The following is a 72,089-nucleotide window of genomic DNA, read 5'->3' on the forward strand; positions in this document are numbered from 1 at the left end:
ATGACATCATGACTAGCAAAGAGTACTTGAGATTCAAGGTCATAGACTTTGTATGCTTTTTTAGCAAAAGAATACCTAAAAAACACGCATTTTCATGCTCGATGATCAAATTTAGACTTATTATGGTTTAAATTTATAGCATAGTATAAGCATCCAAAAACTTTTAAATGACCAAAGATTGGCCTTTTGTGGAAGATACGCTCAAATGGAGTTTGTCCGTTTAATCGTAGAGAATGAGTATGATTGATGAGATGAGTAGCGGTAAGAACATATTCGCCCCAGAATTTGAGTAGCAAATTGGCCTAGAATTGTAGAGCACATACAACTTCTAATAAATGACAATGCTTTTACTCTACCACCCCATTTTGTCGTGGTGTGGCAACACAACTATATTGGTGGACAACCCCATTATCAGAAAGAAATAACTGCATATCTTGAGGAAAAAATTTAGTGCCATTTTCAGATCATATGCTTTGGCCTATGAGTCTGGTACTGAGTGCGAGTCATATTGAAGAAGGATTTGAGTAACGACTTGGTCTCGTGTTTGTGTCTCATAAGATACACCTAGGTACATCATGAATAATCATCGAATAAAGTAAGAAAGTAATGTGCTCCTGAGAGAGAAAAATGAGAGTACGGACCCCATATATCACACTAAATTAATTCAAAGGTAGATAAAGTAAAAATACCACCAGCAATAAATGGAAGTCTAGCTTGTTTGGCTAGCGGACAAATATGACAATGACAATAGAATCATAATCTCTAAACAGGTTCATACGAGATAGAGAAGGATGTCCCAACCTCTAGTGCCATAGGTCAAACTCAGTTTTTTGGAAGGTCAAGGCTGATGGTGGGGTTGCTGGATGCTTGAGAGTAGTAAAGTTCATTCCTCTCTTTACCTGCTCCAATAGTCATCTTCGTAGCCAGGTCCTGTATGACATATGAATGAGGATAAAAAGTGACAGAACAATTCAAAGATTTAGTTAGCTGGCTAACTGACAAGCGGTTGAACTTTAAGGATGAAATATATAAAACTTTGTCTAGAACAATTTTGGACGAAATGGATGCAGACCCTCCTATATGTGACATAATAACAGAATTTTCATTTGGGAGTTTAACAGGTAATATGCGAGAATGTGACTGAACTTTGGAAAACAAGTCTAATGAGGAGGACATATGTTCACTAACTCCAGTGTCTATGATCCACTAGGAAGATGACATATTAGGGGTAAGTGACAGACTTGCAAAATTGATAGACGGGTTGTTCTGCATATCCTTGATGAGTGAGCGGAGCTGTCAGCATTCTTCCAATGTGAGAACAGATTCTGAAGTATTGGCTTCTTTTTCATCATTATCTTTGTCTACAGATGGAGTAGCTACACCATTGGCACTGGGAGATGAGTGATTTTGTTTGGAAAACCAATGACCTTGAGGGTATCTATGTAATTTGAAGCACTTCTATTTTGTATGAACGACAAATGCAACACGATGAGCAACAACAGGGATGGGGACACATGCCTTAACAATGCTTTTCTTCTTGATGAACTAAAGAGTGCCTTAGCTATGGTCGGAAGTGGGTCCATCAATGGAATTTGCCCACGAACAACATTGAATGTGGCATTCAGTCTCATAAGGAACCGAATGACTCTTATTTTGTTGTTGGTCCACATCCGATTTCATGTCTCCACAAGTACACGTTAGAGGAGAGATATAAGTTGCAACCTCATCCCAATAACTTTTCAACTTAATGAAATATAAGGTGACAACATTGTTCTCTTGTTGGTGATGACTTATGGCCACTTCAAATATGATAGATTCAAGGTGCATTGCTTTGCTTTGAGTAAACCATTCTTTGAGGTCTGTCAAGACCTCTTTGGTGGTAGACGCATATATCACACTTCATCCATATCTCTAGAAATTGTGTTTAGGATCCATGACAGGATCATGAGATTGCATCTCATCCATAGAGGATATTCGGGGGCGAAATATCAGGTTGAGGTATTGAACCATCAACAAATTCAAGTTTGTTCTTGGCACTTAGCGCCAAAATCATGGCATGACTCCATGTCAAGTAATTGTCGCCATTAAGCAATTGAGACACTAGAATAATCTCTGGGTTGTCTGAGAGATGAACAAAGAAGGGACTTGAAACATAAGACAACGATAATGTCTCTTATGTAGATTGTCCCCCTATCATGAAGGCTAGGCTGAGCTTGCAGATCTGAACAAAATCAGGTGAGGTTTTGATCACAACAACGATATTGAGCTGCCAAGATGTGCAGCTGGATTGTATCCACGTACACTCCCCACACTAATGTAGACTATAATGTCTAAGCAGTAAAAGGGCAGTCTGCAGAAAAAAAGTAGTAGACTATGGTGATTGCGATAGATGGAGGCAATCTACAGAAAAAAACATAGATGATAGCAGCTGCCATGGATGGATCTCGTCTGCTGTTCTACACTACCCAGTCGTGCAGTGATGATCTACAGATACCACTAGGAAAACACCTTCAGATGAGATGGAGAATCATGTCTGAAGTTCTACACTACTCGGTAGTGTAGTAATGATCTGCACTACACGTCTGTAAACTTGACTAGCAGCGAGAACAACAGCGCGCGGAAGAAGAATGTACCAAACGATCAAGCGAAGGCACAAGCTAGGACAGACTCACAAGATTCGAGCCAGCTTTGATACCATGTGAAGCTGCAGACCTCGAGCTGCAAGTGGAGTTGTAGAACCACGAGGGATGCAGCAGAAGAAAAACTGAGAAGGGAAAAAATGTATTTTTCATGTCGAATGAGAGGTTTTCCCCCATCTTATATAGATACAATCCCTCATTTTATGGGATGAAACCAAACAAAAAGGATTACAATGATCAATCCCATGATTTATGAGATGAGAAAGAATAAAGAAAAAATTTCTTTCAAAAAGAAAGAATAAAAAATTTTACAACATAAAAAACAAATGAGACTTCTCAAATGTCTCTCTCTTGCCAAACGTATTCACGATAACGTGAACATGATAACCATAATCGTCAAATGTGTTTCTCTCTTGCCAAACGTGTTCACGATAACCATAATAACCATAACAGTAACAGGTTGTCAGACTGCCAAATGCGTCTCTCTCTTGCCAAACATGTTCACGATAACGTGAACACGAAGACCATTGTAAACAGCTTGCCAAATGTGCACGATAACGCATGTGAACACTATAATGCATCACAACAGTTTAACTTTGATGCTTACAACTTCCATGATTCAGACGAGAGGATGTGATGTGACTGCAGCCTCAACTGAATTGATATTTAAGCATGCCAAGATTCTGTGATAGTAATATTTCAATGATTTTGCAGATGAGGGATCAACAAAAGAGATTTGCATACGAGGGATCATCATGAGAGGATGTCTAAAAATAAGAATTCTATTTACTTTGGATGATGATGATTTCAGTGAAAAGTCCAGTCTAGGAATCTTTTCTTGTTAGAGAAGGAAAAGGGATTGAACTTTGTTGGGTATCTTGTGGAGAATGCTTTTTTTGACATATGGAGGTTCGGTTCAACTTGGGGTAAAGTGAAACGATGGTGGTTATTATTCCTCTGTTCTATACGAGCTTGTAACTCTTACTTTGATGTGTGCATTATTTACCTTTTGTTCTCAATGTAAACTTGAGGAGTGAGATCAATATACAATAATTCTTAGTTCACATAATTTTTTTTGGATAATGACATACTACTAATTTGATGCATTTTCTTAAAAAAACTATAATTTTTTATATTCTCTCCATGTGCAAAATCACGAATATCTAGATTTAAAAAGACCTTTTTATCATTCGCACATGCAAACTTCCTCTTATATATGCAAACATTTTTCCAAAATATATGATTATTTTTTGCAGAACAGTATCTGTTATCAGATCTGTATCTCTCTAATTCGATGTCAAAAACTTTTATTTTTATAGTCATTGAGACACAACCCTATAACTTTCATGTTTTGAGTCAGAACCAAAAACCTCTTTAGGATTATTATTTTTGAGTTTTAAAACTTAAATAAAAACATGTTCTGCAGACTAGAACAACCGAATAATGGGTAGTTTCAAAGGACGATTCATCCCCAAAAATAAAAGATTCCAACAAAATACAAAGAAGAACAAAGAAACTAGCTAGACATAAATACCTTTCAAACAATACTTAATTTGCTGAAAAACGATGAAGGACACTGAGATACAACCTCGACAATGTTTTTAAAACTTGAAAAAGTTCTCATAAAATATATGTTGATTTGAGGAAGCCCGCATAAAATATATGCAAAATTTCTCAAGTCTGCATAAAATATATGTACACTTGAGGAAGCCTACATAAAATATATGCGAACTTTCTCAAGTCTGGATAAAATATGCAGACTTGAGGAAGTTCACATAAAAATATATGGAGACTTGAGGAAGTTTGCATAAAATATGTGCGAACTTCCTCAAGTCTGCATATATTTTATGCGAACTTAAGAAAGTCCACATATATTTTATGTGAACTTCCTCAAGTTAGCATATATTTTATGCAGACTTTTTCAGGTCCGCATATATTGTATGCAAATTTCTTCAAGTCCTCATATATTGTATGCAAACTTTTCAAGTCCGTATATATTTTATGTGAACTTCCTCAAGTTTTAGAAATATTGTCGGAGTTGTATCTCAACGCTCCTTCATCATTTTTTAGCAAATCAGGTATTGTTGAAAAGGTATTTTTGTCTAGTTTCTTTGTTTTCTGTATTTTTCTGGATCATTTATTTTTTGAGTCAAAACATCACCTAAAACAACTCATTATTTGGTTGTTCCAGTCTTTAGAGCATGTTTCTATTCTAGTTTTGAAACTGAAAAACGAAAACCCTAGAGGGGTTTTCAATTCTGACTCAAAACATAAAAGTTATAGGGTTGTATCTCAGCTTTACAACGATTATTAAAACAAAAGTTTTCGATGTTAGATAAAAAAGATACAAATCCTAACACCGAGATTGTTCTGCAAAAAATAGTCACATATTTGAGATAAAGTTCACGTATATAGGAGAAAGTTCGCATGTGCAAAAAGTAAAATTGTGTTTTTAAATCCAGATATTTGCAATTTTGGACATGAAGAGAATATAAAAAATGGTAGGGTTTTTAAAAAAACACATCAAATTATTTATAAAGTATGGTCATTTTTTCATTTTTTCATTTTTTTTGTATGACGAGGAACCCTTACCAAGGAAAACCTTGAGTGGGGCCCCATGACCACCCTGCATTACCTGGCTCACCTCTGAAAGCTGGGGACACACCCCTGCGCCAGTGAAGTTTAAGTATACTTAATCACATCTGTCTCACCCACGGGCAGCTTTTCTAGTATTAGAACTATATACAGAAGCTATACACCAATTACATTAAAAAATTAACAGATGGGTGACATCCCAATTGTCGGGTATGTTGTTTCCAGCGTAGCCGATTCGGATCTCGACTTCTCGTTATCGAGTTGAAATCCTGCATTCTTTAATGCCTCCGATGATGTCTGGGTTTTTCTGGTATGCAGAAACTGCCTGGGCCACCCTATATCATTTGTGATTTTGGATATTCCAAGATGTTGGCCCATCGATGGTTGTAATAGTAATCAGAATTCTCCAAGGATCAACGTAGGACTTGAATGTGTGTCCCTCCCCCAAGGGCCATGAGATGTGGCGTTGGATGTACTTCCAATCCCAGAGGTGGAATTGTCTTTTAGGCTATGTTTGGGAGCCTTGCATTGGGATGGACACGTGGTTTCAGTGTGTTGCCAAAATCTTGTTTGGTCGATCTGTGATGTTGAGAGATGGAGTTGCCAATAACATCCTCGTGTTGAAATCTGGTGTTAGGGCTGCCAACACCATTCTCAATGCATTGTTTTAGCAACACCACTGCTCCCAAACAGCAAAAGAGTACTAGAATATCATGAAACCACAACACAACCTCCAATGCAATGACAAAAAATCGATACGCTTCACCCCTCAATCGATATTTTTTAATAAATGTAAAAAGGTACTAAAATTTATTTTTTAATATTATTTAATGGTCTTAACATGTGTCACATTATGATTAACACATAATATTTTTTTACCGATACAGCTGAATCGGTGGTCAAAAGATTCAGGGTTGATACCAAGACTGACAACATTGCTCCAATGAATTGCCTCGACCGAGTGCTAGCTTTACCCTCTATGCCTAAAGGATTTATTATTTTATCACCCTTTCATTGCATATGATTTGTTAAGTTTTTGTGAAACTAGCAGTCATTCTATTAAAAATCAACCTTTTGACATAAGTGCAGGTATGAAGATACATTGCAGCAAAGTCATTCGTTGTTCCCATTAATGCGTATGAATTAAGTAAATCTTTGGAGTTCTACACTTGGGCGGTAGTTTGCAAGCTTCCCAATAGAATATTTTCGTTTGTAGTAGTTTTGTGGTAGAGATTGTGATGACAGTGGGAAGGAAATTCAACTCTTGAACAGCCAATTCTTTTATCATATGCCAAAAGGGATACAAGTTACCCAATAGGTGCTCACGTATGTGTCGGTTTAGTAGCTACTTACATTCAAGATCCCAATTTGAATCATTAACTTGCTTGAGGTTTGTTTTGGAGCTAGCCTTTTTGTGGAAGGAGAACGAGGGGCCAGGAAGATGCATCTCATCAAGTGAAATGCCTTCTACAAACCTAAAGAGAGAGGGTGGTTGCATCATGTAGGGTTGAAGAAACTTCAAGAAATTAGTAAGGCGTTCATTACTAAGTCTGCTCTTGACATACCAAGGGCTCCGCTTGTTTGGTAGGAGCTGTTAGTGCAGGTCCCCATGTGTTGGGGCATTGCAAGTTCAAAACCCAATGGTATGTTGTGTAACTGGTGGGGATCTGACTAACACCAGCTTGCCTTTCAAAAAAAAAGTCTGCTCTTCACATTCCATCAAGGCAATTCTTAATAAACCTAAAGAGATGGTGGTGGCAGCATGCAGGGTTGAAGAGACTTCAAGAAATTAATGAGTTAATAACTTAGTCTGTTCTTGACATTCCATCAAGGCAATTCTTGTGCTCTTCAATTCATAGGAAGAAATATCTGGAAAGGAGAAGAATATGATCTTATAAGACCATTTTCAGAGTCTCTTATTTGTGGAAAACTGTACTTTGGGGTTTCTCTAGTATCATGAATAAGCTCATGGAGAATTGGTAAAGGACTTTGAATCAAAGTTTTGGACTGATACATGGTTGGACTCCACTTTAGTCTTTTCTTTTCCCTCATGAAAAGCATGGAGGGGAGTGCAGACTTAGGAGATGTAGGCATTTCATTGATGGCCCGCCATCTAATTTCCGTTAGTGAGAGATAGAATTTAGTTTTCTCTATCGCCCTAACTAATGAAAATGGGTTTATTGTATGGGATGAGAGGAGAAATATCAGAAGTGTCCAGAAAAAAAAATCTGAAATATTGTTTGAAACAAAGGGCAAGAGGATGCATGGAGGTCTTATGTTGTATTAGTCGATCGACTCCCTGGTCAAGATAAGCTTCAATGGCAAAGAGTTGCATTTCTGAATAGGTGCCATCTTTTTTGTGTTACCAACACCAGTGGTATTTAGAGGGATCTTCCAATTGTCATTTGTATAGAATTATAGATGCACTACAAGCAGCTGTACAGCACTTCTCTTAAGCTTGTTTCTTATAATTTGTCAAACAATGATTTGATACTTCTAAGTTCTAACAATCTTCATCTCTACGCTCACATTAGCAAATCTTCTAGATATAGCGTCCAAAGGCTCATTATATCTCTTTTTTTTCTAAAAAGTATAGATCAAGCACTTAATTGCACCATTGATATTTTTGTAGACAAATCAAAAACCTTATCAAAGCTCACCCATTGAAGATTTTGCTACTTTGCAACGTTGGAAAAAATAATTCTCGAAACAGACTAATGGTTCAACAACCTCCCTGTAAACAGAGCTACGTGCCCCTTAGGCCTGGCACTAAAGTCTCCTTTTGCACTGTTCTAAATATGCAAGATTCTCCCTTGGCCATCTAGGTTATTAAAATTGAAAGTTAATTCCATCACATCAAAATTCTCTTAACATATATGTTTGCAAAACATAACAGCAACCTTCCATAATTTAAAAGTGTATAATTCATCACATTCAACTTTGGAAGGAAATAAACTTTTCGACTCCACATAATGAGTCATCACTCAATATGCATCTTGTATTGATTTTGATACTAAAATAGAATGAGCTTTGCGATTCAGTATGCATGCAACTTCATCATCCATACTTGAGAGGGTTAAGCAGCATACCTTCAAACAGTTGTGGAACTTAAAAATACAACATTTGTTCTTGGATGCTCAGTAGCCTCCTTAAGAAGGTTAAAGTTTTTCTCCCACTAACATAGTAATCCTCGACATCCATTTCCATAGGTTGTACACAGCATGGCACACATTCAAAAAGCACAATGGCAATGTAAAAGCACAAGCTGCAGAAAACATGACATGCATTAGAGATAACAGAAGCAGAACATGTATGGAAAGAGCACAAAATATTGTTGTGTGCAGAATATAAGCCGGATTAAAATTCACTGGCCTAGACCCCTCAGTTCCAAAACCAGAAGTATATCACAGCCGTGAAAATCATGATTAACAAAAAAAAACCATCTGGTAGACTAATGAAAAGATTCTGGAAAGTCATTGGTGATAAATGGGTTAAAACAGAAACCAACTTAGCTCTTGTTGCATCGATCACAGTCATGGAAGTATGATTTTCTTTAGATGGGAAACTAAAATAAAAGTAAAAGCTAGCAATGTTCTGATGATTTGTGTTAAGGAGAGGCCCATGATCCAGATCCAATATCCAGTAAAGCTCTCTAGAAGTCATGAGGATAAGTGATGTAGACCCGACCCAACTATGGGAGGTCGGTCTTGCGAATGCACGTACACGCCAAGGTGTACGATGCGGAAGCACTAAATTCTAAGTGAGAAATGAAATTCTAAAACTAATTGTTTTGTTGTTTCGAAAATAAAAACCAACCCAGACTAACTACGCTAGACTCACTAAGACCTATAGATAGGGGTATACCTATATATATTTATATATACGTATATACATACATATATATATATATATGTGTGTGTGTGTGTGTCTATATGTATATAACTATACGCTGTTGAATGCTTAAAGAAATTCCTAAAACGGTATAAATATATTTATATATATATAAATGGCTTGAATCTGGACAGAACTTTGCTCAGATCCTAATTCATGTGTGTATATATATATATATATATGTGTGTGTGTGTGTGTGTGTGTGTGTGTGTGTGTGTGTGTGTGTGTCAGTTCCAGTTATAGTGGAACCATACAATCAGATGGTCGGACAATTCTGACCACCGGGAATTTGAGGCTGATGCAAGCACTTTCAGGTTCCACCTAGTGTGCTAGACAGAAAATCAAAGTGCAACAGCATATTAAAACACATAGGGAAATCAGCTCGCACGATCAATTTTTAAGCTAAATCTTAGCAATACAATACATGCAACAAACAGGGAAACAATACTGAATACATGGCATAGGTTCAGTTGACACAGAGAGACGACCTAGAGTTCAGGCCAGGGGAGTCAGACTGGATCTGACAGGGACGATTCTGACATGCAAAAGTCAGCAAAGTTCAGTCCAAAAAACAAGTTCAAAATGCAGACAATATTCTTCAATTACTGTTTCTCCAAAATAGACGTTATAGCCAAAATTACTATGACTAACCAACGTATTTTCACTGATTGGAAACTCAAACAGGAAATTCAGTTGTCAATGTGTAAGCATATTAGGAAATTGAAATGAACACCAATACTTTGTCAATATTCAAACTGTCCTAAATTCACCATGCAAGACCAAAGGAAATAATTATGCAAATCACAATGGATGTTCAATTGCAAGGACGGATAAAAGCATGAATCAGTTAACCAATGATTGCTAAAGGGACTGATAACAGGTTTCAACAGGGCTGCAAAAAAAATAAGGCGACAAGCACCCAGCTCGTTGTCACTAATCAGGAACTTCACAGCCACAGGAATTCTTTTAACAGCAAAACGACAAAGACATTACACAAGTTCAGGTCTGAGTGTGCTCTCACAAAGCTTTCAGCAAAAATAATTTCAGCGAGTTTAAGATTACAGTTGGTAACACTTACAGTTCGGATCAACTGAATTCGACCACAATCTCAACTAGCGATTTTCGACGATGCACAAACAGAGAGTCGCTGCAGGTATGATGTTCACAAGCAGAAAACTCAAGTCACAAGCAATCTGTGTCCTAAACAGGTTCGAACAGGTTCAAATATCTAGTAACAGAAATTTCTGAGCAACACCTTGAAAGGGGTTCATGTTTAACAATCCAAAATGCAACGGTGAACAAAAAAAATTAACTCAAATGCAAGGGACGTGTATCTGGAATTTGTGGCTCTGAGACAGCCCCCATGCAAACTCCACAGAGGTTCCAAGTTCACCCACGACCAAGACTGGTCCAGTCACAACAACACAAAGTTCACGGTTCAGCAACAACCGTGTCACGCCACAAGGGACAAATCACCACCCACAAGTTTGCTCATGTGTGTGGGATAGATAATAGACTATCCAGCCCCCACACACATGAGCAAAACAGATAGGCTGAAAGAAAGCACCGACACATAGTTGAGACCGGGCCTTCTGTTATGGCTCACTCTAACCTGCCAACCAAAAACCGGGATTATGCATTTGTTGCAGCAGTATACTTGATAAATAGACTTCCTTTGTCAGTTATGAAAATAAAGTCTCCCTTTCAGATTCCGTTCAAATATGCCTCTGATTATAAGTTCTTGAAGGTATTTGGCTGCTCATGTTATCCCTGTCATCGTCCCATGAACAAACACAAACTTGAGCACAGGAGTACTAAATGCATTTTTGTTGGGTACAACAACCAACATAAGTGGTATTTGTAGGGGTGGCAATCGGGTCGGGTTGGCAGGTCGGGTTGGCGGGTTGGCGTGTCAGCATACCTCAACCCGAACCTGACCCGTTTATTAAACGGGTCGGCTGTGGCAAACACGAACCCGACCCGTTTAATAAACGGGTAACCCGACACGACCCGCCAACCCATTTAATAAATGGGTTGGGTCGGGTAAATGGGTTTTCAGGTTGGCGGGTCGGGTTGGCGGGTTGACGGATCGGGTTGGCAGGTAGGCAGGTCGGGTTGACGGGTCGGGTTGACGGGTCGGGTTGGCGGGTTGACGGGTCGGGCAGACAGGTTGGCGGGTTGGCATACCCCCAACCCGAACCCGACCTGTTTAATAAACGGGTTACGCGGGTCGACCCGTTTATTAAACGGGTTGGCTTAAGCCCAACCCGAACCCGCCTAAGAGGCGGGTTGGCGGGTCGTGTCAGAAATTGCCACCCCTAGGTATTTGTTCCTAAATCCAAGTATGAGTAAAATTATCATTTTCAGGCATGTTATCTTTAAGGAGACAAAATTCCCATTCAAACAAATCTCAAAGGTGAATGACCAACCCAACTTGGGCTCCTCTACTACTTGGCTTCTCCTCCTGATTTTTAGACTCAATCTATGGTTAACCCACCTGTCCCATCCAGAGTAGATTCACCGAGTTACCGGAAACGCCTATGAAATAGGGGAAGTGCGCTTCCCCGAGATGCGCTTCAAAAGCGCGAAACGCGTGGGGAAGCGCATGTTCAATTGAGGAAGCGTGCCCCCCTTTAAAGGGAAGGGCGCACCCCTTTAAAGGGGGACGCGATTCCCTTTAAAGGGAGACACGCTTCCTCTTAAAGGGGGATGCGTACCCCGATAAAGGGGGGACACGTTTCAGACGCTTAACATGGAAAGACGAATTTGCCCTTTAAAAAAAATAGCACATGAAATTGTTTCTTACTAAGGGTAAAATGGGTATTTTACAAAACCCGTGAAAAAACAAAACCGAAAGAGGCTTAGGGTTTTGTTTTTTCACGTATCATCCGACTCCTCTCTCTCTCTCTCTCTCGCTCTCTCTCTCTCTCTCTCTCTCTCTCTCTCTCTCTCGTTTTCGGCGACCTCCAAGTTATAAGTTCTAGTGACCTCCACCGACTTCCGGCGATGAATCTGTTCAGGTACGCTCACTCTCTCTCTATCTCTTCTCTCACCCTCTCTCTCTCTCTCTCTCTCTCTCTCTCTCTCTCTCTCTCTCTCTCTCTCTCTAACACTCTCTCTATCTCGAATCTGTTTCGGCCTCTCGAGTTTTTTTTTTTTTATGAGTTTTGGATCCACTGGGTCCTCAGTGAAAAGGGGACGACAAGGATTTTCTATTAGACCTGCCAATGTGCTGTCCCCTTCATTCTATGCTGACCCAGGCTGGCTTTTTGGGAAGCTCGTTCCCACCGTGCTAATGGCCCTGTTGGCCTGCCAGCAATAGTCGGTCAGGTGGGATTGAGCCCACCTGATCCGGGTGAGTCAGGCAGGTGAGTAGCCCTCTTCCCCACATTCTTGGTGAGACTGAGTGAGCGTGAGGGAGGAGGCTCGTGAAGACCATAGAAAGCGATTTTGGTAAGTCGCCTCCTTTTTTTCCTCTTCATTTTTGTATTGTTTGAGAGAGAAACAGTGAGACAGAGTGTTCTTGTATTTGTTTTTTAACCTAATATGCTCTTGGTTCACGGATAGCATTGATCTATGACTTTTTGGAATGATAACATATTCATGTAAATGATCCTTTTCGAGCATGTGTTCTTGTATACAATTTTTTAAATTTGAGAACATGATATTTTTTCTATTCTTTGTTGACTAGTATATGCATGTTATGAATGTATAAACATGTTATTTCTTATTTCTATTCTTTGTATTTGTTTTTTAAACCATATGATACTATTACTATTAACTTAACTATAACTACTTTATTCAATTATAACTATACTATTTATAAATAGTAGTATAGATCATATTATTATTATTATAGTAATATAGTATACACAGAAAAGAAATAGAAATTAGAAGAATCTATTAATTGCACAGATATACACAGAAATTGCGAGAATGTCTATTGTTTTTATTCCTCTTTATTTGTCTTTCGTTTGTGTCTCGGGTTCTATAGTCTGTACCACTTCATGAAGCAGTTTCAAAGCCTTAACAGGCCAATAGGCTGTGAAGCAGTTTCAAAGCCTTAACAGGGCAATGAGTTTTTCATGTTTATTTTATTTTATTTTAAAATTCTGATAGTATAAATGTGATATGTATTCTTGATTTTATAGGGACCAGCTCTTGAAATGTTGTATTCTGAGACATGAGTAGGTTTTTAAAACTTTCAAAAATTCAATTGTTCAAAATCTTTATAAATTTTACAAAAAATGTATTACCGAGCATGATTGAGCTTATCATTCCTTTCTTTTTTTTCTTTCTTTTTTTAATTTTGTCTGCTTTATCATAGTATATTATAGAATAATAGATCTTTCACATCCTTAAATGATGTTTATTTTTTTGTTTTAGTAATTGGTAAATTATGAGAGTAATGATTTGTGTTCTTCACTCTCCATCCTTTGTTGTTAATAATAGTTTTTTTTGTTTTAGACTGATTATTATACTTTTATGATGCAGGTATATTTGCATGTTCTTTGCCTCAATAATGACCATCACAAGCTAATGATTCTTTACACAATTTGGAGCATGAATCATCTAGTGGTGTTCGGAATGACAATGCAAGAAAGGGCAAAGGGTCTTCTGATTGTCTATATCAGTTTGAGGACAAAAAAAAAATTGTTTTGATGAAGAATATGACTTGGATGACTACTATTCTGAAGATGACCAAGATGATGAACCACCTAACATGAATAAAACAACTGTGCTATGACGCCATGTATTGAAACAAAAGAAGAGTGGGTAAGGAAAGCAAGGTGGAACCCAGGTTTTTATGTGCAAGCACTGCAAAAATATTTATCATGGGTCATATACTCGAGTTTTTGCATATCTCATGGGAGCTCCAACGGGACAAAGTGTTGGGATTGCCTTTTGTCCTGTAGTTGCAAAAAATACAGAATTAACAAGAAAAAATAATAGGCAAGTTCGACAAGTGAAGGTTTCATCAAGTGCATTTAAGTTGAGAAGATCAAGAATTGATAAATCAAAGAAGCCTATTAGTATGACTACATCATCTAGTGGAAGCTGAAGTACAGTTCATATTCGTGATACCTTTAAAAAGGTAAAAAGAGATGATGTAGATCATAAAATTATCAAATTTTTTTGTGTAAATGGCATACCTTTCAATGTGCTTCAATTACCGTATTGGAAAGAGATGATATCTGCAGTTAGTAAAATGTCCGGATATAAACCTCCATCATATGAAAAAGCGCTAACAACGTTGCTTGACAGTGAGAACGAGTGTATTTACAGGTAGTTAAATGAATTTTGAAAAAAGTTTGAGGAGTTTGAAGTTTCTATTATCTCAGACGGTTGGACAAATATCAAGAACAAACACTTGATAAATATACTTGCCTCAAACTGTTTTGGCTCGATGTTCTTGCATGTGCAAGCGATTTTTCTAATGTGCAACAGTCAGTTGCAAACATTGCCGAGTTTTTTAAAACGGGATTTAAACTTGTGGGGCCTTCTAATGTAGTGCAAGTGATTACAGATAATGCAACAAATTGCAAGTTAGCAGCTGAAGAATTAAAACAAACGTATAAGTAAATTTTTTTAGACAACTTATTGAAAGATATAGAGAGAGGAACAAAGATTTGCATATGGTTTTTATTGATTTAGAGAAGGCATACGATAGAGTACCTAGGGACGTTCTCTGGTGGACAATGATGAAGAAAGGTGTTTCTCTCAAGTACATTAGTATAATTAAAGATATGTATGAAGGAGTAGTAACCAATGTCCGCACTTGTGGAGGGGTGACAACCAATTTTCCGATAACGGTTGGGTTACATCAAGGATCTGCTTTAAGCCCTTTCCTATTTGCGATAGTGATGGATGAGCTTACGAGATCAATTCAAGAAAATGTACCGTGGTGTATGTTGTTTGCTGATGATATTGTTTTGATTGATGAGTCTAGAGCTGGGGTTAATGCTAAGTTAGAATTATGGAGACAGACATTGGAAGCTAGAGGTTTTAAGTTGAGTAAGAGTAAGACTGAATATATGGAATGTCGGTTTAGTAAGCAACGAAGTAGTGATGGGAGTGTAGTGAAGCTTGGTGAGCAAGATATACCGGTGAATGATTATTTTAAATATTTGGGATCCATCATTCAAAAGTATGGAGAAATTGATGGAGATGTAAATCATAGGATAAAGGTTGGGTGGATGAAATGGAAAAGTGCTACTGGAGTGCTGTGCGATCGTAGAATGCCATTGCGGTTGAAGGGAAAGTTTTATAGGACGACTATTAGACCCGCTTTACTATATGGTACGGAATGTTGGGCTGCCAAGAGACATCATATTCAAAAAATGAGTGTAGCTGAGATGCGGATGCTTAGATGGATGTGTGGAAATACAATAAAAGATAAGATTCGGAACGAAGAGATACGTAAGAAGGTAGGTGTTGCACCCATTGAAAATAAGATGCGAGAGAATCGTTTACGGTGGTTTGGACATATTCGGCGAAGGCCTAATGATGCTCCAGTTAGAAGGTTGGAGAAATGGGAAAATATATTAGTTAAAAGAGGTCGGGGTAGGCCTAAGAAGACTTGGATGGAGATGATAGGAAAGGATATGAATGCTTTGAACCTCACCGAGGACATGGCGTTGGATAGAAATGATTGGAGGAAAAGGATTCATGTGGAAGACCCAAAATGAATTTCTTTTTTGGTTCATATCGCTGACCCCAATTGTTTTGGGATGAAGGCGTAGTTGTTGTTGTTGTTGTTTGTTGTTGTTGTATAAGTAAATTTTTTGGTCACCTTGTGTTGTGCACACACTTAATTTGATCTTTAAGGATTTGGCACATGAGTTTCATTGGTTAGGAGAAACATATTTGCAGAGTAAAGAAAGTGTGAAGTATATCACGAATCATTCAAAAATATTAGCAATCTTTAGAAGCAATGAAAAATTAGAGCTCATAAAGATTGCAAAAACAATGTTTAACATTATACTACTTTGAAGTGCTTGCTTGATGTGAGGGAGAGCTTGAGGCTCACAGTAATTTCAAATAGATGGAGCGAGTGGAAGCAATCATGCACAGATGAAACTATGAAAAAAAAGGTTGTTACAATAGAAACAACTGTTCTTGATGAAGAATATTGGGATTTTGTTCGTTTAGCATTATTGATTACAAAACCCATATATAAGATGATTAAATTTTGTGATCAGGAAGACCCTATAATTGGTAAAGTGTATGAAGGCATGAACAACATGTTGGAGGAAATCAAAGACAATCTAAAAAGACAACTAGATTTGTATGAAAAGATTCATAAGATTGACTCAAATAGATGAGATAGAATGAATGTGCCTCTTTATAGTCTAGCCCACATGCTTACTCCAAAATATTACGAGTCATAGTATCTCAAGATCCCGGCAGCAGGAGGGCTCAAATGAGTTTCTCTTAGTAAAAATTTTATTTTATCTATTTAATAAAGTTTAATGATTTAATTATTTTATTATTTTATTTGCATTTTCTTGTTATAGTTATTAACAATTTTTTTTTTGCAGAAAAGGATAATGATATCTTAGATGGTGCAATGCTCGTGCTTGAAGTCATATCTGCTAAAAATGAAGAGCTCTCTACACTTTATAGGTCACAACTTGTGGCTTTTACATCAAGAAGTGGAAGATTTAGCTGAAATACAGCAAGAATAAATGCATTGAATCCTACAATGTCAGTGCTTAATTGGTGGCATTTTTATGGTAGTGATACACCTGAGTTGAAAGCATTAGCCATTAAGGTTTTATCTCAACCTATTAGCATATCTTATGCAAAAAGAGTGGAGCACCTACAGTTAAATTCACAATGTTAAAAGAAATAGGCTCAATGAAGATCATGATGATACCTTGGTGTATATTCATTCCAATCTTCGATTGATTGAGAAGTATAATTAAATTGTGTTGTACTTTTATTTTTTTAAATTTTTTTTCTCTTTTTTTCTATCATTGATTATTTATTAACATTCATATTTTATATTCTTGTTATAAAAAGGTGCAACAATCGCTACAAAGAAGGACCTAGTCGAAAATGGGATATCAATCTAGAACTTCCTATTGTAGAAGAAAATATATTGAGATTAGAGGACATGTGTTGGAGATATTTGGATGATAGTGTACAACAATCAAGCACTATTTTCAAATCCAAACCCAAAGATGCACAATCAAGAGCTCCATTACCTCCAATAATCATACGTACAAATGAAGTTGAAGAGGATACAAATCAATTCAACAGAGCTAGTAGAACTGCAGATATACAAGAGCGACCATCAGTTCCTCAAGGCCGGATTGACCGTTTCTTTAGCAGAAGACCTAGGCAAGGTATGTTGATCTTGTGTTTTTTATTTTTACTTTTTTCTATATATGTATTTTTTATATTTTAAATTATGTTTTTTGAACATTTTAATTTTTTAACATATTCATTATAGGAAATGAAGGAAGAAGCAGAAGGCATGGTCGTGGAGGACAAGAAGCACGTGATGATGCAGAAAGTTCTCGATCTATTGTTAACTTGAAGGGGAAGAGAAAGATGACAGATTAATGAACTCTTGAATTCTTAATTATTCTTTTGATGATGTAGTTAGAGTAGTCAAGCTTAGAAACTTTTATGTTACTTTTTTTGTAATAGTCGTGTAATATTTTGTTGGTTTGATATGTAATTTTATTTTGAACATTGCATGGTGAAGTGAAGTAGTGGATTATGTTAATTTAAAGTTTATAGTTTAGAACTTTATAGATTATAATTTACAGTTTAGAACTTTATAGCTTAAAAATTTAACCATATCTCTATGTAATCTTTAAGTTTATTGATTTCTCATTTTCTATGTTGCAAAGATCATAAGATTTACAACAATCACAGCATCAAATAAGAAGCCATTTGATTCTTTCGTTGAAAAAGGTATATTTTTTAATTAAATTTATTTGTTTCCTTAATGCATTATTTAGTGTTTGCATGCATTTGTTAAATGGTTGCAACAAGAATATGAATTATGATCTTCTCTTGATGTATTATTTTTTAAATACTTGACAGTTGCAATATGATGTATTTGTTAGATAATTACAACTTATATTATTTATTGTCTTAGATACATGTTTTATTTTGTCAATGATGACATAAATCTTATTTTTGATAAAATAAAAATATATAATTACATTTTCGCTTCCCTTTCGATTCTTCTTCGCTTCTTAGGTCGCTTCCGAAACGCTTTTTAGGTCGCTTTCGAGACGCTTCCTGGTTCGCACCTAAGTCATCCCGCGCTTCCCGCTTCCTAAAATTTTAGAAGTGCCTCGCTTCCCGTATCACTTCCCGCTCCCGCTCCCGCTTCCTCGACTTGCAACTATTAGCATTCACCCATCACCAATATAAGTACTATTCCATAGAATTCACCTACACCTTTATCTCCCAAGAACCTGTCACATGGATTCGGCCAACTAGGTGTCGCACCTGCGTCGACGCGACGCGGGTGTGCGTGCGGCACCTGATGCGATCAACCCGATTTTGGGTGTGGTCGGGTCATTTTGATTTAGTTTTTAGATTAAAAAAAATCTACCTGATGAAATGGGCTATTGAGGGGAGGATTAGTGCAAAATTTTTTTGCCCTAATCCTCCCTTCGTCTCCTCTCTGACTCTCTCTGCTCTTCGCCGACGCCGACTGCTCCGCCGGACCTCTTCAGGTATGCCCCCGACTCCCTCTGCTCTCCTCCTCTCTGACTCCCTCTCCTCTCCGTTTCCCTCTCTCCCTCTTAGAATGTCGGGGAGGGCCCCGATGTCGTCGTGGCTGCGAGTGGTGCTAATTTGCCACGAGGTGCTTGGGTGCTCGGCTTCTCAACATGTCCATCATGCACATGGTTGTGCGCACGTCTTGTGCTTTTTTGGGTCTTTGTGTTTGCTTTCCCTTTGCCGCAGTGGAATCGTGTCCCTACGGCTCAACTGCAAGGTTCCTTGTGCATCTTGCAAGAGGGTTTGGACATGCGGTTTGGCAGGCCACACTGCAGCGTTCTGTCGTTGTTGGTTCCCTTGCCACTATGTGGGCTTTCGGATGTTCGGTATGTGTTGGCTCAGGTGGGGAGTCGAAATAGCTCTCCTTCCTGCACTGATATTTTCAATGTCGGATTCGACGGATGACGCTTTGTAGTTGTGCGGCCTTTGGGTCAGTGCTGCGACGTTTATGAGGGATGCTACCTGGTTGATCCTGCCAATAGTCATATGCTTGTCTCAAAGATTAAGCCATGCATGTGTAAGTATGAACTAATTCAGACTGTGAAACTGCGAATGACTCATTAAATCAATTATAGTTTGTTTGATGGTACCTGCTACTCGGATAACTGTAGTAAAGCTAGAGTTAATCTGTGCACCAAAGCCCGACTTCTGGAAGGGCCGCATTTATTAGATAAAAGGCCACATAGCGGGGAGGTAGTGATAATACATAATAATATCGGGCTCTTCTAGTCTTGTAATTGGAATGAGTACAATCTAAACCCCTTAATGAATATCCATTGGAGGGCAAGTCTGGTGCCAACAGCCGCTATTATTCCATCTCCAATAGCGTAGATTTGAGTTGTTGCAGTTAAAAAGCTCATAGTTGGATTTTGGGTTGGGTCGACTGGTCCGCCTCTAGTCGGTATTTATTTATACATACTACTGCTATATTTTTTAGAACTTATTGTATATGTTATTGACTTTGCACCCAATATTATAAATCTTAATTATGTGCAGAATTTATTGATTTTAATATAAGTTATAACTTTTTTTGTGTTTTCAGGACAAAAATGATAGATAAAGGAAAAAGACTTGCGTCATCCCCACATGTGAGTTCTGCTGCTAGTGTTGCTGATAGTTGTAGTGAGAGTAATGATGTGGGGCCACTATGGGTACATGTAGATAAACTTGCAAAAACTGGAGGAGGAGGTGAAAACAAGAGATTTCGATGCAAGCTCTCTGAAAGAGATTTTGTTGAGTCTTACACAAGAGTTAAGGCTCATTTATCGAAGATACCAGAACATGGTATTTCAGGATGCAGAAGAGTTGATAAGGCAATGCGAAAACAATACAATAAAATACAAGATGAATATTAGAAGAGGAAGACAATGAGTGATTCTTGTGATTCTTGTGCAATTAGTGTGTCATTTTTTAGCCACCAAGAAGATGCTAAAAAAAAAAAGAAAATTGAACGTAGGAGGTAGAGAAACGATACAAGCATCATTTAATACATATGGAAGGGAGAAGATGGATAGAAAAGTAGTGAGGTATTTTTATTCTAGTTCATTCCCATTTAATGCAGCTAGAAATCCTTATTGGAAGGATTTAGTTACTTTGGCAAATTATAATTTGAGTGCTATGTACCTCCGAGCTCAGAAAAACTATGAACCACACTTCTTGTAGAAAAGAGGGCAAATGTTGAGAGATTGCTAAAAATTAAAAAATATTCATGAGAGCAAAATAGAGTTTTCATTGTTTCTAATGGGTGGACAGATATTCAAAGGCATTCACTAATCAATTTCATTGTTTATTTGCTTAGTGGCTCAGTATTCTTGAAAGCGGTTGATGCATTTGGAGAATATAAAAATGTTGAGTATTTGAAGGGATTGTTTATAGAAGTAATAAAAGAAGTGGGTGATCAGAAAGTAGTACAAATCATTATAGACCGCTCTTGTTTGTAAAAGTACAACATTGAGTTTGGAGAATGAGTATCCTCGTATTTTTTTGAACTCTCTGTGTAGCACAGAACTTGAATCTGACCCTCAAGAACATCTGCAACCCCAAAAAAGAAGAAAATTCACCAGCATATGCTCTATGTTCATGGATTGAGGAATTAAAAAAAAATATCAAAAGCATTAGGAATTTTGTTGTTAACTATCATCATGCTAATGTTATATTTAATAGGCATTCTGACCTGAAATTGTTGAAGGTCGTTGAAACACGTCTTGCGTCCATCATTGTGATGGTGAAGAGGATTAAGGAAGTGGAGAATGCTTTGGTTAGCATGGTGATTGATGAGAATTGGACATTTTATCGTGTTGATGATGATGTCAAGGCTCAATAAATTTATTGTTGATGATGAGTTTTGGGACAGAGTCGTATATTTTCTTCAATTTACTCAACCTATTTGGGAAATGTTGAGAGAAGTTGTTAAGGATGAGCCCATGAAGTTTATGAAATATGGGATAATATGATTGAAAAAATACAAGTTGTAGTTTTCAAGCATGAAGAAAAAAATCCTGCATTGAATTATTCAAAAAATTTTAACCATATTCATTCAGTTTCAGTCAAAAGATGGGATAAGAGCAACACTCCTTTACATTGCATGGCACATTCTCTTAATCCAAAATATTATGCAAAAAAATGGTAGGAAAGTGGTATTGGGCGTATCCCTCCAAATTTAGACCAAGAGCTATCAACGCATAGAAACATGTGTATGACAAGACTTTATCTAGAATCACATATTCTAAATCAGGTCACACAAGAGTTTGAAAATGTTTCATCTTCAAGATTATATGGACCAACATTATTCACGAGAGAGGAGGATAATATAGATCCTATCACATGGTGGTCAATATTTGGATAAGAAACACCTCTACTCTTGTTAAGTTATATACTTAAATATGTTTGAATGTATATATTTAAGTATATATTTTTGTTGTATAACCAAAATACCCCTATCTGGTATTTTGGTAATTTCACAGTATATTTCATTTTTAGATTTTCTTTCTTTTCTTTATTTTTCCTTTTCTTTTAATTTTTCCTTTTTATTTTAAATGAATTTAGACCACATAAGCTCCCCCCCCCCCTTCTAGTAATTGGGGCCCCAAACGGTCATAAATATGACCGTTTGGGGCTCCCAACGGCTAGAAGGGAGCCCCCCTATGCGGTCCCTTGGGTTCTCCCTCTATAAATTGAGGGCTCCTCCCTCATCCAATGTATGGCTTTTAGCCTCTCATTTTCTCTTGTTCAATAAAGTTATTTTTGCCTTTGAAGGTTTTTCACCCCTTAGTGGGTTATTTGCACTTGTATTGTGCTTGTGTTGTTGGCTTCCTCGCTTCTTCTCTATTTGCATGTTGGTGCTTCCGCGTCTTTCATTACATGGTATCAAAGCAAGGTTGGTGATCTTGCATTCTTATTGAAGCCTTTGGGAAGCATGCCTCTCAACTTATTTAAAGAACGGAATCCTCTTTGTTATCTATGGAGTCCGAATCAAAGGTGGAGCTCTCTTTTAAGCTTAATGGATCCAATTATCTTATGTGGGCTTCCGCTATGGAAAATCACTTAAGAGGTAAGAAACTTTGGGGTTTTGTTATGGGAACCGCTCCCGAACCTTCTCTTTAACTCACTAAAATGGAAGGAGATGTTGAAAAAGCTTTGGATGGCGATGAGCGCATCAAGGCAATCAATGATCACCAATCCAAATTAGAGGATTGGGAAAGTAATCATGCCAAAATTTTGGCATGGTTCATGAATAATGTTAATCTAAAGAATTGTGCCAATATTGCAAAATTTAGAAGAGCCAATGAGGCATGGTTCTTTCTTAAGGGCAGCCAATTCTTTTGTCAAGAAAAAATTAGATCTACCAAACAAGGGGACATGAGTGTCCGGGATTATTTTAGTGCTCTTACTCCTCTTTGGGATGGGCTTGCCCTCCTTGAACCTAAATGGGTGGCTCCGGAAGATATCAAATTAAAAAGGGAACAAGTTGAAAAAGAACATTTTTTCCAATTCCTCCATGGTCTTAGACCGAAGTTTGAGCAAGTTCGGACATCTCTTCTTCATCGTAGCAAAGCTCTACCTATTGAGGATGCTCTTGCCGAAATATGTCAAGCCGAAACTCGTCTTGGCATTTCCCTAAAGAATGATGATGTATTGGCCGTTACTAGGCCCGAAAATAATGTTAAACCCTATAAACCTGCTCATTTTGGAAAGAACAATAGAAGAGGTATCATATGTCACTTTTGTAATGAACCGGGGCACATTAAGCCTGTTTGCCCCAAGCTTAAAGCTAAGGTTGCCGTCGTTGAAGAAAATGCTTCAAAAAGAGGAGAAGATGGAGGTGATATTAAAGTAGCTCTCAATCAAATCTCCGAAGTTCTCCAACACCTTCTCAAAAAAATCATCTTCCTCTACCTCGGGTGTCGCGGTTGCCTGCTCTTCATCACCCCCAGGTATCTGGATTCTTGACTCTGGCACATCCTTCCATATGACATCTCATAAAAATATTTTATCAAATGTGTTTTCTGACCCCATACCTTCATATGTTTCAACGACTGATGGGATATCTTTAAAAATTGATTGTATTGGGACACTTGATTTAAATCAAAATTTTATTCCAAAAGTAAGAGTTGTTCCAAAAATCAATCTAAATCTTCTCTCAGTTTCTCAAATTACTGATCACGGTTGCCAAGTCTCTTTCTCACCCAAAGGTTGCACCGTGCAGGATCTCCAGTTAGAGAAGTTGATTGGGCGCGGCCATAGAAGGGGTGATCTTTACTACATGGATTTTTTGTCTCTTCCAACCAAGTCATTTTGTAATCTTGTAAATGCCAAAAGTATCGATATTTGGCATAAGAGACTTGGCCACCCTAATTTTCTAAAGATGTCACTCTTTCCTTTTTTGAGCAATTCCTGTAAAAACAATCACATGTCTTGTAAAAATTGTATCTTTGGAAAATCTAAAGCTATTCCTTTTCCTCAAAGAAATTTTGTCTCCACTAGGCCATTTGAATTAATACATTCTGATGTATGGGGTCCCTCTCCGGTTGTATCCAAAGGAGGTTTTTCATATTATGTTCTGTTTATTGATGATTTTACTAGATTCACATGGATCTATTTTTTAAGTAAGAAATATGAAGTTTTCTCTTTTTTTAAAGAGTTCCATACAATGATAAAAAATCAATTCTTAGGCAACTTGTCCATCCTTAGATCTGACTCAGGAGGCGAATTTATGTCAAATGAATTTCAAAATTACTTAAAAGAAAATGGGATTTGTCATCAACGTTCTTATCCTAACACTCCTCAACAAAATGGTCTGGAGGAAAGAAACATAGGCACATAATATAAACGACTAGAACCCTGTTGATTTCAAAAAACATCCCAAAATCTTTTGGGGCTGAGGCGGTTCTGACTTTTGTGTATTTAATTAATCGAACTCCCTCATCTTCTTTAAAGAATTTCTCTCCATTTGAAAAGTTTTACAACATGACTCCTGATTATCAAAGACTAAGGATTTTTGGGTGTAAATGTTTTGTCTTAACTCGTAAAAATGATAAACTTTCTTCAAGGGCGATTGAATGTATATTTTTGGGGTATGGTGAAAAACAAAAGGGTTATAGGTGCTTTGATGCAACAAATAACAAGTTGTATATCTCAAAGGATTGTTACCTTCTTAGAAAATGAAAATGGATTTTCACACAAATCAAATGAAAAGGTAGATCACTCTTTCCTGTTTGATTTATTACCGCGTGATAATAGTTTTGAAGAGACTATTAATGAACAACAGGAAGAACATATAAATAATTTAGATACTGAACAACAAGAAAATATAAATGAACCTATATCTAGGCAAATTCAAGTTTATTCCAGAAGAGAAGAGGCAAATCCTCCTTGTGCTCTTGAGAGATATTCTCAAAATAACACTATGAAAGAATCATCTCAAAGAAGGTCAAGTCGTGTAATTAGAGCACCAAATAGATTTGTATCCTATGAATCTTTTTCACCAAATTTTAGGGCATGTTTGTTAGCTTTGCATTCCTTTCATGAACCGAATCATTACCATGAAGCTAAACAATATGATCATTGGGTTAAGAGGCTATGGAACTTGAACTAGAAAAGGGCGAAAACATGGGAAGTTGTTGATTTTCAAAAAGGGAAGAAACTCATTGGGTGTAGATGGGTTTTTAAAGTTAAAACCAAAAGTGATGGGTCTTTGGAAAGATATAAGGCCCGATTGATAGTAAAAGGATTTGCTCAACAATACGGGGTAGATTATGATGAAACATTTGCCCCTGTCGCTCGAATGACTAGTGTTCGAACTCTTATTGTTATTGCTTCTATTAAGAAATGGAATATTTTTCAACTTGATGTGAAAAATGCTTTCTTGAATGGTGATCTTAACGAAGAGGTTTATATGGAACCTCCTTCTGGTATGAATCTAAATGGAAAAGTCTTAAAATTAAAAAAGGCATTATATGGTCTTAAACAAGCTCCTAAAGCTTGGTATGACAAATTTAGCAATGTCTTGATTAATTTGGGTTTTATATCTTGTTATACTGACACTGCTCTCTTTATTAAGAAAACAGGTGATCTTATAATCATTCTTCTTCTGTATGTTGATGACATGATCATCACAGGAAATGATAAAAAGGGAGTAGACGAGGTTAAATTTATTCTAAAGAAAACTTTTGATATGTCTGACTTGGGTTATTTGAAATATTTTTTAGGTATTGAAGTGGCATATTCTCCTTGTGGATATATCTTGTCTCAAATGAAATTGACAGTTGATATTTGTACCAAGTCAAGGACTTCAGACGAAAAAACAGTCGAGACCACGGAAGTTATAAATGCAAAACTCAGACTTGAAGATGGTGTTCTCCTTGAAGATCCTACGCCTTATCGCCAACTGATTGGATCTCTCACATACCTATCCATCACCCGTCCGGATATAGCTCATGTGGTTCATGCTGCAAGCCAGTTTCATCATGCTCCTACTTTTGTACATATGGGGTCGTGATGAGGATTGTGCACTATATCAAGAACACCAACTCTAAAGGGTTTTTCTTATCCTCTTCATCTGTTGAATTAAATGCTTATACTGGTGCTAATTGGGGAGGAAATCCCAATGATCGAATCTCAGTCATTGGTTTTTGTGTTTTCTTAGGGGAATCGCTTATCTCTTGGCGGTGTAAGAAGCAACAAAAAGTTTCTCTCTCTTCCACTGAAGCCGAATATCGAGCGATGGCAATGACAACTATGGAAATAGTATGGATTAGAAGTCTTCTCAATGACATAGGCATCTTCATTTTTACTCCTACCAAGATGTGTTGCGACAACAAGAGTGCCATCTATATTGCTAGCAACCGCACTTTTCACGAACGTACAAAGCATATTGAGATGGATTGTCACTATGTTCGAGATAATACCTCAAAGGGACCATTTCATTGTCGTATGTTACTTCAGAGTTTCAATTAGCAGACTTCTTCACCAAAGCTCTACCTGCTCTAAGATTTATGTTCCTTCTTGACAAACTTTTTGTTTTCTCCCCGTAAAGTTTGAAGGGGGGTGTTAAGTTATATACTTAAATATGTACGAATGTATATATTTAAGTATATATTTTTGTTGTATAACCAAAATACCCTATAGGGGTATTTTGGTAATTTCACTGTATATTTCATTTCTAGATTTTCTTTATTTTTCCTTTTCTTTTTTATTTTTTATTTTTTATTTTAAATGAATTTGGACCACATAAGCCCCCCCCACCCCCCCTTCTAGTCGTTGGGGCCCCAAACGATCATAAATATGACCATTTGGGGCTCCCAACGGCTAGAAGGGAGCCCCTATGTGGTCCCTTGGGTTCTCCCTCCTCTATAAATTGAAGGCTCCTCCCTCATCCAATGTATGGCTTTTAGCCTCTCCTTTTCTCTTGTTCAATAAAGTTATTTTTGTCTTTGAAGGTTTTTCACCCCTTAGTAGGTTATTTGCACTTGTATTGTGCTTGTGCTCTCTTTTGCACATTGTGTGCTTGTGTTGTTGGCTTCCTCGCTTCTTCTCTATTCGCATGTTGGTGCTTTCGCGTCTTTCATTACAACTCCAACGTCTTGCATTGAGATTGCTATCTCAGCCTGCTAGTTCATCCTGTTGTAAAAGAAATTGAAGCACATATTCTCAAATCCACAACATGAAGAGAAACAAACTCACCAACAAACGTGCAGAGGATTTAGTATATGTTCATTCAAATCTTAGATTAATTTCGCGAACTAATGATGAATACAGGTACTAATTTGCTCTTAGTTATTTAACTATTTTTTAGTTCTTTCATTTAAATATACTTGTATTTAACATTTTCAAATTTGGTTTGTAATGCAGACAAGGGTCATCCAAATTTTGGGATGTAAACCCAGAAGAGTATGACTTAGAGGGAAAGCATGATTTCAACATTACAAACATGGATTTATCTGAGCCAAATCTTCCTTCTTACAATGCATTTGATGATGAAGAAGAAAATTATTATGATTCATTACCTTATCGTCATATACGTTGTGTAGGATAAACTTTTGGTATGTAATTATGCATTTTTTGCTTATTTTGTTAGTATACTATATTATATAATTTACTTCTTTTTTGTTTTACTTATTTGATTGTTTTTATAATTGTGGTATTGATTTTTATGATGTAGTCTTGTAGAATAGAATTGTAGATTGTTAATTTGATTTATTGCATGCATGATAAATTGATTTGATGATATTGTGAAAATTGTTTTCTATTTCATTAGTGTTAATGTTGTTAACTGATAAAACTTAAAAATTATAATATATATATATATATATATTGCCGCACCCCCGCACCCAAGGTTTTTGAAAGTGTCGCACCCCCGCACCCATGTGACATAGCCAAGAACCCTATGTTACCTAAGTCATCCCTTGAATCGCCTTCTCGTGTTAACCTTGTAATGGACCTTGGACCACTATCTCCTCCTACAGCTCCTATTCCTCAAGAACCTCCCACTCGAATTCACCCAATGGTCACCTGTTCTCAAGATGGAATCAAGCGACATAAACTTTAACTCTCTACAAAATACCCTTTACCTATGGCCCTGTTATCTGAACTTGCCCAAGACATAGAACTTTCCTCGTTCATGTTACAATGTAAAACTGTACATATATGTATATATAATAATATTATATTATTATATATATATAAATACATTTTTAATTTCTTTTTTTTCTGTATTTTTTTTCCTTTATTTTTATTTTTTGTCTTTATGTCATCTAGTTCAGTTTGAACTAGAATGATTGTTGCTAGTCAAGTCCTGTCCAGACTTGACTAGCAATAGAGTTGTTGGACTGACACATTCCAACAGCTCTAAATAGAGCTGTTGGACTGTGCCCAACAGCTCTATTGAGTCCTCTTTCAGCTGTGTATATAAAGGGGTGCAGCCCCTCTTGTATTTCACTCCAATGCTTCTTAAGCAATTGGTTTTTCATATCAATAAAGAATACATTTTTATTTTTATTTTGTTTCCAGTTATACCCTTTTTAAGGGTTATGCTTTAGTGTCATTCTTGACACTTGCTCTTGTTAATCAAAGCTCGTGTTTCGAAGATCCCCATTTCATTTCATGGTATCAGAGCCGCGGAAGTACTAAATCTTGAGGAAAAGCTGCCTTGGTTTCCGTGCCCGTTTGCAAAAGTGTTCGCCACTTGAAGAGAAGTGTTTTATCACTTCATTGGAGAAGATTTCACATCTTGTTGTATTGTTTTTTTTTTCTTTCTTTCTCATTTTCCTTCTTGTTTCTCTTCTATCCCTATTCTTTCTCTCCTTGTAATCGATGGATGACAATGATAAAGTCACCATCATGCCTATGAAACTAAGCGATACGAACTATGTAACATGGGCTTCAATCATGAAGCACCATATATGGGGAAAAGGCTTATGGGGGATTGTGGATGGTTCCGATTCGGAACCTAAGCTATCTCTTACTAAAAAGGAGGGAGATAAAGACGTCCCTCTATCGGAAGAAGAGAAAATCAAGGCTATTGCCTCATACGAGAAGAAATGGAAAGAATGGAGAATATCTCATGCGAAGATAATGTCATGGCTTATCAATAGCGTTGACATTAAAAAATGCTCAAGTCTTGCCAAATTTGATCATGCCGATAAGGCATGGGAATACCTTAAGAATATGTATTCCCTTAAAGATATTGCACACGTGTGCAACCTCCAAGAAAAAGTTCGAATGATGACACAAGGAGACAAAACTATTCGTGAATATTACAATGGGTTGTCCGAACTTTGGGAAGAACTTTCCCTTTTAGAACCAAAGTGGCATTGTGCCGAAGACATCGAGCTTCGTCAGAAACAACTCGATGTTGAACATTTTTACCAGTTTATCACTGGATTAAGGTTAGATGCGGATGCTTAGATGGATGTGTGGAAATACAATAAAAGATAAGATTCGGAACGAAGAGATACGTAAGAAGGTAGGTGTTGCACCCATTGAAAATAAGATGCGAGAGAATCGTTTACGGTGGTTTGGACATATTCGGCGAAGGCCTAATGATGCTCCAGTTAGAAGGTTGGAGAAGGGGAAAATATATTAGTTATAAGAGGTCGGGGTAGGCCTAGGAAGACTTGGATGGAGATGATAGGAAAGGATATGAATGCTTTGAACCTCACCGAGGACATGGCGTTGGATAGAAATGATTGGAGGAAAAGGATTCATGTGGAAGACCCAAAATGAATTTCTTTTTTGGTTCATATCGCTGACCCCAATTGTTTTGGGATGAAGGCGTAGTTGTTGTTGTTGTTGTTGTTGTTGTTGTATCACTGGATTAAGGCCGGAATTTGAAGCCACTAAATCGGCCCTACTTCACCGGGGAAAAATTCCTTCTATTGTTGAAACTATTGAAGAGTTAACAATGGAAGAAAATCGTCTCCGGAAAGGTTCTTTAAAAATTGAAGATGATTCCGTTTTAGCCGTGTCTAGACCAGGGAATCATGTTCGATCATATAGGCCTCCTCACTTTAACCGACAAAATGGTGACTATGATAAGAAGAAAGTTATTTGTCATCACTGTCATGAACCGGGACACTACAGGCCACAATGTCCCAAACTTAAGGAGTTGAGAGAAAAAAGAGCTGCAATTGCTGGATCGGAGCCTAAAGATCAGGATGCACCAGTTTCCCTGGCCCAACTAATGAAAATCCTTCAGCCTCTCATCAAAGGTGCCTCTTCCTCATCTGAAGCTTCAACCGGCACAGCAGCCTCATCTTTTTCTGATTTAGGTAAAATTTCTTGGCTTCTTGACTCTGGTGCATCTTTTCATATGACCCCAAATAATCAAAGTCTATCCAAATGTGTTAAAAATAAAACAAGTGTGTCAAAGGTCTTTACTGCTGATGGGACTTCTCTTGAAATAGAAGGAATAGGAGATTTTGAAAAAATTTATAAAACAAAAAATTTTTTTATTCCAGAAATTAGACATGTTCCAAAATTAAATTTAAATCTTTTATCTGTATCTCAAATTTCTGATTATGGGTGTAATATTTCTTTTTCTTCTCATGGTTGTTGGGTACAGGATCGTCAGTCAGGCAAGCTGATTGGGGAAGGCCATAGAGAAGGAGGACTCTATTACATGGATTTTTTGGAAATGCCGAAGAAGGCTTTTTGTTATAATATTCAAAAAATAGAGTTGGAACTGTGGCATAAGAGACTTGGTCACCCACATATAGCCAAAATCCAACATTTTCCAAATCTAGGGAAATTTTGTAACTCTGAATCATTTGATTGTAAAGATTGTATTCTCGGCAAAATGAAAAGATTACCATTTCAGAACAGAACCTTTTTCTCTTCAAGACCACTTGAATTAATACACTCGGATGTTTGGGGTCCTGCACCAGTAATTTCTAAAGGAGGATTTGTTTACTATGTTATTTTTGTCGATGATTTCTCCCGACATACGTGGATGTACTTTCTCAAACATAAGTCTGAAGTATTTTCATACTTTCAAACTTTTCATAATATGGTTAAAAAAAATTTCAAAATGATATTACTATTTTTCGCACAGATTCAGGGGGAGAGTTTTTATCCACAGATTTTCAAAATTATCTTAAATTGCATGGCATCACACGTCAAAGATCTTGTCCTTATACACCTCAACAAAATGGACTGGCAGAACGAAAACATCGCCATATTATAGAAACCACTAGAACTTTATTAATAGCAAATCAAGTCCCTAAAGACTTTTGGGCAGAAGCTGCCTTAACTACCACCTATCTCATTAATAGGATGCCATCTTCTTCGTTACAAAATATCACTCCCATTGAAAAACTTATGAACATTTCTCCAGACTACTATAGATTAAGAATATTTGGGTGCAAATGTTTCATATTTACTGACAAAAATGATAAACTTTCCCCTCGTGCGATTCCCTGTGCCTTTTTAGGATATGCTGAAAACCAGAAAGGTTATAGATGTTTTGACTTCAAAAATAATAAACTATATGTGTCTAGAAATGTTTCCTTTCTTGAAAAGGAGAGCTTCTTTGATTTTAGAAAATTAAAAGACGTCACTGAGTACTCCTTTTTGCTAGATCTAACATCAACATCTGATGAATATGACCTTGATTGTAACTTTGATGATGATCCAAGAATTATTGATCTTAATGTTGAAAATGAAGAAGTTCATAGAGATACTAGTATTCAATATTCCAGGCGACAAGAGTCTAATACTCCATGTGCACTTGAGAAATATTCTAACATTCCAACTAGACAATCATCCCGAATCTCGAGGCCTCCAGAAAAGTTTGTATCATACGAGTCTTTCTCACCCACATATAGGGCAGTTATTGCATTAATTCACTCATATGAAGAACCATCCACATATTTTCAAGCAAAAAATGATATCAAATGGATAGAAGCCATGAAAGTTGAATTAGATGCACTTGAAAAGGCTTCTACATGGAATATTCAAGATCTTCCTCCAGGGAAGAAAACTATAGGATGTCGAGGGGTTTATAAAATTAAAACCAAGAGTGATGGTACTCTTGAAAGATATAAAGCCCGTTTAGTAGCCAAAGGTTATGCCCAAGAATATGGGATTGATTATGAAGAAACCTTTGCTCCGGTGGCTCGTATGACTACTGTCCGAACCTTAATTGCCTTAGCTTCTATCAAAAAATGGTCTATTTTTCAAATGGATGTCAAAAATGCTTTTTTAAATGGAAAGCTAGTTGAAGAAGTATATATGGAACCCCCTCCTGGTCTAAGTATTCCTAAGGGTAAAGTCCTTCGCTTAGAAAAAGCTCTTTATGGACTTAAACAAGCACCAAAAGCTTGGTATGATAGGTTTAGTCGTGTTATGATTGATATTGGTTTTCAATTCTGTTTAACTGACACTGCTTTGTTTATTAAGAATTCTGATGCAGGGATCATTGTGCTTCTTCTCTATGTGGATGATATGATCATCACCGGAAGCGATAAACAGGGAGTTGAAACAATCAAAACACTTCTTAAATCTTATTTTGAAATGACTGATTTGGGCTTGTTGAGATATTTTTTAGGCATTGAAGTTGCTTATTCTCCTAGAGGATATTTATTATCTCAGACTAAATTTGCTTTTGATATTGTTTTCAGGTCTGGTATTACTGATGATAAGAAAGTTGACACTCCAAAAGTTGTTAATGTTAAAATGAAGATTGATGATGGAGAACTTCTTGCAGACCCTACTCCTTACAGACAGCTTGTCGGGGCACTTTCCTATCTATCCATTACCAGACCAGATATAGCACATGTTGTTCATACAGCAAGTCAATTTCAACATGCTCCTACTTCTGTTCATATGGGAGCAGTCATGCGTATTATCAGATACATCAAGTCCTCTCTTTCACGAGGACTTTTCTTATCTTCCTCCTCTTCTCTTGATTTAATTGCATATACTGATGCTGATTGGGGAGGTGATCCCAATAACAGACACTCAACCACTGGCTTTTGTGTCTTTTTAGGGGAATCATTAATCTCGTGGAGGTGTAAAAAGCAGCAGAAGGTATCTCTCTCATCCACCGAAGCTGAATACAGAGCCATGGCAACCACGACCATGAAAGTAGTTTGGCTCCGACGACTGCTTGCTGACATGGGAGTTGAAGCAACAAAGGCTTCACAAATGTGTTGTGACAACAAAAGTGCGATCTACATTGCCAGTAACAGAACATTCCACGAACGCACCAAACACATCGAAATGGATTGTCACTACGTCAGAGAGGAATATCTACACGGGATAATTGATCTGCCATATGTCACTTCAGAATATCAGTTAGCAGACCTCTTTACAAAGCCTCTCGCTGCTCCCCGATTTCACTTTCTCTTAGACAAACTTTCGCTCATTGTACCGTAAGTTTGAGGGGGAGTGTTAAAATGTAAAACTGTACATATATGTATATATAATAATATTATATTATTATATATATATATAAATACATTTTTAATTTCTTTCTTTTCTGTATTTTTTTTCCTTTATTTTTATTTTTTGTCTTTATGTCATCTAGTTCAGTTTGAACTAGAATGACTGTTGCTAGTCAATTCCTGTCCAGACTTGACTAGCAATAGAGCTGTTGGACTGACACAGTCCAACAGCTCTTAATAGAGCTGTTGGACTGTGCCCAACAGCTCTATTGAGTCCTCTTTCAGCTGTGTATATAAAGGGGTGCAGCCCCTCTTGTATTTCACTCCAATGCTTCTTAAGCAATTGGTTTTTCATATCAATAAAGAATACATTTTTATTTTTATTTTGTTTCCAGTTATACCCTTTTTAAGGGTTATGCTTTAGTGTCATTCTTGACACTTGCTCTTGTTAATCAAAGCTCGTGTTTCGAAGATCCCCATTTCATTTCAGTTCAAACAGGCCCAGAAGGATACTAGGTGGCATCAAGTTATGAGTGATGAGTTTAATGCCTTGTTACAAAATGAAACTTCGACCCTTGTTCACCTTACTTATTCCCAAAATATCATTGGTTGTAAATGGATATTTAAGATTAAAAGACAGGTTCATGGGAGTCTTGAGAGATACAAGACTCTTCTCATTGCTAAATGTTATAGTCAAGAAGAAGACATCGACTACTTTGGAACCTTTAACTCTATTATTAAGCACACAACTATCCGAATTATGCTTAATATTGTCATTTCCAAAAATTGGGAAGCTTGTCAAGAGTGCTTTCTTGCATGTGTACGTTTTTAAAGAAGTATATATGAGCCAACTCGTAGGCTTCTCGGATCCTAGATATCCAAATTATATCTACAAACTTAATAAAGCTCTCTACGGTCTCAAACAAGCGCCCAGAGGCTGTCATTTTCTTCCAGGGCTGGACTTTTGTGGAGCTAGAACAAATACATCCTTGTTCCTTAAGATCCAGCATGGTCTTGTTCTCTTTATCATGATATATGTTGATGATATTCTCATTATGGGCAATTCGAAAGAAGCCATATCCAGTCTAATCTGAACCCTCAATCGTAAGTTTTCTTTAAAAGACTTAGGACCTCTACATTATTTTTTAGGTATCGAGGCAGCTCATACTGACGAAGGTCTTATTATATCTCAAAAAAAATATCAGAGTTGCTAGTCGAGGAAGCGGGAAGCGATGCACTTTCAAAATTTTAGGAAGCGAGAATCACGGGAAGACTTATAAGTGAACCAAGAATCGTCTCGAAAGCGAAAAGAGAAGCAAACCGAAAGCGAAGTGGAAGCGAAAAAAGAAAAAAAGAAAGAAAAATAAGAAGGAAAAAACAAAAAAAAAGGAGAAAAGAGCTTCCCATTAATAGGGAAGTGTGCTTCCCAATTTTTTTGGCACTTCACGGAACGTTTTGGAAGTGCCACGCTTCACGCTTTCGAAACACGCTTCGGGAAAGTGTGCTTCCCTAGGTCCTGTGGTGCTTCCAGTAACCCTGAAAAATATATTGGTGACTTGTTGCAACGAACTCAGATGATGGAGCCAAGCTTATAGCATCACCCATGTCCTCAACTACCAAGTTGCCTCTCCAAGAAGGTGATCCTCTTCCAAATCCCACTCCCTATAGGCAAGTTGTTGGTGTTCTTCAGTATCTCACCCTGATCCGACCAGATATTGTGTTTGTTGTTAACAAGGTTTGCCAATTCATGCACCGACCTCCATTCACTAGTCTATTGTTAAACACATTCTTTGCTATTTAAAAGGCACTCTATCTCAAGGTCTTTACATTCAGAGATCTTTTGAACTTACTCTTAATGCCTACTCAGATGTTGACTGTGTAGGTTGTATTGATGACAAAAAATCTACCGGGGCTATGCTATATTTTTTGGCAGGAATCTTATTTCATGGTCTGAAAGAAAGTAAGCTACAATATCTCGCTCCAGTACAGGGCTCTAGCCAACACTGCTGCTGAAGTTTTCTGGATGGAAATTCAATTCCCATTTTCTAGGCCTCCACGCTTCTGGTGCCACTTACATGTCAGTTAATCCAGTTTTTCATAATCGCAGCAAGCATATGGAAATGGATTTTCATTTCCTTCATGGTCATGTGGCTAAGAGAGGATTTGAAGTTCGATATGTTCCTACGGTTGATCAACTTGCTGACATCATGACCAAGGCTCTTGGCAAGACTCAGCTTCTGTATTTACGTGACAAGCATACCATTCACGATAGAATGATTAGCTTGATGGGGGCTGTTAAGGAGAGGCCCATGATCCAGATCCAGATCCAATATCCAGTAGAGCTCTCTAGAAGTCGTCAGAATAAGGCTAGAAAGGTTGAAGATGAATCTAGAAGAACAGCTAGCATCAATCCTACAGCTGGTCCCAAAGTTGGCGCCAATTCTAATGTAACTGCTAATGATCTCAAAAAGATAAGAAAGGATCCTATTGATCTTGGATTTCCTAAATCTAGGGAGAAAGTTAATGAAAGAGAGAGAAAGGCAAGGAATCATACTCATGTACTCAATATATTGGTAATGGAACCTCTTCATTAGGAAGTAGTTGAGAGAGGGGAGAGATCTTAAGTATCGTGGAAGTAGGTTCAAACATTGTGCTTTTTATATCTGCTGCACTTTACTTGCATGTGTGTGCTAGTTTCTTCCCTGCACATACCATTTTATAATGTGAATTGAAATATGAATGCTTAATAGAAATCGACATAGCCATAATTGTTTTTTTGAGGATGTCTATAAATACAGAAAATAAAAACGAGGGCATATACTCAAAATGAGTTTCATGTCAATCTCTTGATTTTCAGAAGATTCAAGGAAATGGGAAAGGCCAATTCCTAATTTTTCATCCCTGAATTCTTGGTACTAAACAGAGCCTTTTCCCTCTGACATTGAATGCATGCGACCACCCAACACATACAGACCAAAATTGAATTGAAGGAGCATTAAATTAGCACGGGATGAGGAAAGAGAAGAAAAGGGAATACCCAACTTCAGGAAACTGTCTTGACGTTCTGTAGGAAAGCAGCGGAGCAGAGGATGGCGGTCACCAACACGAACACCCACAGCCCAACCAGCAAGGAAACGCTTGCCACCAACATATCTAAGACGCATTGCAAGGCAGACCCACCCACCATCTTTACTTTTACTTCCACTCGGAGAGAGAGAAGCTTACAAAGTGGTCTTCCAACGCAAACATTGAGGAGATAGTTGGAACAGAATTTTACACAGTCGCAGGCGTTCGCCCGGGAGGGTTCTTGTTCTCCGTATGATGGGTGCCGTTCAGCATTCAAGGCGCGTTTGACGGTGATACCCTCAGAGGTGACCTGAATCTGATCCTCTCTCTTTCTCCTGTAATAAAAACAACAATCCTAAGCCACTGCCCGCCACCACAGCCACGTTGCGTATATTTTTAAGTCCGGATATGTAAGATACGTAGGGGTGGGCATCGGTCTGGTCAACCGCCCGGCCCATTTACTAACGGGGCTGGGTTTTGGTTCCGTTCTTAACGAACTCGGGTTGGAAGAGAAGCCCAGGGCCTGGACTTGGCTCCCGGTCCGGCCTGGCTCAATCTTAAAATGCATAAATGTTTGACTGAAAATATAAGTTAATGAAAAAATAGCATTAAGTAAATAGTAATAATTAACAAATAGTAAGTTTTCATGCAACTAATTAGATAAATAATAATAATTATTCAAGTTACTATTTAACAATTAAATTTTTTTAAAATTATATTATTAAAAAATTAATAAATAACTCAGGCCCATCAAATCGGCCTGGTAGCCCGCAAGCCAGCCCATCGTATATAATGGGTCAGGTTTGGCCAGAGCCTAAAATCATGACTCAAACCCGGCCCATGGTGGACGGGGTCAGCTTGGCCCATGGGGCTGCTGGGCCTTATGTAGGGGTGTGCAATGGGCCGAGCAGCCCGATGGGCCAAGCTAACCTAGTCTGTCATGGGCCGAGTTTGGGTCAAAGTTTTAGGTTTAAATCCATTAGCTACCAGACCGAAACCCAGCCTGTTATATATACCTGGGTTGCGTTCAAGTTAGCCCGCAGGCTACCGGGCCAGTTCGATGGGCCTAAGTTATTTATTAATTATTAATAATATAAAAAATAAAATAAAAAATTTATTTGCATAGTAACTTAGTAGCTATTATTATTTACCTAATCAATTGCATTAGTTTTATCAAAACTAGAAAGATAATTAGTTAGGTACATGAAAATTTGTTAATTATTTATTTGTTACCTAACTAGTTGGGTTTGGGCTGGGCTTGGCCCGGCCGGACCTGACCTGCTTCACATTGTCTCATTGAGCCGTTGGCCCGAGTCATGGGCTGCTCCTCAAACCCAAGCCCATTAAGAACCGGGCCAAAGCCCATCCCGTTAATAAATGGATCGGACCATCTTCGGGTCATACCGCACTTAAAGCCCTACGGGCTAGCCTGCTCGATGCCCACCCTAACTACTTATACGTAGCAAAAAGGATGTGCACAAAAAAATGCAAAAGAAAACTTTATATTTCGAAGTGATTAATGCTTTACTTTATAAAATGATAAATACTAGCAATTTAATAAAGTTAAACGACAGCTAGCAAAACTCTATGCATGTCCTCTTAAAATTAAAAATTTGGAAACAATCACATGAAATCTCTTGGTTTTTCAAAATGCTAGCAAAACTCGTACTTTGAGTAAAGGATTTATACCATAAAATAGAAAAAAATACTTCTCAAAAAAAATTCAAACAGGAACAACCCAATTTTATCACATCTTGGGTTTGGATCATATGGAGACTTTGCATTTGGATCCCGTAGTTCATGTACATTAGCATGATTTTCATGGAAAATTCTCATGTAGATGTCCATTTTCAAAACCGAATTGTAACTATGCAACTTTTAAACTAATTCAGTATGCTGATTTTTCATCCATCTTGAATGAAAAAACAGCAATTCATTATTTGACAGTTTATTTTTTGCAGTTTTACATATGATAACTATGAGTTAGATTCACACATTTGACATATGTAAACTGTTTGGGTTTGGATCATCCAACTGAACTTCAAGTCTATCTTGGAAGAGACTCATATCTTATTGTGAATCGGACTCGGATTCAGATGGAGAAGCTTTGGATACACATTTATATATGGGAAAGGTTTGGATCATCCAACTGAACTTCAAGTCTATCTTGGAAGAGACTCATATCTTATTGTGAATCGGACTCGGATTCAGATGGAGAAGCTTTGGATACACATTTATATATGGGAAAGAGTCCACTTAAAATCCTAAAAACATGCAATACGCATCTGATCAAGGTAGATAGACTAATCAGATCCAAGTTCAGTGGACCAAGGTTACTAAACTAACCAATATGCATGATCAACCGTATTTTTTCCTGTGTTAATTTCGTGAAATGTATGGGCAGTTTTGGAATATGGGTAAAGCCAAATGATGGCATAATTTTTGTATTATGTCAGTTTCACTTGTATTATGTGGGTTTTGAATGGTTTTTTTAGGTCTTCGTGTGTCTTGTATTGGATCCACAACCCATATGAGAGGGTATTGGACTATAATTGTACTTGAGGCAAGTCTCTTGTATTGTTTTGGGGACTCTCACTTCATGTATTTGGGTTAATGAGAGGGTGTATAGGGAACAAGGGATGTTAGTGAGGGTCATTTTAGTTCATAGGTTTACACATGTCTACCAATAAGCCACTTGTAGCCAGTTTGGGCATGATCCTACTTGCTAATGAGGAAATTCTCCCTTGCCTCTCTAATTCTTTAGGGCACGTTTGGAAGTGAGAAAATGGTAAGAAAAAAAATAAAAATTTTCTAACCATTATAAATGAGATAATTTTTAAAAGGAAAGTTTTTATAAAAAGTGACTTTTTATATGAAAAAATCCTCCACCCACAACACATCTCATCAACAAATCATTTTGACTAGGATAACCTTTCACCCACAACACATCTCATCTCATGGACTGCCACAAGAAGAGTTTCTTCCATTTCATTTTCCTCCCACCCACCACCACTTTGAGGTTTCTCTCTTTGAGAGGGGCTTCGACTCCCGCCCCCCCCCCACCCCCCGCCCCTCATTTTCTCATGTTTACACAAACAAGTAAAAAATTTATTTAGAAAAGTTGTCATATCAAAACTTTTCATAGGCAAGTTTTTTTTTTTTTTTGAGAAATTTTCTTCATTCCAAATGTTCCCTTATGGCTCTAGTTTACTAGAGATTGGCTAAATTGGTTCTCAATTGAGATTTCTCTCAATTTTCTCATTCTCACCAACAGGGGGGGTCCTGTTTGGTAGGAGCAGTTAATGCAAGTCACCAGGACGTTGCAAGTTTGAACCCCACTGGTATGAGTAGTTGAATACCTGCCTGGTAATAGGGTTTGTCTAATAAAAAGGAGGGGGCCTTAATCCCCTAGCTTGATCATAAAAAAAAATCCCCATTCTCATTCTCGCTCATCTCTCCCTCTTAGCTACCTCCCTTCCCTTAGCCAGTCTCTCATCTCCTTCCAATTCTCTCCCATCCACGGCCTCAATTGGATTTAGCTCTATCACTGCAATAGAAATGCTAGGTGAATGTGTGGGCGGTAGTTAAAGAAGGGATGGATTTGAAAGGAAGGAAGCGGTGAGTAATGAGGGTCCTTTGAATGTATGTGCTCACTTGGCCCTCATGAAGAAAAGTTAAATTTGACTAACCTTTATAAGTTAGAAACTCAGTCAGGAGGACATCAAAGGGAGAAAGAGCAAGAAATAGATGATTGGAGACTGAGAAGTGGTTTTGAGTTGGCACTAACTGAGATATGGTGGTGTATTAGCAGCCCATAAAAGAGCCATTAATTAACCTTAGTTTTTGCATCACACTTAGGCCAAGCACATGTAGCAGGTGACAGCTGACAAAGGAGTTTGCACCCAATAAGAAGTTGGGTTAACCTGACAAACTGCTAATTTTGGGAATGGTGGTTTTGCTTTGATATGTTGCAAATGGCACTCAAGAACTGGACAGGTGGTACATGTTTTAAAACCACTATGATGTGAGTCAGCTACATATTAGGAAAAGGCGAATGTTCTGCCGGTTTGCATGGAGAAGTCAAACATACACGTCTGAAAACCAGCCTCATGTTTGCAACCAATATTGAAACATTGTAATTTAGATCATAACCAATAAGAAAGATGGGAAACCTTACTTTCTGCAAATTTTGGAACTGATGAGGCCTTTACATATTTTTTTTGACAGAGAAAGCTGGGGTTAGGCAGACCCCTACCAGTTATACAACCATACCATTAGGGGTTCGAACTTGCAACGTCCTAACACAAGGTGACATGCACTAACTGCTCCTGCCAGACCCGTTGGTGATGAGGCCTTTACATATAGTACATGTCAAAGCGCATCAGTGTTGAGAGCAATATGCATGTATACATTCTTATTCAGGACATACTTATGCTTCAACTGATCCTGTTTATGGATTTATACTTTATGGCAGTGCTAACAACTCAGTTTGTGTGCCTGCATGTGCATGTGGATGCAAGCACAGACATGTATCTATCTGCCTAACTTTCCCAAATTACAATGCTTTCAACATCCAGGAGAAAGATCAAGATGAAAACTTGAAATGTGAAAGGCCAAAAATTGTGTAACAAAAACACTTGGATTATCTAGCTTTCATAAATTGCTCTACAACTACAAAATTTATGCCATAAGTTATAATATTGCTTATCTAATATATTACAGCAAGGCATGAAGTAGAATGCTCGTCACAGCAAAAACGAATCACCATGCAGAAGATCTACGCACTCAATAGTTTAGGCTTTGATTTCCAAATCTATATAGTGCCCAGCTAGTGTCATTGCCTGGTTGAGATTACAACCCAATACCTGCATCATATGGAAATGCTGTTATAAAGGTAGTCTAAAGTGTTTTTTGTGCGTCTAGCTGGCTTGCATGATCAACCAGAAATATTGAAACAATACAAATGAAACAGTCACACAGCCAGCAAGCTTGATCAACTCATTTTTAGACCACATGGAGTCAATTTTTCCAAAGATGTAATCATAGAGTATGAAGAAAGAAGATTTTTTTTTTATAGGTAGCACAATTAAACATTTATAATGCCCATGGTTGTTAAAATATGACAAATCCTCTGTGTGTGTGTGTGTGTCATGCATGTGTGGAAAAGAAACTAATGTACAATTGCACCACAACAACCAAAAAGTTAACCCAAATATCTGCAGTTATAAATATACAATGACATTATCCTAGAGCTCGCCATGCTCCATATCTCCCACTACCTGAGATTTTCATTGGCTTTTTCATAGAAAATGGCATCTGCATTTGCATTGGTCTTCTTGGCATTAATCTTCTCATAGGAATGGGCTGCATATCTTTTATTTCAGCAATAACAACATCAGAAGTAAGGAAGACCTTCGCAACAGAAGCAGCATGCTCCAAACAGCATCGCACAACCTGTTCCACATGAAATAACATAATAACCATTACTCATGATGAGAACTCCCCCACCCACCCCCTGCAACTCTCCCTCTAACCATTTATCTTCCAGACTGCCCTAGACTCTTTTAAAAAACATATTTGCATGTGCTTTTTACTTAATCTATACCCGTAAATGTGGTCTCTATGTTTTATTTAGTAGAAAACATGTATTAGTTTAAACATTTTTCATGTTTACATGTGTTTTTAGCTCAACAAAAGAATCAATGGTTTATATTACAACTAAAAATCAAGAATTCTTGTTAAATTGATTTGATCCAAAGCATGGTTCTTAGTGAATAAGCAATGATCATATTTGTAGGTTTGAATTAAGCAAAAAACACATGTAAGTACACTTTTTAAATGGGTTTGGGAGATAAATAGTCTGGAACCTACACAATTCACTATATATATATAGGTGCTATTGAAGGCACGGAACTATTGAGTACAAATCACTTGCTTTTCATACATTTTAGGTTTTTTTTTGTAGATTGGACTTATAGATATGATCTACATGGTCTGTTAGTTGAAAATAGTTTTAAATCATGTGATTATGACATGTAAGTAGGTTTTTTAAGGGATTCAAAGTCAATGTCTCACAATGCACTAAAATTTCACGACTCAAAAAATCATACTTTTAGACCAAAATAACATGATCCAAGGTTTGATCCTTAGCAAACAATCCATGCTATGTGGTCAGATCAAGTTGACAAAGCTTGATTTCCAGCTCAATAGTTCTGTGCCTTCAATAGCACCAAATATTAACCTATATATATATATATATATATATATATATATATATATAGAGAGAGAGAATATTGCAACTCCACCCTCCACACATGATTTCAACCTATGTTGTTTGGCTGCCACGATATGGAAATATGAAACATTTCAACCAACTTATGTAACATTCACAACATGCATCAAGATTAATGACTGACTTAGCAACAACCCCATCCACTACCAGTAATCAACTAATTATGCCTATAAGATGCAGGAACAAATTTTCTAGCACTATCTTCTTTAAATAGTGATATTCATGTGTAGCTAGCATATGATCCACAAGAGTACCTTTGATGGATCAATGATTCCAGCAGACATCAAATCCTCAAATTGGTCCTTTGCAGCATTATAACCATACCTAACATCATCGGTTGATAGAACCTGCAGTAACAACCAGTTGACTAATGTCTTTAGACAATTGGTTAACAGAACCTCTGGCATTTAAGAAAAAACTGTCAAACTCTAGAAAGCATTTCACAGACCTTTTCTACAACAACATCACCATTTACACCTGCATTTTTTGCAATCAATTTGATTGGATATGCTAAAGCCCTTCTGAAAATGTCTGCTCCAACCTGCAACTAACAGAAAAATCATTGAGAACGGTCCTTCTTTACAGATGCATGAAAATGAGGGCTAATATTGCGTGTTTGAGTCATTTTTCAGTTTATTACATGACATTATTTCTCGTTATACCTTTCCATATGATCAATTATTTAAAGGCATCCATAGCCTAACAAATATTTACATTTTAGAATACCTTACAGATTTGATCAAATAATAATAGCAATAAAATTTACTAGTGCATAGCGTGTTAAATATTGCATTTTTCCATATGTATATATAATTATATATGTATGTACACACATATTGTATGTATATATGTACATTGTATATGTATATACGTAAGTATAGTAGAATGTACTTATTCAATGTAATTTTTTATTTTATGTTTTTCTTTTTTCTTTTGTTTTCCTTATTGCTTTTCAAATTGTAGGCTTCACTAACCGTTAGACTCCTTGGGTCTCTTGTATATATAATGGGATCTCCCCATTCCTTCTTTAATGCATTATTCTTGATGCATTTTTAAGGTTAATAAAAATTATTATTTTCACTTGTGAGTGTTCCCTCTTGTGTGATTGTTGTGAGTGCTTTCTTGCACTTGAGCTCTTGCCCATAAGTGGCATTTGAAGACTTTCTTGGAAATCATTTCATTACATAGCGATGCATGCAAGTTGTTTCTGATCTCTATGATAGCAAGTAATCACAAATTTGCATGGTTGCACCAGCAAATTCTTTTTCAGCATTGCATGTATTATAACACCCTTACTCATCACCTGGTTATCCACAATAAGCGTTTTATGAACGTCAATCAATCAAAATGCATACAAGGTTGTGGTTCTGAAGTATGCTATTATGGTGTTCACACATTTGTCATAGACCTTCTCAGTAAACTTTTTACATATATAGCCATTTCATAGTACCATCAAATTAATTTTTCTTTTGCTCTCTTTCTAAATCCAGTTCTCTGAATCCATGATCTTTTGATCTGAACTATCAATATTATTTTCGTTTTTCGTGAAATCATGCCTTGGGTACCATGGCAGTCATCATTCCCATGCCTTGAATGGGTTGCTTATCTACAATCTAAAAGTCTGTTAATGGCACATTCTGTCTAATGTCCCAAACATCTGACTATATTTAGTAACCCCAAATCTTTTCTTTGAACATATATTTCTGAACTTTTTTACAAGAGTAGTCTCTTTTTTATTTTAGCAATATATATCTTTGCCGAAAAAGGAATGATTTTATGTATGAACCAACACACAGCATGAAGCAACACCCAGAAAACTTATAACCGCAAAATTGAAGAAAATAAGCAAACATGAAAGGACATTGGGTAGAAACTTTTAAAAATTAATGCCTTATCAATCATCATTGGATATTTCTTGGAGTTCTTTCCACCAAAACCTCCTTGGAAATAATATTTGCTTTAAGAAAAAAATCAGTACCTTCTGTTCATTTTCTAGAGAGTCCTTGATTCTGTCTACTTTCAAAGAAAGCCTCAATAGACTGCAGCCACCACCAACTACAACACCTTCCTCAATGGCTGCCTGCTTGATGTAATACCTAGAGTTAACACTAACTGGATAAATGTCAGCAACCTTGTCAGATGAAAAGTGGGTATCACCTTTGCTGCATTCAAAGCATCTTCAACTCGTAACTTTTTATCCTTCAGTTCAGGTTCTGTGTATGCTCCAACCTGTGTTTTTTTATTGCAAAAAGAACCATAACCATTATATATCAAAGAAGCTTTTGAAAAAAAAACAATAAAAGAAGTCAATTTAATTCTTTTTTACTTGCACATAATTACCTGAATAGTAGCAATTCCCCTAGACAATCTTGCAACTCTTTCATTCAATATTTTCTTATCAAATTTTTCTTCTGAGTTCTGAAGAAAGAGATTAAAGTTAAAAATAATCAAGTCAAAATTATCAAAATGAAGAAAACATAAGTTCATTGCTTGCATCAGAATTCACATCATAACATAGAGTTTCTTGTGTAAATTTAGTGGAACCATAACCAAGGTGCTTAACTTTGATGTTTTTGAGTTTCTATGATAAAGAAGGCTTAAGAAACAAGATCATAAAAGACAAATATTGACATTCCATAAAAATCTTGATAATTGAGTAGTACAAGATTAGAACATACTTGCTTAGGGAGATAAGCTAGCTTCTTAGCAACACATCCGGCACCAAGCATTAGATGTAGAATAGTGATGAAATCTTTTTTCCAACATGAAGGTAAAATATAAAGTATGATACATCACAATCAAAAGATAACTCATCTAAATGTGCATCCCCCTAACATACATCGCAAAGTTTATATAAGCCTTTAAAAGCGGAAGGTTAAAAGTTTCTCTCCGCGATTTCAATATTCAGATAGAGAACTCTCAAGAGCCTCTAGGGACCACGCTTTCGGATGAATTGTTTAGAGATTATCAATCTGTAGACTGTAGTTCTGCAAGTACATTCTCATCTCACCTCTCATTAATAATATTAGAGTTATAGGGTGGTCACTAAGAATAATGGAGAAAGGTCAAAAGAAATGCTACAATTCTGCCACGTGCATAATGTCCATGAGAAGTAGCAGAAAATCATGGCACTTTTTGCATCCTGACATCATAATTAGGCAACCATTTCTTAGTTTTTTTTTCCTGCAAAAGGTTGCATTTGTCATATAAGAAAAGCCACTACAAGACATTGAGAAAATCCTGAAGATTAGAATGTCTCTAAAACTATGAACTAAACAATATAAAAGACTCAATTTAAAATTGGAAGGAAGAGGGTAAAAAATAGATCTTATAGGAATCCTAGACGAAGAGTGTTTTCAGGTTCGGTAAAAAGAAAAATCTTAGTCCTCGGTACATGGGACATTTTGAGATCCTTGAGCAAGTTGGGGAGTCAGCGTATCGAGTAGCACTTCCACCTCAGTTTTTCTAGATCCACAATTTTTTCACGTTTCGATGTTGAGGAAGCATGTATCAAACCCCTCACATGTTATCCAGTATGAGGCAATCGAAGTACAACCAGACTTGACGATAGAGTAGAGACCAGTGGAGATTGTGGACCGCCAGGAGTGAATACTTCGGAGTAGGACGATTTCGTTCATGAAAGTGCGGTGGCAATATCAAGGACTGGACGAGGGAACCTGAGAGCCTGAGACCGATATGCACGAACATTACCCACACTTATTTGGTACGTAATAATTTCGTAGACGAAATTCTTTTAAGGGAGTAGGGATGTAATATCTCATAGAATTGTGCCTAAATTTTTATTTAGTAAATATAATTTTTATTAAATAAATATATTTTCATTGTTTAGATTAATATAAAATATATATAATATATGTATATAGGGGTTGATGTCAAGTGGATCTGGACACGGTCTAGGATCTATTGACCGAGACCTATATATATATATATATATATATATATATATATATATATATATATATAGGGGCTGACATTAATATGGATTTGGGCATGGGTCATGGGTCCATTAGCCAAGACCCATAGCTCATCCATAATAGGATAATTTAGTTTTAAAATAAATAATAACTTAAAACTTTATAATAAAGAAGGTATATACCTATATATAAATATATATTTAAAGAAGATATAATATGGAAGAGTTCTATTTCCATAGAACTCTATCTCAACTAAGAGGGGTGTCACCTCTTAGAGGAGTCCCTCTTGCTTTATAAAAAGGGGTTGAGCTCCTCTCTCTCTCTCAAACACTTCTAGGAGAAAAAAAGAGAGAGGGTTGAGCTAAAAGAGAGAGAGAGAGGGTTGAGCCGAAAGAGAGAGAGAGAGGGAAAAATGTCACCTCCAACGTCTCCTCTTTGTTGTTCTTTTACGAATCCACAAGCGAAGGTATGGGTCCTCTTTTTTTGATAAAACAAGGAGTTTAGCATGGGTCAAATCGCATGGGGTTAAGAAAACTCAAATCTGTGCAGAAATATATGACTATGATTTTTTGTGTTCTTAAAGGGGTGGTGTTGTTGACTCAGCTGTAGTATTGGTATATCAAGAAAGTAGTGTCAATGAATGTTGATTTTCTTGATGTCCCGGCATTAGGTGATGATTTCTAATGTTCCGATTAATGTTAATAATTTTTTATATCGGTCGAGGAACAGTGTAGAACTTAGTAATTAAAATACAATTTGTCTGTTAAGCTACCACTAGGAACTGCCTTAAACCTGGGGATCTTTGCCCATTTTTTAGTATCTGCGGGTTGTTAAGAAAGTGAAAATTAAATTGTTGATTGCTTTATTTGAATTGCCTAAATTGTAAAGTTGTTCTGAATGTATGATGATTGTAGAGCCCTCTTAAACTTGTGTTTGATTTGATCTATGTTAAATTCTTTATTGTTGGATTTCGAAAGGGTCTCGTATAAGAATTTCAGTTCTTACCCGATTTTAAAAATCTTTTTCAGGTACTGAAGCACTGTGATGGAGAGATTAGCTGGCTAGAGGGCACGAGGGTTATGATCTGGTGGCCCGGGTTCTAACGTACATGGGATGGTCTATTTTTATTTTGGGGAACTATGTGAACCCTCAGTGGGAACTATTTGATTTAAATAAATTCAATTTCAATTCATAATTTGATTTATATTATGTCTCGAGTTATTATTAGGTTGTGTTAATTAAATCTGTAATGTGCCTCAGATCCTTGGGATGTTTTCTGTAATGTTTTAAAAAAAAAAATCTGCATTTTTCGAGGGTTAGTTTGGGGTCGTTACATGAACCTCTATTCAACTTATTAGAATATAGAAACACGTTCGGCAACATGCATCCTTTCTTTGAAACTCTACAGATCCTTGAGAATCCATTTGGTATTCTCCTTCTCACCTTTTGATAATTCATACAAAGCTTTAGCGTGGAGAGGCGATGGCAGCAGTTGACAGCACACACCCATGTGATGAGCCAAAAGACCACGTAATTCCATTCACAAGATACAAGAGATTACAGTTTGTTCAGTAAATTCAGCATGCTTGGAACTTTCCATGTTCAAGGAACCCACAGAGAAAGATCAAATGGGGAGATAAGATCCTAGTGGATCTTTTCTATATGGACTATACTAGAGGGATGAGAATTCAGCTTAATACAAGAGGCAGAGACATGCTTCTTGATAATTAAAAAGAAAGAAAGAAAAGGAAATAGGAAGGAAAAAAGAAACGAAACAAAGTCATCTGCTGGTTGATTGTGATTTGTGCCAGATATGATGTGTCCACTTTATTCCTTGTGGTGTAAATTCAACTTTTTTAATGCATATTAATTGGTTTTTGTTATGGAACCCCTTGTACTTTTTTTTCCCTAGTTTAGTTAGTATTTAGTTAAGAAATGATGAGCTAAACTCACACATATTTTATTTGTTTCTATAATGTTTCATATTCTAGAAAATTCTAATCTCCGCATGAAAGCTCACTAACTTTGTGCATTGAACATCCTATGGAAATTGGTGCAGAAGTTCCTAGCTCATGCTGACAGTGATCCTTTCCTTTTCCTCAAGGTGAATACAGATGTCTATAATGAATCATGTTTCCATAAGGTGAAAACTTAAATTAAAACTGGATTTACACTAGAAGTTCTAAAGTTGTATGAGATAAATTGTGGCAACACAACCAGTTAGCCTATGATATTTGAGCCACTGGATGGCCAACAAGAATATTGTGGAGAAGATGATTATACCGTTGTGGATGAGTCCCTAGCTGCATGAAAGTACAATACCATCCCTTTTGGAAATCTGAACTTTTAAATTTTAAGTAGACAAAGGAGTTATGTTCAAGATCTATCCATTTGAGATAGATCTTGCATCTTTCCCTGCAATTTTTTTTTTTTGGGGGGGGGGGGGGGGGGGGCATTTAAACATTGTTCAACTGTTTTAACTTTTTATCTGCTTCAGTGCAATCCTCGACTTCTCAAACATTCATGATGTCACTCATTGTTAGTTAGTCAAGGGCCGAGACTCAAAAGTAAACAGCCATGTTCTGAAATTGGGAGGCTCTGTAATATCTACTGTATCATGCAAGATCTAATGTCAACAATACACCATTATGCATTTCAATGGCAGTATTCTTGCCATAAAGCATCAAAATAAAGCTCTATGACCATCTACAGAATGGGAGAAAATTCCCTCAAAGAAAATACTAGAGCTGAACAACAAGATTTGCCTTCTAGCTGCAGGTATGAAGAGAAGAAATCTGTCAATTGCATATTGAAGGATGACACAATTAGCTCATAATGTACATAAACGTATGCATAAAGAACAATAATACATGCAAACTCTAGAGTCAACTGAAGCATGCACCACGATAAGAGCTTGGATCTGGGCAACTCGTTTGTTAACAGCATCTTGAGTGCTCCCATCAGTAACAATCAATGTGGAGTCCTTTGTTATCACCACCTTTGTAGCAGAACCCAGTACTTCCTTCCCAGCTGTGGCAAGGTTCAGGCCCATCTCATCCCTAATTACCACACCTACAAAATAATACACGGGTGGGAAAAATAATTGCAACAGAATGCTGGAGAACATTGATGAATAAAAGATCTGCAGATCAACATGTGAAGAAAAGTACTTCATGATGTATAATTTGTAATGGATCCACTACCTCCAGTCAAGATAGCAATGTCATCCAAGCAGTGGCTTTTCTGCTGCCCAAATGCAGGGGCTTTGACAGCAGCCACTTTTAGCACACCTCTTAATTTGTTCCTAATTATTGGAGCCATTGCTTCCTGCTCAATTCCTTCTGAAACTATCACAATTGGATACTTCTCTCTTGTCGCCCCTTCCAGTATTTTAAACACCTCCTTTGCATTGGTAATTTTTTTGTCAACAAGGAGTAACTACAATTTCCATCTCTGACATAATCAGTGAGGCAAAAAATTTACAGAAAAAAAGTTTTATTTCAAAGCCTGCAAAGAGCAAAGGTTGTTTTTGAACAATTCACAGAATCAAGATAAGTGCATCTTCCTCACAAAGAAATTAACTGCAAAATATTCTGCTCGCGTACCTTGCAGTTATGGAATTCACAAGACATCTTCTCACGATCTGTAACAAAATAAGGAGACAAGTAACCACGATCAAAATGCATCCCCTCCACAAACTCCATGCTGTGATCAATACATTTCCCCTTCTCGATCATAACTACACCCTTCCATCCAACTTTTCTAAGGGCATCTGATATTAGATTCCCTACCACGTAATCATTGCCAGCACTAACTGCAGCAACATCTGCTAGTTCATGTTCTTCAACCTGCATGTTGGGTACTCATCTGTTTTGACACGCTCCATTAATATACAATCAGAAAAAGAGGATTACTGTTGGAACGTATTGTAAAGGAAATGCTTCAGAATTACTTGTAAGCCGATGCAATAATTTCTCATGGATTAACTCAAAAAAGAAAAAGACTTGCTCTTATGTAGAATGCAATTCTGATTTATTCAGGCTATTTAGTCAGGCTTCAAGAGAGGAATAATGAAAAATATATGGACAAGAACAAAGAAATCCTAGTGGCACAGAATCAGCACCAGAATACTTCTACCACAATCTGTGATCCAAAAAAACACAAGTTATTATACTGCACACCTCTTTCGTCATCAATTTGAGTTCATCTACAAGAACTTTTGCCGTCTTCTCAATTCCACGGGCAATTTGAATTGGATTTGCACCTGCAGCAATAACCTAGAAATACTATTAAACTATTAGAGACATGATACAACACCATGGACAAAATAGGAACAAGTAATACTACACTAATACTTTGCACTTTAAGAACTTTAGAACAACCAATCCTACCAAAAAAAATGTACAAGAGAATTGCTGGCATCAACAAGTTGTTTAATGAATGCCATACAAAAAGAAACTTGTCCCTGATAAATCAAACCAGGTAAAATGCAACTCATATTAAAAGCCAATTTTTTTCTTTTTTTGGTGAAAATCAAACATTCGTAAGTTGTTCTGCCACTTAGCAATATGTTCCCGTTCAACAACATAATTGTCATTTTCATTTTCTCATGCTCAAATTTTATGACTAATGTTTTTCCATCGGGAAAGACTAATTAGCAGGCAGATTTTCATGTTTGAACCGGTGCCTGTAAACAATGGTTCTACATTTCTCAATGTATGAGCAAATGCTTTAGGGCAACAACGCCCCAAAATACAAAGTAGAGGAAAGGTTCCCCACATGAAGACTACAGCACTACTACAACTATCACAGAAAAACACAACATACGTAGAATGCAACAGAAACTGAAAGGAGCATACTTTTAGACCCTCGGTGATGAGGCCTTGAGCAAGAATAATCGAAGTGGTACTTCCATCTCCAGCAATATCATTAGTCTTTGCAGCTGCTTGCCTGACCAGCTTTGCACCAATATTCTCTAAAGGGTCCTCCAATTCAATCTTCAATTGAAACCCCATTAAAAGAATTAAACCAAACCGAAACATCATATTAAGAAATCAAGATTTAGAAGCTCAAAAAGAAAAGGAAAAAAATAAATAAATAAACAACCACATAAGAAATCCATCTAACATTATTTGCACAAAGAAAATAAACACAAATCATCGCTTTGTGGCCTACCATTGGTTGAAAGAGCGAGTTTCCAACAAAAACCAACTATCCCATCTTCATAAAACCAAATAATTTAAAAGAAGAAAAACAAAAACATTTATACCTCTTTACATACAGTGACACCATCATTTACAATCTTTGGAGGACCATACTTGTTCTGTAACACCACATTCCTTCCCTTTGGACCCAGAGTCACTCCCACCAAGTTAGCAAGCAAGTCCATCCCTGCCTGTAAGAAACAGAAAACCACCACCATGAAACATGAACATTTTTAGAATCCATGGCACTCAAGAAGGAGAAAAACCAAAGACAAAAACAAGGCCTTGTCAGGACCTGAAGTTTCTTCATAGCAGAACCATCATGGTTGAAGTAGAGCTCTTTAGCCACTGGCCTTGGGTTGGGATTTGCATGGACTCCTCTGACATTGATAATGTGCCTACCTTTCAAAGTGGGTATTGCAAAACCACTAGCAGGAATTAGAGAGAGAATGGATGAAGCAGTTGACATGCTTTGATTTGGTGATAGTGAAGGGGAAGATGGTGGCAGTATGAAAACTGAAGCAAAGTTGGTTGATGAACCTCTCTACAATACATGTATAATTGACAACGAAAAGGATAAGGCCCTGCAAGAATGTGGCTGAGATTACCAAAAGTGCACGTTGGGATCAATATCGCATACGGAAAAATCTTGGCGAGTAAAAATCTCGTGAGATTTTTAAAAATCAGGTCCTCTCTGGATAATTAATTTCGGAAAAATATCGGGATACATAAACATATAAACATATATAAAGATCAGAAAATTTGTTTTTAATGTAACACTGTAATATGTCGCACTTTGAAAATATTGTGTTTCTTGGTCTTAGATATCAGCCTTTAAAGTTTTACGATATTTCCAAAATATCAGTTGTGGCAACGGATTGGGTTGATTTCGGATCTAGCCGATACTAACCCACCCGATCATATACTAGTTGGACTAGGGTACATCGATATAGAGTCCAAGTGCAAGTTATATGGCCAATGGTGACAGTTAAGGGTGCCAATGGGTCGGATATGGTTCAAACCCAGGTGAGTCTGAACCCGGATTTGACTTTGAGGTACTGGTACCGGGTCCAAACCCGGTCTTATCTGCTAAAAAAAAACCATAACTGGGTCCTATAAGGATTATATGAACTAGACCCGGTTCATACCCCATAAAATAATTTTTTTATCTTTTTTATTGAAAAATCACTGGTCTTAATCGAAACTTTGATCTGGTATGAAATTCACAAATCATATCCAGATCCATATACTAATCAGACCCTTTGAGTCCAACCCGATTATTAATCAGATCTCCTTTTTATCACCAAACCCTGGCCTTATAGGGTTTCGTATGGGACGGACCCAGGTCAAACCTAATCAATTGATATGTCTTAGTCTGGGTCAATTAGTCAAAATGTTATTTTGGAGAATCTTATCAAGAAAAACTTTTCACTAGATTCATAAAGTAGCAAAAGATGAGTAGGTGGTAGCTGCCTACCACTTTTCTAGCTTACCACCAGCTTATCGGACTTTGAAAGGATTTTTTTCTATTTTTTCTAAAATCAGACTATACAAATGTGATCTACATGCTTTATTTTTTTAGGAATAAACTCTTGAATAGCCACACCGGTAGACTTTTATAAGATTTAAAAATTGATGTTCTATAATTTTTAAAAATTATATTTTTTTATAAAAAAACATGATCGTGTCATTTCCTAACAGATTGCCCATGCCAAACACATCTACAAAGTCAAATTTGCAAAAAACAGCATAGAAACGCCTATTTATTGGTGATAAGCTCAAAATATGGTAGGCATCTACCACTTTTCTATAAAATATATATCTCATTAGTATCAACATAATATGATAATATTTTCAAAATAATTGATTTTCTAAAGGATTCGAGAATATCATTGTAGCATTGTTTCTCTTGCTTACTCTCATGCGGGTACTCACAGGCTACTGTCGTAGGGTTAGAGGAGATCACTCGAAAGTTTATTATACTATATATTTTAATGACCTAAGTGACTTACTCAAACAGATCCACTGAGGGTGGTTCATGATCGAGAGAGATCCTCTCAGTGGCCACTAAAAACCAAGAAGTATCCTAAACTTTTGCAAAAAGAGGCGGACATACCTCATAAGACACATTGGTAATCTAACTCCCTAACTCTGAGGATTGGGTATCAAATGAGTCTTTCTCGCTTGAAACATATAATGGTCCAACGAAGTTTTGTACTACATACCCTCTCCAAGGTAAGCCCAAGTCTAAATGAGTTATTGAATATTTTTATTATAGCAAGAGGTTCATTGCATTTATCACATGAGTCATATATCATTTATCACTCTATGATTTAATAACCCAAGTACCCCTCCAAGGTAGCTTTCCACATTATCTTTCATGACATGAGTATCATACTACCCATTCATGGGAGTTATACATTTTATTTGTTCATTTACGTTGATAACTCATTTAATATACTTTGATGTCTTTAAACCAGTTGAGCATTCATATGCCCTAGTGCTTTAAACCAGTCAAACATTTATTATATTATGTATATTCTTTTTATAACTTAATACACTTTTAACACTCCATTGGTTCTTTTTAACCACTTACTCATTTATGAGTGATTCCATGTGCATGCATATTTTTCATGTCTTATAGCACATTATCATCATATGTCACACAACATATTTGTGCATTTATGACACCACATTGGTTCTTTTAAACCACAAGCTCATTCATGAGCATTCACATGTGATGCATGTTTTTCATGTCTTATAACCCAAGTATCCCTCTAGGGTAGCTTTTCGCATTGTTTTTCATGGCATGAACATCATACTACTTATTCATAGTAGTTATTAATTTTATTTGTTCATTTATGTTGATAACTTATTTAGTATGCTTTGGTGCCTTTAAACTAATCAAGCATTCATATGCTCTGATGCCTTTAAATTAGTCAAACATTTATTATGTTATATATGCATGTATATTCTTTTTATAACTTGGTGTACTTTTGGCACCTCATAGGTTCTTTTCAACCACTTGCTCATTCATGAGTTATCATGTGTGCATGTATATTTTTCATACTTTATAGCATATTATCATCACATGCTACACAATATATATGTGCACGATGTGGACTCGGTGAATACCGATCCACGATCCAAGATCCAAATGGATTTTGACACGCGCGGAAGCTTTTAAAAAGATGAATCTGAACAGGACTTAGAAAAATAGGGTTTTTGAGACCTGTGCACTCTGTTTCGACAAAGGCATTCAAAAGAGAAGTTGTGTGCAATTTGTACACCTTTCCAACGAATCTAAAATCACTGGATTCGAATCAGAGGTGTCCGTTCCACAGACTCGAGACTGAGATGAACAGACAACTCTATGACAGACTTTCAGACTCCACAGACAATCCGTTCAAAGGGGTTTTTGACCCGTCAGATGGTAGATTTTGAGAAAACCACCAACTGAAAAAATGTAGGTCATATTCAGACCTTTCCAACAAATTAAAATTTGGATTTTTTTGAGTTTTCAATGAGTCTCTACGAATTTTTGAATTCTGAAAATGGTATAAGATATTATCAAATGAATTACATTTTTGCTACTTGATAACAGTAAAAGACTGATATTTTTGAGACACTTAAATAAAGATTTAGTTAGGACTCTGAACATGAAAGTTTTAGATATAGGTTCTAAATTTTCACAGAATCAAACAAAACAAAAATTCATGCAGGGAATCTCTAAATAATAAAAAAATACCAAACATCACTAGAAGTGTTCTGAAACAAACAAGTGACAGTAGATTCCTGTCAGTCTGATACTTTAACAACACTTTTCGGGGACTCAAACGGCCGATTCTTGAAATGTTTTCAACTATAAAGTTGTATATAATCATCTTAACTTTTTGAGAAGCTAAATAATTCTAGAAACCGACCAGTATCGAGGTTGATACAATCATTTCTTTGGAGTCATTTCTGACAACTCGAAATTTGGGAATCCAGGTTTGACAGAAAATCTGAGTTATATAATAACCAATAGAACCGGATATTTTGTGCATAATAGAATCACTTCTTAATAAAAATACTTCAAACATTCATTCCAATCAAACAACAAATGGTTTACTTGCAACTTTCAAACAGTAATCTTCAAGAAAATCACATGAAAATATCAATGTAGTATAAAAAAAAAAAGAACCAACGATTTTATCCGGAAGATGTTAACAACGGGATGTCATTGGGAAGCAACCGACATCAAACGCTGATTCACGAACAATAGATCAAACACCCCCTTTGAAGATCAGCAATCACGAACAAAAAAAATGCTTCACAACCACGACAAGGTCGATCTTCTCACAAAATCACGTTCCACGCTCAAAAGATGAGGTTTGGTTCTACCTTCACCCAAAGAAGTTTTTCCTAACCAGCCACACAGCAAAAAAATTCTGAAAAATGAAGAAGCCCCCTCTCCCTTGGTCGACCCCCACATCATAAAGACCTTGGAGCTTGGGGAAGAGCCACCATAAAGATGATATGGTTTTCCTCCAAAATCAAGTTTGACTTGTGCTAATTTTGGCCATGGGCATTAAAAGGTTCAACAACTATATTTGACTTGGACCAGTCAAGGCTGAGATTTTGAATGAAGGCCAAGATGGCCCACTCCCAAATGACGCCAACTAGGGCCCCCCTTGGAAACAGATCTTGATCTAGATCCAAATATGTAGCAAACTGGATCTTGCACAAAACACATTAGAAAATGCAAATACGAAAAAAATAAAAACTACCTGCATTCCCCATACACCCTCTAGTGCCACAAAAAGAATCCTATAGGGCACCAGAATTATCCAGATTCGTAGAATCTAGCTCATAAAAAAAATAAAAAAATTACAAATAAAAAATATAATTAACGTGATTCCTCACATGCCAAAATGGAATCGAATAATAAAAATACAATGTCTGAGAAAGATGCAAAATATCTCAGATATTGTAGCATGATAATCAAAATGGGTCTGTGTTAGTAGAGATCCAATTAGACCCTGATAGTCCTGCACTATTAGATCTGCCCTGGATCGCATCCTGGATTGGATCTTAGGAATTAGATTTGGATCCAATTCGTCTTCAAAGCTCGGATCTTCAGGATGCCCTGCATTATTCTCCCTGGGTCGAAAGGCTTCATCCTCAGAGTCTGTTTCTGCTCAAATGCCACTTCATAATCTTTGCACACATTCAAAATGTAATCGGTGCAGAATCTGTTCAAAGCAAATAAAAAAGAACTAAACAAGGCAGGAAATTCTATATAGGAATGACAAGAATATTTGATGCAATGTAATGCAATATGCTCTATAAAATGCAATTCAGATAAATTCAAAGCAGAACAATGAAATTGAATCTCAAAAGCATCTAAGACATTATATTTATTAATCTTACCTTGCATCAACACGCTGCAGATAATAACAAAATTTGGGTCAACAATGGATAACAATTGACTATTTATCATGCAATTCAAAATATCAAATTTTGCACTAAGATTTTGATAATCACAAGATAAGTCACAAGCAATACAATGTAACAATAGACCAAATTTACTATCCAAATTTGTCAAAGAGACAAAATCAACATTATCTACTAAACTCTGATGATTATAAACAAGATTTGGGGCTTTAATGTCAATTAGACCTATTGTGTTATGACTAAAATGAGACTCTAAATTCAACTCCGCAGAAGGAGTTTCGACATCTAAGCGTTCATTGACACACATGTCTTGTTGATTCTCATCAATAAAATCTACCATTTTGAGAGTTGTCTCGACAATGGATATACTAATGAGTCTTGTCAAAACAATATCGACAATCATGTCAGATGCAACACGGGGGTAAATCGTAACATCCATGGGTTCACTACGAGAGTTTTCAAAAATGCTAGGTTCATTGACAAGGATGTCCACAGACCCACTAAGGCTTTGATTGAGCTTTTTAATTTCGGCATCAGCCTCGAAAATAGGGGTATAATTGACATGTGTGAAGTCATCAACAACATCTTCACATGCAAGCATCTCTATGTCAGAAAGTGTCCTCGACCAAGCTTAGACAACCTTCGGGGTTCTCCATGAATAAAGGGTTGTCCAAATGATGTGAGATCGTTCTTCACGATCTTTTATGTCAGAAAGTGAAGAAAGGTTAGACAATTCTTCGGACTCTCTAATAAGGATGGGTTCTTCATTCATCTATTCAAAAATTAAATCAGGAATCACTGCACTGATAGGAACATCCTCAAATATAGGTGAGGACTCCTTCACGATTTCCTTATTAACTTCAATGATAGGATCACTACCGACTTCGAGAGAAGGATCCGCAAGGGAATCCTTTGCAACAGTATGAGATTTTAATAAATCCTGAGGTTCATGCCTGAGGATGAATACACTGGGTCCTTTGATTTGAGATGCAGTGATCTTAAGTGACTCATGAGGAGAAATGGGGATGATAGAAGAAGATGGAGGAACCATAATAGAAATGGTGGCTTGAACCATGGATGATGAAGTGGAAGACAAATAAGGCAAATCTTTTGAAGGAAGCAACTTGATCTTTCTAACCTTAAAAGTGAAGGAATTGACATTGGACTTACTATGATGTATGACATTTCAGTCATATTCCCAAGGTCTTTCGATAATAAGATGGCTCGCATCCATAGGGAGCACATAGCACCAGACTTGATCGAAGTAGGTATTTACAATAGAAAACTTGACCAAGAATTGTCGGTCGACACGAATATCAATGCTCTTTTGGAGCTAAGACATCTGATATGGACGAGGATGAGTCTTACAACTCAAACCTAACTTGGTCATGGCTTCGACCGAAATCACATTCTCACAACAACCGAAGTCTATGATGAATCTGCACACTTTCTCATTGATGGTACAAGCAGACACAAAGATGTGAGTTCTTAGTCATCAGCCATTCATTTTTTGTCGTGGGGCTAAACAAATCTGCCTATAAATGAGTGTTTTGCCTCAGGCAGTAACACTTCTTCTACATACTCTTCTTCGGGATTTTTCTCAAAATCTTTTTGTTCTTCATCATAAATAGGATTGGATTCTGGATCCAATCTCGAATCATCCTCAATTTGTGATCCTTCGATGAAGAGGGCTTTGCCACGACACTTTGTGGACTTATGATCAGTTTTTTCACAAGTATAGCACTCGATGGGGGTGCTCGAACTCGAGGTCCTATCCTGGTTTCCTACTGGATCATTCTGGCTCGTAACCCCAGGTGGGTTTGATGCATTGGGGTGACGGTAAAGTGGGTCAACCTTTTCACTTGGGACTACTGGGGCCCGCACTGAGGGTCTAGTAGTCTGACTAAATTTCGCCAAGGTCTTTTGCTGAGTAGACCTTTCTCATTGATGCACTTTTTGATGAGCCTCAGACACAGTCCAACACTCAACGAAGTTAAGCATATCTTGTAATTGGACGTTCAGACCTCCAATATATTTCGATACTAACTGTTCTTCGATTTCACGGATGTCATTTCGAGCAATGAGATCATGAAACTCTTCAGTGTATTGATCCACCGAACGGGTTCCTTGCTTAAGACTTTGGCATTTCTGATAAAGTTCTCGGTGATAGTTCAAAGGAAAGAATTGAGCATAGAGTTTCTGCTCCATGTGCTCCCAACGCTCAATCGGGGCATGACACTGAAGTCTGCGTATTTTCTTGAGTTATCGCCACCAGGCTGCAGCTTGACCCTTCAATTTGAGGGATATCAATCCCATACAACGATCCTCCAAGACTTTCTTAAATTTAAGGATTTTGCAAACTTCGCTAATCCAATATAAGAATTCTTCAGAAGTTTCAGTCCTCTTGAATTCTAGAATATCAAATCGTAAGCCCAAATCCCAATGAGATCTCCTAGGTTGTAGGTTATCTCTTCTCTCTGGACTTCATCGATGTGACTCACAGTCATTATCAAAATCATATGAATGAGTCTCATAAGTTTCTTGAGAATTGTGTGGACTCTGCACAACTTGTCATTCATTAACTCTAGCATTTTCGGCCATTTGATGAGTTAAATCTTCAACTAGGCGATTATCCTCGGTGAGTTGTCTTTGCAACTCTCGTACCTCATATCGATGATCACATTCATCATTTTCTCTATTAAAATTATTTTGACCTCGATCGCCCATTCGACCCGCCATGGTGAATAGTACCTAATTTTTTTTTGACCTCCCACTACACCGAGAATCATGTCAGATTAAAAATTTTGGCAACCCTCTCTTTGATACCAAAATGATGTGGACTCGATGAATACTGATCCAAGATCCAAATGGATCTTGACACGCGCGAAAGCTTTCAGAAATATGAGTCTGAATAGGACTCGGGAAAAAAAGGTTTTCAGGACCTATGAACTCTATTTCGATAGAGGCAGTCAAAAGAAAAGTTGTGCGCGATTCACATGCCTTTTCAACGAATCTACAATCACTGGATTTGGATCAGAGGTGTCCGTTTCACGAACTCGAGACTAGGACGGACAAACAACTCTATTACGGACTTCCAGACTCCACGAATAGTCTGTTCAAAGGAGTTTTTAACTCCTCAAACTGTAGATTTTGTGAAAACCACCAACTGAGAAAATGTAGGTCAGATCCAAACCTTTCTAACGAACTAAGATTTGGATTTTTCTGAGTTTTCTATGAGTCTCTATAAATTTTTGAATTCTGGAAATGGTATAAGATATTATCAAATGAATTAAATTTCCGCTACTTGACAACAGTAAAAGACTGATATTTTTAAGACACTTTCGAACATGAAAGTTTTAGATATAGGTTCTAGCTTTCCACAAAATCAAACAAAATAATTTTTCATGCAGGGAATCTCCAGATAATAAAAAAATACTGAACACCACTAGGAGTGTTCTGAAACAAACAAGTGATAGTGGATTCTTGTCAGTCCAACACTTTAACAGCATTTTTTGAGGACTCAAACGGCTGATTCTCGAAATGGCCTCAACTACAAAGTTGTATATAATCGTCTTTGCTTTCCGGGAAGCTAAAGAATGTCAGAAATAGTCCAGTATTGAGGCCGATATGATCATTTCTGTGGAGTCATTTCTGACAACTCAGGATTCAGGAATCCGAGTTTGACAGAAAATTTGAGTTATATAATAACCAATAGAACTGGATATTTTATGAATAATAGAATCACTTCTTAATGAAAATACTTCAAACATTCATTCCAATCAAACAACAAATGGTTTACTTGTAACTTTCAAACAATAATCTTCAAGAAAATCACAGGAAAATATCAATGTATTATAACAAAAAAAAGGAACCAACGATTTTATCCGGAAGATGTTAACAAGGTGATGTTGGGAAGCAACCAACATCAAACGGAGATTCACGAACAGTAGATCAAACACCCCCTTTGAAGATCAGCAATCATAAAAAAAAAATGTTTCACTGCCACGACAAGGTCAATCTTATCACAAGATCACCTTCCATGCTCAAAAGATGAGGTTTGATTCTACCTTCACCCAAAGGAGTTTTCCCTAACCAGCCACACAACAGAAATTTTTTGAAAAATGAAGAAGCTTCCTCTCCCTTGGTCGACCCCCACATCATAAAGGCCTTGGAGCTTGGGGAAGAGCCACCATAAAGATGGTATGGCCTTCCCAAGCCTTCCTTCAAAATCGAGTTTGACTTGTGCTAATTTTGGCCATGGGCATTAAAAGATCCAACAACTATATTTGACTTGAACCAGTCAAGGCTGAGATTTTGAATGAAGGCCAAAATGGTTCACTCCCAAATGACACCAACTAGGGCCCTCCTTGGAAACGGATCTTGATCCAGATCCAAATATGTAGCAAACTAGATCCTGCACAAAATGCATTAGAAAATGCAAATGCAAATGCAAAAAAAATAAAAACTACTTACATTCCCCATACATCCTCTAGTGCCACAAAAGAATTCTACAGGGCACCAGAACTATCTGGATCTGTAGAATCCAGCTCCTAAAAAAGATTACAAATAAAAAACATATTTAATGTGATTCCTCACATTCCAAAATGGAATCGAATAATAAAAATACAATGTCTGAGAAAGATGCAAAATATCTCAGATATTGTAGCACGATAATCAAAATGGGTCTAGATTGGCAGAGATCCAATTGGACCCTGATAGTCCTGCACGATTGGATCTGCCCTGGATCACATCCTAGATTGGATCTTGGGAATTGGATTTGGATCAAATTTGTCTTCAAAGAATGGATCTTCAGGATGCTCTGCATCATGACACCTCATTGGTTCTTTTGAACAACAAGTTCATTTGTGAGCATTCACATGTGCATGCATATTTTTCATGCCTTATAACCCAAATACTTCTTTTGGGTAGCTTTCCACGTTGTCTTTCATGGTATGAGCATCATACTACTCATTTATAGCAGTTATAAATTTTATTTGATCATTTATGTTGATAACCTATTTAGTATGTTTCAATACCTTTAAACTAGTTGGGCATTCATATGCCCTGATGACTTTAAACAAGTCGAATATTTATTATGTTATGTATGCATGTATATTTTTTTTAAAACTATGGTGTACTTTTGACACTCTGTTTGTTCTTTTCAACCACTTACTCATTCATGAGCAATCGCATGCACATGCATATTTTTTTATGCCTTATAGTACATTATCATCACATGTCACACAATATATTAGTGCACTTATGACACCACATTGGTTCTTTTGAACTACAAGCTCATTCATTAGCATTCATATGTGCATGCATGTTTTTCATATCTACCTCAAAAATGTTGAATCTACCAAAAGATTCTCCCAAAATTGCATTCACCAACATTTTCTTTCTACGATATGTACCGTCAAGGAGATGCAATCCCTACTAGCTTCAATTGAGTTCTTCTCCAGATAAGGGCGTAAGGGAGGAAGAAGGAAGAAGGAAGGAAGAAGGAAGAAGGGAAGAGAGTTTGGGTCATGAAAGAGAGAGGGAATAGGAAAGAGAAAAGGAGAGAGAGAGCTGAAAAGCAATCAACATTACTTAAAAGTGAAACTCAACAAAGTGTTGAGTCCCACAAGCACAACAACAACAACAACATGAGAACACCATTAACACAAAAACAGAAAAACCAGAACACAAACAGAAAACTCATCAAGGACCACAGACATCTAGATGGGGATCAGTTGGTGGCAGAGGCAGGTCTTTGAGGTATATGCGGAGGATAGCATACACATCAGCCAAGACCCTATGAGTTAAACGGTTAAGGTTGAACGAGACATCCTGAAAAGTAGCATCATTTTTGGCCATCCATATGAACCACCACACTGTAAATAACCAAACTCTCCAAATAGTCCTCCACTTCTTTTCAAGTCTAATTATAGAAGGGCCGAGGATAAGATCCAACGCAAAGCGACCCTTCTGCATAACAAGTTATGGAGTCCTCCAAGTTTTAGAAAATAATTCTCGAAACACTGCACACGACCAAAAAAGATGTGTAGTTTCTTCAGCCTGTCGACAAAGCACACACCAACTGGGAAACTAAAAATCCATCCTCTTGATGTTGTTATGGGTCTGAATCCGGTCATGAAGAATCAACCAAGCCAATACCCTAGAGGTAAAAGAGAACTATAAACCCTGTGGACTTGAAAAACTCCCGCATTAGAGACTGCCCATTGAAGCCAAGATCCGTCTACCCCCACGTCCAAATCCATGTCAAGAAACAAATGCAATGCCTTAAACCACATTTTCCTCAAATGCGATGTGTATGGTCCACGAGCTTCTGACGAACTGCAAGCGAATCGATTTGACCATATTTCAGTCAGAGGAAGTTTGCACATGCATCCTGTGAAGTATGAGCCAACCAACACTATTTCACAACCAATGCCACACTCCTTTTACGCAAAGCAAAGATTCCTAAGCCAACCATAGTCCTTGGCATAATGATGAAGTCCCATCCCACCAAGTGCCTCTTATAAGGCCCATTTACACTACGCCACAAAAACCTCGACAGGACGTGCTTAAGCTGGTGCTCAACGTTGACAGGCATGACAAAAACCGTCATGAAAAATTCTGAAATCGTAGAAACAACATGCCTGATCAAAGTAATTCTGCCTGCAAGAGACAAATATCTGGCACGCCAAGACTGGAGCTTAAGACACACCTTGTCAACAACCGATGCCCATGATGCTATAGAGTTTGGCTTGACTTGTAGGGGAGCCCTAAGTACTTGATCAACAACAGCCCTAAAGCGCAGTTGAAAATTTTTTCCACCGCGTTTTGACTGGTTGGATCGCCATTTAGTAGCATGACCGAACACTTATTTTCATTAAGCTTCAACCCAGACAAAGCTACAAAAAACATGAGAAAAAGCCTAACGCAAAGCATCTGCTGTAGTGAAGCTCTTTCAAAGACTATCATATTGTCTGCATATTGTATAATATGTCCAGAAAATCCTTGGATATCTAACGACTATAGGAAGCCCCTTGTCTGCGCACGTCTAAGAATCATCGTAAGTCCTTCTGCCATGTATTAAACAAAAGCAAAGATAACAGACATCCCTGTCATAAGCCGCGCCACAAAGAAAATTGCGTGCGGGAGGAGGAAGATAAGACCACCTTTTAAAACCTCCTTGTGAGGTTTCCTAATCACATAAGAAAACTTTACTAAATCTTATCGAGTTTGAATTTCATCTAAACTAGAGATGAATTTTATGGATCATAGCTAATTACGATTCCTAATGCTATAAGAAAAGTTTTAAACAATTTAACTAACTAGTCTTTTATTAAAATAAAAAAACTAATTGTGGTTTGACTAAAAAATGAAATTAGAAAATGAGGTGGGAACACCCCTCTTGGATTGACTTGAACTTGTTAGAGTCCAGCTCATGTTGGACTCCTAGATCCAAGAGGGGCCCACATAAAGGAGCACCCCACTCTATGAATTTTATTTATAAATTTTAAATTGAAATTTAAACCCAACTTGAAATTCAAATCCAAATTGAAATTGAAATTCAAATCCTAAATACAATTTAAATCCAAATTGTAACATAAATTTCATCTTTATTTTTCAAAAATTATAAAAAATTCTCAGGTGTTACAAAATGGGTTCAGGTTCATATTATAAAAGCTCATACCAATTTTTGTTTTTTTACATGTAATCGACTATCCATCAAATTAAATGTAGAGTTAGGTTTGGTCAGATATTTGATAGTCCAATTCGTTGGCATCCCTAGCGGTAGACTTTGCCCTTAATCCGGCAGTGACCCTGTTTGTTTGCTTGGGTAAGATCGTAGGCTCTAACTAGGGCTTCTAAACAAACTGAGCTGCTCGTTACTTGGCAAGGTTCAGCTGTCACAAACTCATTTGTGATTGGTTTGTATAGCTGGTGAGCTAAGCCATGAATAGCTTCTTTAACTTAAACAAGTTGACCCTGAACACAAGGTGTTCAGCTCGGAAAAAAAATATTTTTTGTGTATAATAAAAAGTGTGAAATATATATACAAAGAGAAGGAAGCATTATATATATATATATATATATATATATATATATATATATATATATATATATATATATAGAGAGAGAGAGAGAGAGAGAGAGAGAGAGAGAGGGAGAGGGAGAGAGAGAGGATTCATGTGAGGGGGGGGGTGCAAACAGGGGTGTAGGAAAAAAAACTGGTTTGATAGTCGTGGGTTCGGGGGCAGCGCCCCTGATTTTTTTTTTGATATAAAATAAAAAATGGCTACAATTATTAATAAAAATCTATTTCATATGGACAAATCAAACTATTTGCTGCAGTCAGGGCTGGGCTAGGACTGGGCTAAAAAAATAGATAAAAATCTATTTCCTATGGAATCAGAGCTGGCTAGGACTGGGCTTTTACAAAAAAAAAAATTTAACTGTTTCGGGAGGCAGGATGCCCCCCCCCCTATGTTATGACAATCAGTGTTGTGAGAAGCGTACGCCTCAGTAGCCTCATTACCTGAAGCGTATGCCTCAAAGGCGAAGCACACGCTCAAGGTACTGAGGCGTTGCAGTGATGCGCCTAAGGTAAATATAAAAAAAGAAATCTGATTATTTACAGATGGGGTTTCAGCTTTCCAAATCTGATCATTAAACAAAGGTCGTTCAGATGCAGTTGAATACGTATTATCAGGGTTTCAGCTTTCCAAGTCTCGTTTACCATGGATACTTGAGAGTCTCTTGTTGTGAAAGGCGTACGCCTCAGAGGCGAAGCACATGCTCAACGCATCGCTTCGCCTCATCGCAATTAACAACCTTGATGACATTCTTCCTTTTCAACCGTGAGAGCAATGGAGAGATTTGAAATGGGAAACTTTGGTACATAAAAGTAAGCATGTTATAATTGCTCTTCTTACATCACTACACTCAGACATTGTTGGACAAGCTAACCCAAAAAGGGCAATTAATCACCAATCCAGCACATGGGTTGTCTAATTAAAAAACTTAGGAAAAAAAACAAATTACCAAGTAAAAAACAAAAGAGGTATTATGCCTCCAAAGATAACTTATCAGGTCTATGTAGTCATTGACAAAAAATTCTATAGGTTGCATGCCCTTTGTAAATAAGATGCAGGTGAAAATGAAAAAAAGAGAATTGAAAATGCTAGTGCAAGATTATTCACATCAGATAAGTTATTGCATGGGCTCCAATAAGAAATCGGCAGTTGGATTGCAACCTTAGGAAAATAGAATTCACTATTTACGACCATGGATTATTCCATGAATCTTCATACCTATTGTAGATTCTGGTTGGGATATAAGCCATTGTGGATCCTCATATTTAAAAAAAGAAAAAAAAAGGTTATCCAAAAAAGAGTTTTGGATTAAAAAATCAGATCCCAATTTGAGATGAGAAAAGTTGTGGAGACGGGTTTTCAAGTTTCGTTGAGCAGATATCAACCCCACCAGGAACTCAAGATCTTCAATACCTAGGTTGTAGCTTCTAAGGTTGACTCATATTCGGGTCCTAAAAGAAGGTGAGGTCTGTTTTTTTTCTTTAGTTTCTTAGTTGAGTTAATGGTGTGAACCATCATCAAGGCTTGAAAAACATGAAACAAAAGATAAGTATGTTAATGTTAGAAAAATCTGCACTTTTATAATAAAATAAACTCAAATAAAAGTGCAAAGAGACCGAATCTCACCTCGAGCTTATTAGCCTTTTCCTAAAATTATAGACAAGCACATATTCTCTGGCAGCACTTTGGTTAGCTATGTGAGACAAGGGATCTAAGCCTAGACTAGGTTTGGGTTGGCTTAGTGAGATAGTCTTGCATGGGCAAAGTTTGGGTGTTGGGCCTCAGGGTGCTAGGTTGGGTGGTAAGTGTTATAAGTCATGTGTCGTTAGTGAACTATTTGATCCATTTAGTTCAAGTTCACGGACAGAAAAAGGATAAACCTTCGTAAACTTCCTACCCTATTCTTAAAACTCATAAAATTAGATTCATTAAACCTAACTCCTATTCAAGAAGCCCCCAAAACCCTCTAATTTATCTCTTTAGCCGAAAACCTTTGCTCTTAAGCTAGAAAACCTTTAGCGGATAAGAAAGAACCAATCAGATGAGCAAATCTAGATCTTCAAATCATGAAAACTTAGGAATATGATCCAAATCCACCTAAAAATCTATAATGGTGCGAGCCATCATAAAGACTTGAAAAACATGAAACAAAAGACAAGTATGCTAACGTTAGAAATATCTACACTTTTATAATGAAATAAACTCAAATAAAAGTGCAAGGAGACCGAACCTCACCTCGGAATTATGTAGGCCCTTTCCTAAAAATGTAGATGAGCGTGTATTCTTTGGCAACACCCTGGCTAGGCATGAGCTCTGTTTGATGAGGTGAAACAAGGGATCTAAACCTAGACTAGGTTTGGGTGAGCTCAGCAGGCTAGGCTTGCATTGGCAAAGTTTGGGTGTTGGGCTTTTGCACTACAAGAAAAATGCCAAATAGCGACGGACTTTTGCGACGGATTTTTTTCGTCGCAAATTTGTGACGGATTATCGAGAAAAAACCATCCGTCGCTAAGTTCGTAAATATTTACGAAATTAGAGATGGAAAAAATTTCGTTGCCAACTCCATCGCTACTTAGCGCCAAATTAGCGACTAAAATTTTATGTCGCAAAACTCGTCGCGCTTAGCGACGGAATACCTCCATCGCTAGTTTGCGACGGAGTTTGCGACAGAAATATTCCGTCGCTAGTGCGTTGCTAACTGTCGATGTAAAACACCCTAGGGCACGAAATTGATTTTTTTATACTCACCCGCATCACTCTCTCTCTCACCCGCGCCGCTTTCCGTCCTCTCTTCGGCTACCGCCCCGTCCCTCTCTCTGGCTACCGGTGACCGCCCCCCTCACTCTCTCCGGCTACCGCCCCGCCTCTCTCTCCGGCTACCGCCCCCTCCCTCTCCGGCTACCGACGATCGCACCGACCACCTGCCGCTCTCTGGCGACCGCCCCCCTTTCGGTCTTCGGTGACAGCCCCCTCCCTCTTTGGACGCCCGCTATCTGGCGACGGCCCCAATCACCTCCCGCTCTCCCTCTTTCACCTCCCGCTCTCCGATGACCCTCCCTCTTTCACCTCCCGCTCTCCAGCGACGGGCCCCGAACGCTACGACGTCGGGAGTTTAGGTGAACGATCTTCTGATTTCACGATTTCTAGATGTTGATATTGTTCTTGAAAATTTCTGCGTTTCATTTATTTGTTCTGATGTAGAGATGGTGCTTTTAGTTTCTCTTGCTTCTCTAGTTGAATCTTTCAGTCGTGTTCTTGTTTTTGTTTTTCCTTCTTTTTTTTTAGAAAGCTTCGTTGAACGAGTAAGCTTCCGATTCTGGTTCTGGAAGTTTCAGACTACTCGGTTCGTTTAATTAGAGAAATCGAGAGTTCTAGTTTCCAATTTTCTAGAATTTTTTGCTAGAGCAATTGTGTTTTTTATTTTCTTTGTGGTTGTACTTTTTAGCTTTATTTTTGTCTAAGAAATTGAATAAATCCTTTCAATTTCATGAACATATATAACAAGGTTGTTTCTTATTCTTGAGTCTGAAAATTTCTGCCAGGCTGTCGCCCTAAGTTTTTTTCTTCTTGCTTCTGTAGTAGTATCTGGAAATTTGTAGCACCAATCAATTTTTTAGAAAATACGAGATTTTTGTTTTCTACCATTATTTATCTCAGATTTATAGATTATTGCTAATTCCATTGCGGAGGACATGATTTTGAGATCCTCTTTCTTTTATTCGATATTTTGACATTTCATTATGGATGTAAATGATATATTGGCATTTCTGTATAGATATGAACCGTTTTGGTTAAATATGCTTTATTGGAAAATATTCAGAGTATACATTTTGATAATCTTTTTTGTTTTAGGTTTTAGCATTGCTTCGGTATTGTTTTCTCCCAGAATTCTTTGATGTTGTTCTTAATACTTGTATATTGGAGTTAGATGCAATTTTCTAGATGTTCTTGGACGTGGTCATTTTAGTTGTTTTTTTGTTCATCGTCTTATGAGTGAAATACGCCACATTTCTTTTTTACTGTCTCTGTTTGATGAAATCATTTTTTGTTTGATTATTGGAAATCTGGTGAATGTTGATTTGATTAAGCTACATTTTTTGTCTGAATGAATCTGAATATTAAATGAATTTCATTATGATTTACTGAATTTCAATATTTGAATGAAATTGAATTTCATTGCAATGCTTTTACTGTTTGTTACTGATTTTATTTATGTTTTTTACTGTTTTCTGCCGAATAGTAACTAAATTTTCATTACATTTTTTTTACTGTGTTAACTAAGTTCCATTGCATATTTTTACTATTTTTTTTACTGATTTTTACTTGTGTTTTACTAATTTTTTATGTTTGGAGTGAATACTAGTGTTAGTGTTAGTTTATTACTTTGTTAGTTGTTTAGTTAAATAGATTAGTTAGTTCACTACAAGAAAAACTGTAATTAGCGATAGAAATTTGCGACGGATTTTTTCCATCGCAAATTCGCGCCGGATTAGCTACAGAAAACTATCCGTCGCTAATTAGCGATGGACAAATTCCATCGCTAATCCGTCGGTAAATAGCGACGGATTAGCGATGACAAAAAAATTGTCTCTGACTCAACAATCCAACGAGTTCAGCCTTTCACAACTTTGGATATTAGGTGGCTCCTTTGGTCAAGATCTCAACAGCATTGAGGTTGGCTGGCATGTGACAATAGATTTATAAAAAAATTGAAAGACTGAACATATTTTAGTATATGCTCTCTGTGAAAATTGTTTTTCCTCGTTTTTTTTAAGGATTCTGAAAATTCTGAACTGAAAGAAAAGAACTTATATCTTGTGTGTTTCTGAACATTTGTTTTGATTTTGGCAAATACACAGGTAAGCCCATATCTTTATGGGGACAACAACACCAGGCTCTTTACTTACTGGACTGTAAGTTTCTTGAGTGAATGTTTGGCCTTTCTTTTTACCATGTTAATTCCATTTTGAGTTCATAAACAAGTTCCTAATATTTTGGTGTATTGTGATTTCATTATTTGATTCAAACAGAGTGATGCATATCAAGCTGCAGGATGCTACAATCTCCTGTGCTCTGGCTTCATCCAAATCAATAGCAAGATAGCCATGGGGGCTAGCATTTCCCCTATCTCTGGTTTTGGTGGTTCCCAATAAAGTGCGCGGTATGCTATGATATCTTGCTCTATTGGTTTTACTTATAGTATTTTGCTTCTAATGATATATCTCGCATTGCAGGTTCCCAATAAAGTGCGCGGTATGCTATGATATCTTGCTCTATTGGTTTTACTTATAGTATTTTGCTTCTAATGATATATCTCGCATTGCAGGTTTTAATTTTTGTATTTTGCACAAGTTCGTTTGTCTATAATGTATCATTGAGTCTTTTTGGTAAGAGTGTTCCAGCTCATTGTTATTATTGTCGGTGGTGCATAGCAACACTCTTTAATTTATTAAGTAAAAATATAATGTGCAGAACAAATGTACATGGGCAGATCACTGACTGCACATACCTGTTGTAATTAATTTTCACACACTAATTTGAGTCAGAGTTTTGGCAAAGATATTCTTTGTGCCTTAATTTCTCTCTCTAAAGATCAAATGGTATTACATATACATTGTTATCAGTGTTCAATTATCTCTTTCCTTGTTCTTTAAACTCTTGTTGGACAAAAGTTCCAGGACTACTTAAATATAATAGACTCTTTATGCTTAATTGGTTTTGTTCTGCAGGATTGCATCAAGGCCCTCTCAAAGAAATTTCCCGGTAGTAACAGAGTTGGTAAGTTCATTTGCTGGAAATTTCCAGATCGCCACTGATTCAGATCAGCTTTTTTATGCCTATTGTATATCATTTAAGTGCCTTGCATGTGTATGTGTACATATGCACATCTTCTCTGTGCCTACTGTTTTGAGTATCCATTTGTAGTGATTTATTACAGAAGCTACTTCTGTTAACTTTAATGCTAATTTTTTACTGAATATTTATTTTTAATTTGTTTGAATAGTCTAGCCGAGGGTATGCTTTTGGTAGGTCTCTAGTGATCTTTACCAAGATTTTCCCCTGCTCCAGGGGTATCTTTAGTTTGAAAACTGATATTAGGCTTTTATGTTCTGCATTTTTTCTGTATCATGGTCACACGGTCTTGTAAAATGTTTTTTGTTCCTCCCTGTGTGACATCTCTGCTATTTTCCTCTATTTTTTTTAATATTTAAGCGAATTGTGATTTACTGTCAATTGTAGCCAAGAATTTTCAGCTTTGTGACACCATCTGCCTGTAGGACAACAACAACCACTTATTGTGCTGCAGGATGCATGTTGCAACCTGAGTCCACCACTGTTCTTTGCACCCATCTGATTTTTCCATATTTTTATCTATTTTGATTTTCTTTTCATTTGTGCTATGATATCTTTTGGATCATGTTGCACGATATAGCCTGCTTTCTTTGTTCATTCTTATGTTGATTAATTGTCCTTTCTGCTGTTGTTGCTTTTGTTTTTTAATAGCCATTGTTCTGCAATATCTTTTGAATACTGCTGCAATTTGTTGCCTAGATGACATTGACCATTAAATTTAATGGGATGTGGAAACCTTCAGGGACTGGCAGTTGCTAAGCAGAGGAATAAACTTGAGGGATCTAGTCCTGCCTCCTCAACTGAACATCTAGGAACTTCATCAGCAGGTTCTCAAATGAAAATAGAAAAAGTTGAACATACAGATAAAGGTGATGATGAGAGTTGCCCAGTTTGTCATGAAAAACTTAGTAACCAGAAAATGGTATTTCAATGTGGACATGTCACTTGCTGCCAATGTAA

At 37.1% G+C, this 72,089-nt stretch overlaps 3 protein-coding genes across 6 annotated transcripts; 1 reads left to right on the top strand and 2 right to left on the bottom strand.

Moving 5' to 3' along the window:
• Nucleotides 1-8,139: 8,139 nt before the first annotated feature.
• Nucleotides 8,140-36,677, bottom strand: LOC149812922 (chaperonin 60 subunit beta). Of its 2 annotated transcripts, XR_016428277.1 has the most exons (3): nucleotides 36,294-36,677; nucleotides 10,204-10,272; nucleotides 8,140-8,499 (listed from the first exon to the last, which is right to left on the bottom strand). XR_016428277.1 is itself a non-coding variant. In XM_089991629.1 (2 exons), exon 1 carries the CDS (start codon nucleotides 36,441-36,443, stop codon nucleotides 36,300-36,302), a length of 144 nt encoding a protein of 47 aa, XP_089847755.1. In that variant the 5' UTR covers nucleotides 36,444-36,677; the 3' UTR covers nucleotides 8,140-8,499; nucleotides 36,294-36,299. The 2 variants fall into 2 exon arrangements, 1 of the variants encoding a protein (XP_089847755.1); XM_089991629.1 differs by lacking the exon at nucleotides 10,204-10,272.
• On the top strand, nucleotides 28,544-35,850 carry LOC149812923 (uncharacterized). The gene is made up of 5 exons (XM_089991015.1): nucleotides 28,544-29,260; nucleotides 29,694-30,082; nucleotides 34,831-34,991; nucleotides 35,090-35,216; nucleotides 35,306-35,850. Exons 1-5 carry the CDS (start codon nucleotides 28,686-28,688, stop codon nucleotides 35,848-35,850), a joined length of 1,797 nt encoding a protein of 598 aa, XP_089847141.1. The 5' UTR covers nucleotides 28,544-28,685.
• A 4,265-nt stretch (nucleotides 36,678-40,942) lies between the features above and the next one.
• LOC149812924 (ruBisCO large subunit-binding protein subunit beta, chloroplastic-like) lies at nucleotides 40,943-52,270 on the bottom strand. Of its 3 annotated transcripts, none has more exons than XM_089992417.1 (14): nucleotides 52,049-52,270; nucleotides 51,819-51,944; nucleotides 51,409-51,546; nucleotides 50,731-50,826; nucleotides 50,155-50,397; nucleotides 49,753-49,951; nucleotides 49,452-49,621; nucleotides 44,955-45,032; nucleotides 44,772-44,843; nucleotides 44,593-44,694; nucleotides 43,063-43,155; nucleotides 42,869-42,961; nucleotides 41,602-41,776; nucleotides 40,943-41,187 (listed from the first exon to the last, which is right to left on the bottom strand). In XM_089992417.1, exons 1-14 carry the CDS (start codon nucleotides 52,220-52,222, stop codon nucleotides 41,174-41,176), a joined length of 1,773 nt encoding a protein of 590 aa, XP_089848543.1. In that variant the 5' UTR covers nucleotides 52,223-52,270; the 3' UTR covers nucleotides 40,943-41,173. The 3 variants fall into 3 exon arrangements, with proteins under 3 accessions (XP_089848543.1, XP_089848541.1, XP_089848544.1); XM_089992415.1 differs by having other exon boundaries at nucleotides 49,753-49,987; XM_089992418.1 differs by lacking the exon at nucleotides 41,602-41,776 and having other exon boundaries at nucleotides 49,753-49,987.
• Between the last annotated feature and the right edge of the window lie 19,819 nt (nucleotides 52,271-72,089).

This window comes from Nuphar pumila, chromosome 16, assembly GCF_984573655.1.
Source record: "Nuphar pumila chromosome 16, dmNupPumi1.hap1.1, whole genome shotgun sequence".
NCBI lineage: Eukaryota > Viridiplantae > Streptophyta > Magnoliopsida > Nymphaeales > Nymphaeaceae > Nuphar > Nuphar pumila.

Bases quoted from the DNA above. Each gene is read 5' to 3' on its own strand.
- LOC149812922 (XM_089991629.1), bottom strand. From the start codon at position 36,443: ATGGTGGGTGGGTCTGCCTTGCAATGCGTCTTAGATATGTTGGTGGCA.
- LOC149812924 (XM_089992415.1), bottom strand. From the start codon at position 52,222: ATGTCAACTGCTTCATCCATTCTCTCTCTAATTCCTGCTAGTGGTTTT. The intron at 51,547-51,818 runs GTATAAATGTTT...TTTCAATTGAAG, and splicing joins GTGTCACTGTATGTAAAGAG to ATTGAATTGGAGGACCCTTT. The intron at 50,827-51,408 runs GTATGCTCCTTT...TAGTATTTCTAG, and splicing joins TCATCACCGAGGGTCTAAAA to GTTATTGCTGCAGGTGCAAA.
- LOC149812923 (XM_089991015.1), top strand. From the start codon at position 28,686: ATGGATGACAATGATAAAGTCACCATCATGCCTATGAAACTAAGCGAT. The intron at 30,083-34,830 runs GTGCCTCTTCCT...CAACGAACTCAG, and splicing joins CCTTCAGCCTCTCATCAAAG to ATGATGGAGCCAAGCTTATA. The intron at 34,992-35,089 runs GTTTGCCAATTC...CTTTACATTCAG, and splicing joins TTGTGTTTGTTGTTAACAAG to AGATCTTTTGAACTTACTCT.